Here is a 72,089-nt window from a genome sequence, read left to right on the forward strand (position 1 = left end):
CAGAGAGAGATGAATGACCGGCTAGGCAGCTTGGCTTTTATACATTTGGTCAAAACATAATACAATAGAAACTGTAATCCCTTCACCTATAGGTCAAAGGGCTGGTCATTTACAGTACAGGAGGGGTCATAGGTTGGTTTGAATAGGTGGGCGATGCCTGGTCCAGGTGGGCTTGCAGTTGGCCTCCACTGGGTTCCCGCCGAATATCAGAGTACAGTAAATACAGTATAATATTAATATCCTGTTCCTGCAAATAATTATGCGCAGGAGCGTGCTATCTTCTGCAAACTGCTACCGGAATGTTGCCCTTAAAATACCCTACAGTTGGATACCAAACATCACCTTTTAACCTAATGCTGTCCCCTCATATCCTGTAAAGGTGAATCCTTTTGTTATTGTACCTTTTAAACAAGTATAAATTGCCGGTGTGGTGCATGTGGGCTATGTGTACATTGTGCACTATGTGGATTAAATATGAAATATGTCTTTGTGGCTTTTTCCATGCGAATACAAATACTACCGTAATTACTCATACCACGCGCTAATACGCATGGACTGCGTGAGCGGTCATACGCAACTTCCGAATATGCGCACGCACGGCAGAACAAGTACGCGCACGGAAGCCTTCTGTGTGGTGTTTGTACGTGATGTGTGTACTGTAATATTTTCTGACTTCGACACTACTTTAAATAGCTCCTCTCCGGGAGAAGCCCGGAGAGGAGACGCAGCAGGAGACTTCAGGGGGGCGGAACCGGGCTGTGACATCATTAAGCCCCACCCCCACATTGGAAAACGCCACGATTTGCGGGTCTGCGGGAAGGGGGCGGGGCTAACATTATGCGATTCGTGCCATTTTAACCCCTTCCCCACCCCAGGGACTCGCGAATACGGCAGTGTATCCCTTCATCCTGCCCGCATCACTAGGGTGCGAGCAGGATGCGGGAGACCTGCCTACTCTTCCGGGGGTGCGGGGTGCTACCCAAAAAAATGGGAGCCTCCCGCAGCTTCTGGGAGAGTAGGCAAGTATGTATCACTCCTCAAGGGGCGAATGCCGGATTTCTAGGTGTGACATTAGAGCGAGTGCAGCCAGACCATGAAGATAGTATAATTAGTATGTACCAAGGTACTGTATTCTGATCGCTGTGTTGCAAATTACACTGTCCTGCGATCAGATAGTCGCCATCCAGGGGGAGTGAAAATTCACCCCGTGCAAGTGTGTGAATGCATGTGTACGCTGTGCCAAAATTCCCCTCAGTCAGCGGACAGCTGCAAAACCGTTCGCATCACACTCACCATCAAATGTTTTTCCCATTTTGTGCAGTGTGTGCAGTCTGTGTGTAGCTCAGTACTTAAGGTGGGTACACACTAGTAGATCTATCTGCAGATCAATTGATCTGCAGATATATCTATGGACGGATCGGGCAGTGTGCTGTGCATACACACTGCCCGATCCGTCGGGGACTGACGTCATGAACTGGGCGGGCGTGTACACACGCCCGCCCAGTTCAGCTGTCAATCACCGCCGGCTGCTGCAGCATGTGTACGGGCGGTCGGCCGACCGCCCCGTACACACACAGCGACGCGCCAATATATCGGTAGATATATTGGCCGTCGGCAGTGCTGCGCGGCCAACGCGATACGTCTGTGAACGACGGAGTTCACAGACGTATCGGCCGTACACACTGGCCGACGGTCACGCGATTTATCGGCCGTTCAAGAGAACGGCTGATATATCGACCAGTGTGTACGGGCCTTTACTCCTCCAGTGCGAAGAAATCAGGCTGATCGGGGCAGGAGCTGACGTTACACACCCGCCCTGAAGCCGCTTGGGAACGCCTGCGTTTTAACAGACACTCCCAGAAAACGGGCAGTTACCACCCACAAACGTCCTCTTCCTGTCAATCACCTTGCGAACGGCCGTGATATCGAAATTTTCGCACCATTCGGTTGCTGTTTGGCGATGCGCATGCCCATTGCGGTGCATACACATGCGCAGTAGTTTGATAATCGCCTGCTGTGTGAAAACGCATAGCAGCGATCAGGTCTGAATAGGGCTCATATTCTGCCTCATGCAAAGTGCAGTGTATGTAAACATCAGATATCTCAGATGCGACAGTTGGGCCTGCTAAGCTGAATCGTTTTATTTCTGGATGGGGGCACCATTCCACAATCCAAGTATGCGCTCTGCGAGCAAGTTTAGGAGTCTAGATATAAATGTATTGTACACATTGGTCTCCTTATCCACTGGATAGTATATATGATACAGTGTTATATAATTTACACTAAAGCCTGTATCAGTGATTTCCAAGTCAAATGTCCCATAATAAATTTAAGTATAAAATATAACCAGTAGGAGAAAGAACTGAGTTTTCTAAGCCCACATTCCTCCACCTCATGCCTAGACGCCTGTCTCTGCTAGCTGGCATCTGCTCTCCCTCTGGTCTGCAGGTTTGAACACCCAGATCCACACACACAGCAGACTTGGCTGCAGGTGGGGCAGATGTAACATCACACTTACCTACTTTGCTGCCCCCTCCTCCGGGAGGAGGCAGCGTTGTACGTGGATGGGGGCGTGGCCGGCAGCAGGATGGGCGGTCCGAGGCCTGGCCAACAGGGAAGTGTACAGTCCGGGGGCGTGGCATCAGGGTCGCGTGGCATCAGGGTCGCGTCATCGTGGTTCTGCCCCCGCTGTGCAGTGCCGAGAAAAGAGGCACCGTATAGAGGGGGCGGAGCTACGATGACGCGAATTGCGTCATCGGACCCTCTCGGACCGCCCACTTGTTCTCTGCTGCGGGCGGCCCGAGGGGGGTCGTGGAGGGGCTGCAGGGAAAGCGGGAGGCTTGCCCACCTTTCCGGGAGGCAGGGAGGGCCACCCAATTTTTGGAAGCCTCCCGGCCATTCCGGGAGGGTAGGCAAGTATGTGTAACATGTGCAGGGAGATTTAGATTTGGGTGGGTATTGTTTCTGTGCATGGTAAATACTGGGTGCTTAATTCCTACACTGCAATTTAGATTTCAGTTTGAATACATCCCACCCAAATCTAAATATATCTGCACACACATGTTACATCTGCTGTATCTGCAGTGCAACGTGGTTTTTCCAGTTGCTTACTTTTTTACAAACCTGAATAACCCTAATTTTGACTTAGTAGTCATTCTGCAGCCAGCAAGACCTATGTTCTGCCTACTACTGCGCTCTTGCCATTGATTGTCTCATTCACTGTCTAGCAGCTACTAGTACTGCCTGTTGCATTACTAGGGGTCTATTCATGAAGCAGTGAAAGGAGTGGAGAAGTGAGCCTGTGGAGAAGTTGCCCATGGCAACCAATCAGCTACTCCATACAACTGTATAGTATGCAAATTATAAATGTTACTTCAATGCTGATTGGTTGCTGTGGACAAATCTCAACTGGCTCACTTCTCCACGCTTTTCACTGCTTTATGACTAGACCCCTAAGCATTAATATTAGCAATTCTGCACTCAATTGCTGAACCGTGTTATTGGTCACCAATATTGGTGTGTGCGGCGTGTGCTCCCCATACAGCACTGCACGGTAGGGGGCAATGTCAGCAGCACTTGTCAATTAGGAATTATCTATGTCAGCAGCACTTGTCAATTAGGAATTATCGAATTACTTTTACTTGCAGCTTCCCACCTTTCTAATGCCAAGCATCTCCTGACCGCACCCTGTCTCCTACCCCCACCCCTTTTGTCGCTAATACCTATATAGCATTCATGGACTTGACTGCGTGTATTTATTACAATTCGGGATGCTGATGTGCCCAGGATTCTAACCCCGTGCCTATGATATTGCAGTCGGACACTCTATTCATTGAGCCATCTGCCCTTGCAGAAAAAGCTAGAGAATTCCAAGCTGGAGAGTTTTAAATATCTGAAGCTTACCTTGTACTTTGTGAAGGCGTGCTCAGCGGCTGGGCAGATATATGTAGTGTGTGGCTGCAAGGGATTAGATGTGTTGCTGCACACTGCATGGATTTGCTCAATTATGGTGCTGGTTATTTTGTAACGGGGCACAGGTAGCTTCATATAGTTTGAAATCTCATAGTTTTCATGCGGGATCAAGTGGCTCAGTGTGTTTGGCTGGGATGCAGCAAGGTGTGGGCTAGAGTCCTGGTTGTGGCAGTATATTGAAATATATTGAAATCAGAGATGAGCGGGTTCGGTTCTCAGAGAACCGAACCCTACCGGACTTCACCACTCGAGCCCGGATCCGAGTCAGGCTCGGGTTTTCCCGCCTGACTCGGAAACCAGAACGAGGCAAAACGTCATCATCCCGCTGTCGGATTATCGCGGGGTTTGGATTCCATATAAGGGGCCGCGCGTCCCTGCCATTTTCACTTCGGCATTGGAGAGTGTAGAGAGAGGACGTGTCTCCGTCCTCAGTGTCTGTGTCTTGTGCTGCATGTGTCCAGTCACAGTGGTTGTGTCCTCTGCTGCCATATGTCCGGTGACGCTGTATAAGTCCTTTACACTGTTGCTGTGTTGTGCTGCATCAGTTCAGTGGTGGTGTATTGTGCTGCATCAGTTCAGTGGTGCTGTGTTGTGCTGCATCAGTCCAGTCACAGTGGTGGTGTCCTCTGCTGCCATATGTCCAGTGCTGCTGTATAAATCCAGTCCATTGCAGTGGTGCAGTGTTGTCCTGCATCAGTCCAGTGGTGGTGTCCCTGTACTGCCGTATATGTCCAGTGGTACTGCCGTATATGTCCAGTGATCCTGCCATATATACGTCCAGTGATCCTGCCGTACATGTCCATTGATACTAGCGTATATGTCCAGCGGTACTACCGTATAAGTCCAGTGATCCTGCCGTATAATTCCAGTGATCCTGCCGTATAATTCCAGTGATCCTGCCGTATATGTCCATTGATACTGCCGTATATGTCCAGTGGTACTGCCGTATATGTCCAACGGTACTGCCATATAAATCCAGTGATCCTGCCGTATAATTCCAGTGTACTGGCATATAAGTTCAGTGATCCTGCCGTATAATTACAGTGGTACTGGCGTATAAGTCCATTCCAGTGATACTGCCGTATATGTCCAGCGGTACTGCCGTATATGTCCAGCGGTACTGCCGTATATGTCCAGCGGTACTGCCGTATAAATCCAGTGATCCTGCCATGTAATTCCAGTGGTACTGGCGTATAAGTCCAGTGATCCTGACGTATAATTACAGTGGTACTGGTGTATAAGTCCAGTGATCCTGCCGTATAATTACAGTGGTACTGGCATATAAATCCAGTCCAGTGATACTGCCATATATGTCCAGTAATACTGCAGTATATGTCCAGCAGTACTGCCGTATATGTCCAGCGGTACTGCCGTATATGTCCAGCTGTAATGCCATATAAATCCAGTGATCCTGCCGTATAATTCCAGTGATCCTGCCATATATGTCCAGTGGTACTGCTATATATATATATATATATATATATATATATATATATATAAAAACAACGTGTAACCGACACTCACACTTCTTGTAATGATGCCGCGGTGCTCATTCCATAATGTGTAATAGTCAATCCAGAGTACGGCACTCAGCGGTCTTGGTCATCCAGAATAAATCACAATTTAGGCAGCATAAGCTTTGCAACGGTTTGGCTCTTTATTAGCCTTTGTCAAGCAGCATAACCATGGTTATGCTGCTTGACAAAGGCTAATAAAGAGCCGAAACGTTGCAAAGCTTATGCTGCCTAAGTTGTGATTTATTCTGGATGACCAAGACCGCTGAGTGCTGTACTCTGGATTGACTATATATATATATATATATATATATATATATATATATATATATATATATACCCTGTTGCAAAGCGGATTACTGAGGCTATAACAACTATGCTGGTGTTAGACGTGCGTCCGGTATCCGCCATTAGTGCAGTGGGACTGCAGTGCCAACCCTAGATGGGCCAGGTGTTTGTGCTGCACACTTGTGTTGCTTAGCTTAGTCATACAGACCTCATTGCCCTCTTTTACTTCTTGCCATGATGTGCTGTTTGGGTACTATTTTTTTTAAGTGCCATCCTCTCTGACACTGCAGTGCCACTCCTAGATGGGCTAATTGTTTGTGTCGCTTAGTCATACAGCTACCTCATTGCACCTCTTTTACATCTTTGCATGATGTGCTGTTTGGGGCCTTTTTTTTATATCTGCCCTCCTGTCTGACACTGCAGTGCCACTCCTAGATGGGCCAGGTGTTTGTGTCGCTTAGCTTAGTCATACAGCTCTTGCACCTCTTTTACATCTTTGCATGATGTGCTGTTTGGTGCCTTTTTTATATTTGCCATTCTGTCTGACACTGCAGTGCCACTCCTAGATGGGCCAGGTGTTTGTGCCGCACACTTGTGTCGCTTAGCTTAGTCGTACAACCACCTCGGTGCAACCTTTTGGCCTAAAAGCAATATTGTGAGGTGTTTAGAATAGACTGGAAATGAGTGGAAATGAATGTTATTGAGGTTAATAATACCGTAAGAGCAAAATTACCCACAAATTCTGTGATTTTAGCTGTTTTGGGGTTTTTTCCAAAAATCATCCAGATCCAAAACCAAAACACTAAAGGGTGGTTTTGGCAAAACCGAGCCAAAACCAAAACACGAGCGGGGAATTAGAACCAAAACCAAAACACAAAACACGAAAAGTGCCCGCTGCACATCTCTAAGATATGTGTTATTTAATGAGGGGTATTGTGGCTGAATGGGGGCAAGCTCTTGGGTTGAGCACATGAATGTGGTATAAAGAGGATTTGTGTCCAAATCCATTTTCTTGCAGTGTGCAAGCGATGTATATATATATATATATATATATATATATATATATATACACACACAGGTTGAGTATCCCATATCCAAATATTCCGAAATACGGAATATTCCGAAATACGTAATTTTTTGAGTGAGAGTGAGATAGTGAAACCTTTGTTTTCTGATGGCTCAATGTACACAAACTTTGTTTAATACACAAAGTTATTAAAAATAGTGTATTAAATGACCTTCAGGCTGTGTGTATTAGGTGTATATGAAGCCTAAATGAATTGTGTGAATGTAGACACACTTTGTTTAATGCACAAAGTTATACAAAATAATGGCTAAAATTACCTTCAGGCTGTGTGTATAAGGTGTATATGAAACATAAATGCATTCTGTACTTAGACTTAGGTCCCATCGCCATGATATCTCCTTAGGGTATGCAATTATTCCAAAATACGGTAAAAATCCTATATCAAAATACCTCTGGTCCCAAGCATTTTGGATAAGGGATACTCAAACTGTATATATATATATATATATATATGTCCAAAAGACTGGTTCTCCACTCTTTTATGCAATTTGCCCGGGAGTCCTCAGCATGGTATATCCATGAATAGGTAGTTTCAAAAAAGACAGAGGCACTCCTTAGACTTGTAACAAGTAGCAACTGCAAACGGTTGCTACTTATTACAAGTCCAAGGAGTGCCTCTGTCTTTTTTGAAGTGTTGTTATTGTTATTATTAATTTTTTTTCTAGTCATCCATGAATGCACCTACAGGTGTGTACACACGGTAGGTTTTCGCCTTTTATTTTTGACTATATAGTCAAAATCGCAAGGAAAGTTAGTGCACATCTCAAGGTGTTAGGCAGCTTGCGATACCGATTCGATCCTGATGCGCAGTCCCGTGGGGTCGATATTGCAATGCTAGATAGACTGTGCAGGCGAGTCAATCTTGACTATCTAGTGTACTATCTAGTACAAAGCATAGTCAAAATTGGCACTTAGTGAAAATCGTACATAAACGAAATCTAAAGTACAGATAGTCAAAATCTGTACAATCTGTGCTATCTGGGCTCTGGGGGGAGTTCAAGGGAAATTGCATAGTCAAAATCGGGCATAGCAAGGATCTCACCGTGTATACATACCTCAGTGGCGTAACTAGAAATTTTTCTCCCCCAAGCTAAAAAATTCTTCGGCGCCCCCCCCCCCCCCTTCATGCTCCATAATTGGGAGCAAGAAAGGGATAAATATGCGCGCCGGGCAAAAAAAGGGCGTAGTTTCGTTGGAATGGGCGTGGTTTCACATAAAGGGGCGTGACATTGCAGGAAAAGACTACCTTATACCCCAGTTTTGCAACCTGCACGCCCATACGTTGGCCACCACAGGAAAGAAAAATAATCCTGATTCATGCCCCTTACATTATTTGTCATTTTTCCTCCTTATAGTAATGCCCAGTATACATTATGCCACATACTGCAATGGCCCTTAGACATTATGCCGCACACAATAATGCACATGACACAATATGCACACACTGTAATGCCCCCGACACATTATGCCACACACCGTAATGCCTGTGACACATTATGCCACACAACGTAATGCCTGTGACACATTATGACAGGAATCGCAAGGCCCGTTATACATTATGCTACACACTGCAATGCCCCTGATACATTATAGCACATACAATGTCTGTGACACATTATGACACACACCACAATGTCCGTGATACATTATGCCACACACTGCAATGCCCGATACATTATAGCACATACAATGCCTGTGACACATTATGCCACACACTGCAATGACCTTGAGACATTATACCACAATGCCCGTGATATAGTATACCATACACCGTAATGCCTGTGACACATACCGCTATGCCCTGCCCGTTATACCCTATGCCACACACCGCATTGCCCGTTATGTATTATGCCAGACTACAATGACCCTGAGACATTATACCACATACCACAATGCCCGTGATATAGTATACCACACACCATAATGCCTGACACATTATGACACACACCGCAATGTCCGTGATACATTATGCCACACACTGCAATGACCCTGAGACATTATACCACATATCACAATGCCCGTGATATAGTATACCACACACCGTAATGCCTGACACATTATGACACACACCGCAATGTCCGTGATACATTATGCCACACACTGCAATGACCCTGAGACATTATACCACATATCACAATGCCCGCGATATAGTATACCATACACCGTAATGCCTGTGGCACATTATGACACACACCGCAATGTCCGTGATACATTATGCCACACACCGTAATGCCCATTACACATTAAGTCCTACAGTAAGGCTTCTAATTACTTTTCAATTACCTGCTCATTGTCAGGGGTTTCATGCACTGGGTGTCATGCTCGTTGCCAGGGGTTTCATGCTCTTGGTTCCATGCACGGTGCCAGGGGTTTTCATGCTCAGGGTGTCATGCTCGTTGCCAGGGGTTTCATGCACTGGGTGTCATGCTTGTTGCCAGGTGTTTCATGCACTGGGTGTCATGCTCGTTGCCAGGTGTTTCATGCACTGGGTGTCATGCTCGTTGCTAGGAGGTAGTCCTTATTGCTAGGGCTGTGCTCCCAGTGCCACATATGTCCCCAGGGCCAGATATTCCCCCACGGTGCCAGGTACTCACATGCCCCAGTGCCAAATACAGCCCCCCCCCCATGTGCCAGGTACACATATACCCCCCAGTGCCACATATGCCCCCAGTGCCAGATATTCCCCCCCAGTGCCACATATGCCCCCAGTGCCAGATATGCCCCCAGTGCCAGATATTCCTTCCCAGTGCCAAATATGTCCCCAGTGCCATATATGCCCCCAGTGCCAGATATTCCCCCCCAGTGCCAGATATGCCCCCAGTGCCAGATATTGCCCCCCCAGTGCCATATATGCTCCCAGTGCCAGATATTCCCCTCCAGTGCCATATATGCCCCCAGTGCCAGATATTCCCCCCCAGTGCCATATATGCCCCAGTGCCAGATATTCCCCCCAGTGCCAGATATTCCCCCCCAGTGCCATTTATGCCCCAGTGCCAGATATTCCCCCCCCCCAGTGCCAGATATTCCCCCCAGTGCCATATATGCCCCCAGTGCCAGATATTTCTTTCCCCCCCCCCCCCCCGCTGCTTGTTGGAGGGACACGGAGGGCACAGCTCACCTCTCCTGTGTCCCTCCTGCATCATCTCCGGTGGCCGCGGGTCTAATAGGGGGAAGTGCCGGTTCGTGAGCCAATTAGAGCTCACGAACGGCACTTCCCCTATTAGACCCGCGGCCGCCGGAGATGATGCAGGAGGGACACAGGGAGGCGCGCTGTGCCCTCCGTGTCCCTCCAACAAGCGGCGGAGGGAAGGAGACCGCAGACTGACATGCGGACGCTCGTCCGCATGTCAGTCTGCTGTAAATCAGTGGCGCCCCCGCAGCTCCTCGCCCCCAAGCCACCGCGAGGGCTGCGGGGGCAGTAGTTACGCCACTGAATACCTTAATTCATACTGTGAGAGAGGCAGCCACATCAGCTCGCTGAAAAGTGGGTGGAACAGTGGGCTCCATCCCCACTACACAATGCCACGATTACCAGCATTGTGAAGCAGTGGGTGGGGATTTGATGGCGCGTTTCAGTACGAATCGCACTATTTGTTGACCCCACCACCCATTTTTTCCATGTAAGTTGGCAGCTATGGGTGGATGGTGGCCAGCTAGGGAGACTTGACTACTTTTCCAGGCGGCCAGTAGTGCTGCACATTTTTTGGGGAGCCTCTCGGCTGTCCCCAGTGAGTAGGCAAGTATGACCATTATGCAGCCACAGGCAAAAGACAAGCTTGTTAAAATAACACGCAAAGGGTGGATGAAGTTCATGTTTTGGGTCCTGAAAATAGGCAGAATTTTCAAAACTGTTCTGAGGAATTTTTACTTTATTCTGCATTTGCATATTTTCTTAATCAATTTCGGAATGTTAGATTATATTATAGCAGTTTTGTTTGCAAAATAGATCCTTAGAGACTATTTTAGACATTTAACTATAAACATGTCCACAAATATGGGCTTTTTCTTTAAAAAAATCCTTATTTTTCAATCAGGTGGCATCAGAAACATGAATAATAGAAAGAAATGAAAACAGTGATCATGGTGGACATTATGGTGTGGCGTTCACCTTAAATTACCTATCTAACCCTCATATTGCGATAGAACTAATCAGAGACAAAAGAACTGTACCTCATGAATATTTCATATTTCTTGGCTTCCTGTTTACACAACTGCTTGCCAAGAGCTTGTTCTTTGTTTGTAGTTATGAGCCGACTCAGTTCCGGCTGAAAATCCAAGTTTACACCAAATCCAAGAAGGCGTAAAAATCCAGCCTATTTGTGCTGTAACAGAGTTGGCAATCTCATACACAAGAAGAGACTGTGGCAGCAGTAATCACATGCTCCTGGTATTCAAAATGTGTTGTATAATGTTTATAACAAGAAACATAGAAAAACAAATGTAAATTAACCTATTGTACCCAAAACACACACTTTCCCCAGTACTTTTACTTACCTTAGGACTCCATTCCTCTTCATTTCCTCTCATTCTCCCATACTACTAAGTCTGCAGCTGCTGGTTTCCGGGCTCCTCTCTGTGACAGACGTCATGACTTTGAGACGTCTGTACTGCTGATGCGGCTGACTGCCTGATCCTGGATCCTCTCTTTGGGACATATGCATCAAATTCTGCAGAGAGGTAAAGTGCCAACCAAAACACGACAGTTAAGAGCTGATTGGTTGGTACTTTATCTCCGTCCTCTTTATCTCTCTCCAAGCTTTAACAAGCCAAAACAGCATACAGTAGAGAATGGAAGAGAGTGGGAAAGCACAATCTCCTCCCATTGAGCTGTTGATTGGCCAGGGCATATCCTGGAGTATGGGGCAGAGCAGGAAAGTACACTCTTCTCCACTTCCTCTGCTGTTTGGCCAGAGCATACCCTGGAGCATGGGGGTGAGTGGGAAAGTACACTCTTCTCCCCTTCCTCTGCTTTTTGGCCAGAGCATACCCTGGAGCATGGGGGTGAGAGGGAAAGTACACTCTTCTCCCCTTCCTCTGCTGTTTGGCCAGAGCGTACCCTGGAGCATGGGGGTGAGTGGGAAAGTACACTCTTCTCCCCTTCCTCTGCTGTTTGGCCAGAGCATATCATGCAGCATGGGGCAGAGCAGGAAAGAACACTCTTCTCCCCTTCCTCTGCTGTTTGGCCAGAGCATACCCTGGAGCATGGGGCAGAGCGGGAAAGTACACTCTTCTCCCCTTCCTCTGCTGTTTGGCCAGAGCGTACCCTGGAGCATGGGGCAGAGCAGGAAAGAACACTCTTCTCCCCTTCCTCTGCTGTTTGGCCAGAGCATACCCTGGAGCATGGGGGTGAGTGGGAGAGCGGGTTCGGTTTCTCTGAATCCGAACCCGCCAGAACTTCATGTTTTTTTTCACGAGTCCGAGCGACTCGGATCTTCCCGCCTTGCTCGGTTAACCCGAGCGCGCCCGAACGTCATCATGACGCTGTCGGATTCTCGCGAGGCTCGGATTCTATCGCGAGACTCGGATTCTATATAAGGAGCCGCGCGTCGCCGCCATTTTCACACGTGCATTGAGATTGATAGGGAGAGGACGTGGCTGGCGTCCTCTCCGTTTAGACACTTGATTTACTAATTTTGGGGAGCATTAGGAGTACTCAGTAGTGTACAGTGCAGAGTTTTGCTGATAGTGACCAGTGACCACCACTTTTATTTATAATCCGTTCTCTGCCTGAAAAAAGCGATACACAGCACACAGTGACTCAGTCACATACATACCATATCTGTGTGCACTGCTCAGGCTCAGGCCAGTGTGCTGCATCATCTATATATATTATATATCTGTCTGACTGCTCAGCTCACACAGCTTATAATTGTGGGGGAGACTGGGGAGCACTACTGCAGTGCCAGTTATAGGTTATAGCAGGAGCCAGGAGTACATAATATTATATTAAAATTAAACAGTGCACACTTTTGCTGCAGGAGTGCCACTGCCAGTGTGACTAGTGACCAGTGACCTGACCACCAGTATATAATATTAGTAGTATACTATCTCTTTATCAACCAGTCTATATTAGCAGCAGACACAGTACAGTGCGGTAGTTCACGGCTGTGGCTACCTCTGTGTCGGCACTCGGCAGCCCGTCCATAATTGTATATACCAGTGACCTAACCGTGGTTTTTTTTTCTTTCTTTATACATACATACTAGTTACGAGTATACTATCTCTTTATCAACCAGTCTATATATTAGCAGCAGACACAGTACAGTGCGGTAGTTCACGGCTGTGGCTACCTCTGTGTCGGCACTCGGCAGCCCGTCCATAATTGTATATACCAGTGACCTAACCGTGGTTTTTTTTTCTTTCTTTATACATACATACTAGTTACGAGTATACTATCTCTTTATCAACCAGTCTATATATTAGCAGCAGACACAGTACAGTGCGGTAGTTCACGGCTGTGGCTACCTCTGTGTCGGCACTCGGCGGCCCGTCCATAATTGTATATACCAGTGACCTAACCGTGGTTTTTTTTTCTTTCTTTATACATACATACTAGTTACGAGTATACTATCTCTTTATCAACCAGTCTATATATTAGCAGCAGACACAGTACAGTGCGGTAGTTCACGGCTGTGGCTACCTCTGTGTCGGCACTCGGCAGCCCGTCCATAATTGTATATACCACCTAACCGTGGTTTTTTTTTCTTTCTTTATACATACATACTAGTTACGAGTATACTATCTCTTTATCAACCAGTCTATATATTAGCAGCAGACACAGTACAGTGCGGTAGTTCACGGCTGTGGCTACCTCTGTGTCGGCACTCCGCAGCCCGTCCATAATTGTATATACCAGTGACCTAACCGTGGTTTTTTTTTCTTTCTTTATACATACATACTAGTTACGAGTATACTATCTCTTTATCAACCAGTCTATATATTAGCAGCAGACACAGTACAGTGCGGTAGTTCACGGCTGTGGCTACCTCTGTGTCGGCACTCGGCAGCCCGTCCATAATTGTATATACCAGTGACCTAACCGTGGTTTTTTTTTCTTTCTTTATACATACATACTAGTTACGAGTATACTATCTCTTTATCAACCAGTCTATATATTAGCAGCAGACACAGTACAGTGCGGTAGTTCACGGCTGTGGCTACCTCTGTGTCGGCACTCGGCAGCCCGTCCATAATTGTATATACCAGTGACCTAACCGTGGTTTTTTTTTCTTTCTTTATACATACATACTAGTTACGAGTATACTATCTCTTTATCAACCAGTCTATATATTAGCAGCAGACACAGTACAGTGCGGTAGTTCACGGCTGTGGCTACCTCTGTGTCGGCACTCGGCAGCCCGTCCATAATTGTATATACCAGTGACCTAACCGTGGTTTTTTTTTCTTTCTTTATACATACATACTAGTTACGAGTATACTATCTCTTTATCAACCAGTCTATATATTAGCAGCAGACACAGTACAGTGCGGTAGTTCACGGCTGTGGCTACCTCTGTGTCGGCACTCGGCAGCCCGTCCATAATTGTATACTAGTATCCAATCCATCCATCTCCATTGTTTACCTGAGGTGCCTTTTAGTTGTGCCTATTAAAATATGGAGAACAAAAATGTTGAGGTTCCAAAATTAGGGAAAGATCAAGATCCACTTCCACCTCGTGCTGAAGCTGCTGCCACTAGTCATGGCCGAGACGATGAAATGCCAGCAACGTCGTCTGCCAAGGCCGATGCCCAATGGCATAGTACAGAGCATGTCAAAACCAAAACACCAAATATCAGTAAAAAAAGGACTCCAAAACCTAAAATAAAATTGTCGGAGGAGAAGCGTAAACTTGCCAATATGCCATTTACCACACGGAGTGGCAAGGAACGGCTGAGGCCCTGGCCTATGTTCATGGCTAGTGGTTCAGCTTCACATGAGGATGGAAGCACTCAGCCTCTCGCTAGAAAACTGAAAAGACTCAAGCTGGCAAAAGCACCGCAAAGAACTGTGCGTTCTTTGAAATCCCAAATCCACAAGGAGAGTCCAATTGTGTCGGTTGCGATGCCTGACCTTCCCAACACTGGACGTGAAGAGCATGCGCCTTCCACCATTTGCACGCCCCCTGCAAGTGCTGGAAGGAGCACCCGCAGTCCAGTTCCTGATAGTCAGATTGAAGATGTCAGTGTTGAAGTACACCAGGATGAGGAGGATATGGGTGTTGCTGGCGCTGGGGAGGAAATTGACCAGGAGGATTCTGATGGTGAGGTGGTTTGTTTAAGTCAGGCACCCGGGGAGACACCTGTTGTCCGTGGGAGGAATATGGCCGTTGACATGCCAGGTGAAAATACCAAAAAAATCAGCTCTTCGGTGTGGAGGTATTTCACCAGAAATGCGGACAACAGGTGTCAAGCCGTGTGTTCCCTTTGTCAAGCTGTAATAAGTAGGGGTAAGGACGTTAACCACCTCGGAACATCCTCCCTTATACGTCACCTGCAGCGCATTCATAATAAGTCAGTGACAAGTTCAAAAACTTTGGGTGACAGCGGAAGCAGTCCACTGACCAGTAAATCCCTTCCTCTTGTAACCAAGCTCACGCAAACCACCCCACCAACTCCCTCAGTGTCAATTTCCTCCTTCCCCAGGAATGCCAATAGTCCAGCAGGCCATGTCACTGGCAAGTCTGACGAGTCCTCTCCTGCCTGGGATTCCTCCGATGCATCCTTGCGTGTAACGCCTACTGCTGCTGGCGCTGCTGTTGTTGCCGCTGGGAGTCGATGGTCATCCCAGAGGGGAAGTCGTAAGCCCACTTGTACTACTTCCAGTAAGCAATTGACTGTTCAACAGTCCTTTGCGAGGAAGATGAAATATCACAGCAGTCATCCTACTGCAAAGCGGATAACTGAGTCCTTGACAACTATGTTGGTGTTAGACGTGCGTCCGGTATCCGCCGTTAGTTCACAGGGAACTAGACAATTTATTGAGGCAGTGTGCCCCCGTTACCAAATACCATCTAGGTTCCACTTCTCTAGGCAGGCGATACCGAGAATGTACACGGACGTCAGAAAAAGACTCACCAGTCTCCTAAAAAATGCAGTTGTACCCAATGTCCACTTAACCACGGACATGTGGACAAGTGGAGCAGGGCAGGGTCAGGACTATATGACTGTGACAGCCCACTGGGTAGATGTATGGACTCCCGCCGCAAGAACAGCAGCGGCGGCACCAGTAGCAGCATCTCGCAAACGCCAACTCTTTCCTAGGCAGGCTACGCTTTGTATCACCGCTTTCCAGAATACGCACACAGCTGAAAACCTCTTACGGCAACTGAGGAAGATCATCGCGGAATGGCTTACCCCAATTGGACTCTCCTGTGGATTTGTGGCATCGGACAACGCCAGCAATATTGTGTGTGCATTAAATATGGGCAAATTCCAGCACGTCCCATGTTTTGCACATACCTTGAATTTGGTGGTGCAGAATTTTTTAAAAAACGACAGGGGCGTGCAAGAGATGCTGTCGGTGGCCAGAAAAATTGCGGGACACTTTCGGCGTACAGGCACCACGTACAGAAGACTGGAGCACCACCAAAAACTACTGAACCTGCCCTGCCATCATCTGAAGCAAGAAGTGGTAACGAGGTGGAATTCAACCCTCTATATGCTTCAGAGGTTGGAGGAGCAGCAAAAGGCCATTCAAGCCTATACAATTGAGCACGATATAGGAGATGGAATGCACCTGTCTCAAGTGCAGTGGAGAATGATTTCAACGTTGTGCAAGGTTCTGATGCCCATTGAACTTGCCACACGTGAAGTCAGTTCAGACACTGCCAGCCTGAGTCAGGTCATTCCCCTCATCAGGCTTTTGCAGAAGAAGCTGGAGGCATTGAAGAAGGAGCTAAAAGGGAGCGATTCCGCTAGGCATGTGGGACTTGTGGATGCAGCCCTTAATTCGCTTAACAAGGATTCACGGGTGGTCAATCTGTTGAAATCAGAGCACTACATTTTGGCCACCGTGCTCGATCCTAGATTTAAAGCCTACCTTGGATCTCTCTTTCCGGCAGACACAGGTCTGCTGGGGTTGAAAGACCTGCTGGTGACAAAATTGTCAAGTCAAGCGGAACGCGACCTGTCAACATCTCCTCCTTCACATTCTCCCGCAACTGGGGGTGCGAGGAAAAGGCTCAGAATTCCGAGCCCACCCGCTGGCGGTGATGCAGGGCAGTCTGGAGCGACTGCTGATGCTGACATCTGGTCCGGACTGAAGGACCTGACAACGATTACGGACATGTCGTCTACTGTCACTGCATATGATTCTCTCAACATTGATAGAATAGTGGAGGATTATATGAGTGACCGCATCCAAGTAGGCACGTCACACAGTCCGTACTTATACTGGCAGGAAAAAGAGGCAATTTGGAGGCCCTTGCACAAACTGGCTTTATTCTACCTAAGTTGCCCTCCCACAAGTGTGTACTCCGAAAGAGTGTTTAGTGCCGCCGCTCACCTTGTCAGCAATCGGCGTACGAGGTTACATCCAGAAAATGTGGAGAAGATGATGTTCATTAAAATGAATTATAATCAATTCCTCCGCGGAGACATTGACCAGCAGCAATTGCCTCCACAAAGTACACAGGGAGCTGAGATGGTGGATTCCAGTGGGGACGAATTGATAATCTGTGAGGAGGGGGATGTACACGGTGATATATCGGAGGGTGAAGATGAGGTGGACATCTTGCCTCTGTAGAGCCAGTTTGTGCAAGGAGAGATTAATTGCTTCTTTTTTGGGGGGGGTCCAAACCAACCCGTCATATCAGTCACAGTCGTGTGGCAGACCCTGTCACTGAAATGATGGGTTGGTTAAAGTGTGCATGTCCTGTTTTGTTTATACAACATAAGGGTGGGTGGGAGGGCCCAAGGATAATTCCATCTTGCACCTCTTTTTTCTTTTCTTTTTCTTTGCATCATGTGCTGATTGGGGAGGGTTTTTTGGAAGGGACATCCTGCGTGACACTGCAGTGCCACTCCTAGATGGGCCCGGTGTTTGTGTCGGCCACTAGGGTCGCTAATCTTACTCACACAGCTACCTCATTGCGCCTCTTTTTTTCTTTGCGTCATGTGCTGTTTGGGGAGGGTTTTTTGGAAGGGACATCCTGCGTGACACTGCAGTGCCACTCCTAGATGTGCCCGGTGTTTGTGTCGGCCACTAGGGTCGCTAATCTTACTCACACAGCTACCTCATTGCGCCTCTTTTTTTCTTTGCGTCATGTGCTGTTCGGGGAGGGTTTTTTGGAAGGGACATCCTGCGTGACACTGCAGTGCCACTCCTAGATGGGCCCGGTGTTTGTGTCGGCCACTAGGGTCGCTTATCTTACTCACACAGCGACCTCGGTGCAAATTTTAGGACTAAAAATAATATTGTGAGGTGTGAGGTATTCAGAATAGACTGAAAATGAGTGTAAATTATGGTTTTTGAGGTTAATAATACTTTGGGATCAAAATGACCCCCAAATTCTATGATTTAAGCTGTTTTTTAGTGTTTTTGGAAAAAAACACCCGAATCCAAAACACACCCGAATCCGACAAAAATAATTCGGTGAGGTTTTGCCAAAACGCGTTCGAACCCAAAACACGGCCGCGGAACCGAACCCAAAACCAAAACACAAAACCCGAAAAATTTCAGGCGCTCATCTCTATGGGAAAGTACACTCTTCTCCCCTTCCTCTGCTGTTTGGCCATAGCACACCCTGGAGCATGGGGGTGAGTGGGAAAGTACACTCTTCTCCCCTTCCTCTGCTGTTTGGCCAGAGCATATCATGCAGCATGGGGCAGAGCAGGAAAGAACACTCTTCTCCCCTTCCTCTGCTGTTTGGCCAGAGCATACCCTGGAGCATGGGGCAGAGCGGGAAAGTACACTCTTCTCCCCTTCCTCTGCTGTTTGGCCAGAGCGTACCCTGGAGCATGGGGCAGAGCAGGAAAGAACACTCTTCTCCCCTTCCTCTGCTGTTTGGCCAGAGCATACCCTGGAGCATGGGGGTGAGTGGGACAGTACACTCTTCTCCCCTTCCTCTGCTGTTTGGCCATAGCATACCCTGGAGCATGGGGGTGAGTGGGAAAGTACACTCTTCTCCCCTTCCTCTGCTGTTTGGCCAGAGCATATCATGCAGCATGGGGCAGAGCAGGAAAGAACACTCTTCTCCCCTTCCTCTGCTGTTTGGCCAGAGCATACCCTGGAGTATGGGGCAGAGCGGAAAAGTACACTCTTCTCCCCTTCCTCTGCTGTTTGGCCAGAGCATACCCTGGAGTATGGGGCAGAGCGGGAAAGTACACTCTTCTCCCCTTCCTCTGCTGTTTGGCCAGAGCATATCGTGCAGCATGGGGCAGAGCAGGAAAGAACACTCTTCTCCCCTTCCTCTGCTGTTTGGCCAGAGCGTACCCTGGAGCATGGGGCAGAGCAGGAAAGTACACTCTTCTCCCCTTCCTCTGCTTTTTGGCCAGAGCATACCCTGGAGCATGGGGGTGAGAGGGAAAGTACACTCTTCTCCCCTTCCTCTGCTGTTTGGCCAGAGCATACCCTGGAGCATGGGGGTGAGTGGGAAAGTACACTCTTCTCCCCTTCCTCTGCTGTTTGGCCAGAGCGTACCCTGGAGCATGGGGCAGAGCGGGAAAGTACACTCTTCTCCCCTTCCTCTGCTGTTTGGCCAGAGCGTACCCTGGAGCATGGGGCAGAGCGGGAAAGTACACTCTTCTCCCCTTCCTTTGCTGTTTGGCCAGAGCATATCCTGGAGCATGGGGGTGAGTGGGAAAGTACACTCTTCTCCCCTTCCTCTGCTGTTTGGCCATAGCATACCCTGGAGCATGGGGGTGAGTGGGAAAGTACTCTCTTCTCCCCTTCCTCTGCTGTTTGGCCAGAGCATATCATGCAGCATGGGGCAGAGCAGGAAAGAACACTCTTCTCCCCTTCCTCTGCTGTTTGGCCAGAGCATACCCTGGAGTATGGGGCAGAGCGGGAAAGTACACTCTTCTCCCCCTCCTCTGCTGTTTGGCCAGAGCATATCCTGGAGCATGGGGCAGAGCAGGAAAGAACACTCTTCTCCCCTTCCTCTGCTGTTTGGCCAGAGCATACCCTGGAGTATGGGGCAGAGCGGGAAAGTACACTCTTCTCCCCTTCCTCTGCTGTTTGGCCAGAGCATACCCTGGAGTATGGGGCAGAGCGGGAAAGTACACTCTTCTCCCCTTCCTCTGCTGTTTGGCCATAGCATACCCTGGAGCATGGGTGTGAGTGGGAAAGTACACTCTTCTCCCCTTCCTCTGCTGTTTGGCCAGAGCGTACCCTGGAGCATGGGGCAGAGCGGGAAAGTACTCTCTTCTCCCCTTCCCCTGCTGTTTGGCCAGAGCATATACTGAAGCAGAGGGAGAGCGGTAAAGCACAATCTCCTCCCATTGCTCTGCTAATTGTCTGTAATGCATACAGGAGCTGGTTGGGAGGGAAAGTACAGTCTCTGCCACTTGCCCTGCTGATTGGCCAGAAAGCTTACTGGAGCTGGAGGAGAGGCAATGCACACTCTCTTCTTATTGCCCCACACTGATTAGCTGATAGTCACCCCACTGTCATTACTAGGATGTCACAAAACACAGTTTGAAAAGTGCTGCCTTAAAACAAAGTGCTGCAAAGACAGGAGGAAGGCAATTATAAAATGAGACATACAGCAGATTCAAAGTTGAATGTAAGAGCATGCTTTACAGCCATCGTACATATCTATTGGTTCTAAAGGTGGGTACACACTAATAGATATATCTGCAGATCAATTGATCTGCAGATATATCTATGGACGGATCGGGCAGTGTGCTGTGCATACACACTGCCCGATCCGTCGGGGACTGACGTCATGAACTGGGCGGGCGTGTACACACGCCCGCACAGTTCAGCTGTCAATCACCGCCAGCCGCCGCAGCATGTGTACGGGCGGTCGGCCGACCGCCCCGTACACACACAGGGACGCGCCAATATATCGGTAGATATATTGGCCGTCGGCTGTGCTGCGCGGCCGACGCGATACGTCTGTGAACGACGGAGTTCACAGACGTATCGGCCATACACACTGGCCGACGGTCCCGCGATATATCGGCCGTTCAAGAGAACGGCCGATATATCGACCAGTGTGTACGGGCCTTAAGGAACTGCTGTATATACAACTTGTGGCTGAACACTTGTAACTGGTCGGTAACAGGCCTTTTCTCCTCTGCGGAGAATTAATTTATCCCTTTTCTATGAGGAACATACAATATTAATGGTATTAACATATAATGTATGTGGCTTTGGATTATTTTGCAGACTGACAGTTTATTGCATGGGACACTCATAACCACCCACCATGTTTTGTGCTCACATTCAACTAGCGAGACAGTCAACCTGTGACAGAGCAGGAGACATTTGAACTGTTTATACTGATCCGCAGAAGCTAATGTTCACAATGAGAAGAAATGGTCCAAGTAATGTGCCGATCAATCAGCTTCTGTCATTTTTTAAACACAGGAGGTGATGTATTATTATTATTATCTTTTATTTATATGACACCACAAGTGATTCGCTGCGCCCAATTCATATGTTGGTAACAACTCTTAAATATCCTGACCTGCTTCGTCCACTATCCAGGCCAAGCAGGGTCATTTACTGGCTGGATGTATAAAAAAAAGTAATTGCGAAAGAGGGAGAGTGTTAACTCACCTCTTTGGTAAAGTGCACTATTCCTCTGTCGACTGCTTTGACTGACGCTTGCATAGATTGTACCAGGCTTACCTACTTTGCTGCCTCCTCCTCCGGGAGGAGGCAGCGTTGTAGGTGAATGGGGGGCGTGGCCGGCAGCAGGACGGGTGGTTCGGGGCGTGGCTGGCAGCAGGATGGGCGGTCCGGGGGCGTTGCATCAGGGTCGCGTCATCGTGACTCCACCCCCCGCTGTGCTGTGCCGAGAAACGAGGCGCTGCATAGCGGGGGCGGAGCTACGATGACACGATTCAGCACGAATCGCGTCATCGGACCCCCTCGGCCCGCCTACTTGTTCACTGCTGCGGGCGGCCGAGGGGGAAAGCGGGAGGCTTGCCCCCCTTTCCGGGGGGCCGGGAGGGTCACCCGATTTTCGGGAGCCTCCCGGCCATTCCGGGAGGGTAGGCAAGTATGGATTGTACACATGCACATGGTACCTTTTATCTCTTTCCACTTTATCTCTCTCCAAGCTTTTATACATTTTTCAACAGAGTCATATACACAATAGAAAATAGATACTTGACAGCTTTACTAACATATGTCAAAGTATAATGCAAACACATTCGCATTATGGGGGTCATTCAGACCCAATCGCATGCTAGCAATGCGCAGGCATCTACAAAGAAAGCAATTGCACTGGTGATCGCAAGAAGATTGACAGGAAGAGGCCGTTTGTGGGTGTCAACTGACCCACCGTTTGTGGGTGTCAATTTAAAGGAGTGTCCGGGTGAACGCAGGCGTGTCCAGCTGTTTCAAGGGAGGGTTCCTGACGTCAGCTTCCTGTCTGAGGAAGTCCTGAGCTGTGCAGAGACTGCACAATCTTTTGTTTGTGCAGTTCTCTGCACAAACGATCGCACCCCTGCAAAGCGTTTACCCCCTCCCCCTGTAGGCGGCAACTACCTGATCGCAGCACTGCAAAAAACCACCTGCATGCGATCAGGTCTGAATGACCCCCTATATCCATTAAATTAACTAAAATTATGGGCCTAATTCAGAGCTGATCGCAGCAGCAAATTTGTTAACTGATGGGCAAAACCATGTGCACTGCAGGGGGGGGGGGGCAGATATAACATGTTTAGAGAGAGTTAGATTTGGGTGTGGTGTGTTCAAACTGAAATCTAAATTGCAGTGTAAAAATAAAGCAGCCAGTATTTACCCTGCAGAGAAACAAAATAAGCCACCCAAATCTAACTCTCTCTGCACATGTTATATCTGCCACACCTGCAGTGCACATGGGGGGTCATTCCGAGTTGTTCGCTCGCAAGCGGATTTTTGCAGATTTGCTCATGCTAAGCCGCCACCTACTGGGAGTGAATCTTAGCATCTTAAAATTGCGAACGATGTATTCGCAATATTGCGATTACACACCTCGTAGCAGTTTCTGAGTAGCTCCAGACTTACTCGGCATCTGCGATCATTTCACTGCTTGTCGTTCCTGGTTTGACGTCACAAACACACCCAGCGTTCGCCCAGACACTCCCCCGTTTCTCCGGCCACTCCTGCGTTTTTTCCGGAAACGGTAGCGTTTTTTCCCACACGCCCATAAAACGGCCTGTTTCCGCCCAGTAACACCCATTTCCTGTCAATCACATTACGATCGCCAGAACGAAGAAAAAGCCGTGAGTAAAATTCCTAAGTGCATAGCAAATTTACTTGGCGCAGTCGCAGTGCGTACATTGCGCATGCGCATTAGGCGGAAAATCGCTGCGATGCGAAGATTTTTACCGAGCGAACAACTCGGAATGACCCCCATGGTTTTGGCCATTAGCTAACAAATTTGCTGCTGCGATCAGATCTCAATTAGGCCCGATATTCCATACAAGTATCTGTTATACTCCCCTTTAAAAAAAAAAATCTAATGGTTCGCTTTCCCGCCACAGCTCAAATGTAAATATCAAGTAAGTAATGCGAATACACAGACAAGTAATTAAGTACTATCAGTCTGAGAAGTCAGCCTCCATTCAGCCAATCAGAAGCAGGAAGAGATTGCTTTTCATCATCATTATTACAACAGCCGTCCAGCACCTGACATGTGCATATGCATTCAGGTATTCCTCTGTAGGCCTAAATCAGACCTTATTGCAACAGCAGACTTTTTTCTCTAATGAGCAAAACCATGTGCAGTGCAGTGCAGGGCGGGGGGGGGGGGGAAGGGGGGGTGCAGATATAACAAGTGCAGAGAGTGTAGAGTTGGGTGGGGGGTATTCATCTGGAGTGTAAAAATAAAGCAGCCACTTAAGATAGGTACACACTGTACAATTATATGGCAGATAATCTGCAGATCTAGTTGGTTGGAATGAAAATTTGGAAATGGATGAGAGCAAATGACAATCGACTATTTGCTCCTAAACACTGGAAAACGAACAAAACCTGTGGTTCATACGAATTAGTTAAACACAAATTTAACCAACTTGGATGACCACCAGTTTTTGTCCATTTTCCAGTGTTTGAGAGAAAATGGTCGGATCCTTAATCCAGTGTGTTATTCGGTTATGTGTAAGTAGTTCAGTAGTAGGTAGGTGAAATTGACGTTGTAGTGTAGGGAAGGGGGTAATGGTAGATCCGTCTACTAGATCAGCAAGTGTAGTTATACCACAACTCAACCATTTAGAGATATTTAAATTGGGAATCAGAGTAGAGAGGGCCTTTAAGGACAATTTGCAAGTAGAGAATTTTTGAGGGGATTACTACAATGTCCCATGCTTTGAGAGAGTCTGCAATAGTACGGGGGACCTTATGTAAAGGAGGTCTTTGTCGTACTGGGGTCCAGAGAAGATCTAAAAGGCTCCCATTTGCATATAATCCTTTCTCTAGCTCTACCTATTGTTTTGTACCTTTAGGCAGGGACCAATCACTCACTTGGGCTATTAGGCAAGCGTTTTGATATGCGCCAAGGTCGGGTACTTCCAGACCTCCCAGTTTCCTTGCTCTCACTAGTCGTTTAAGGGCTATACGCGGGGGCTTACCCTTTCAAATAGAACGGAGTATCGCTGTCTGGATTTGGTTAATGGGCTTTCGTGGGACCATATATGGGATCATGCGGAAAAGATACATCAGTTTTGGGAGGATTGACATTTTGTATGCTGCCAGTCTGCCTAACCATGATATCTCTAGACCACCCCATCTCTTTAGGATCTCTTCTATTTGAGCCAGTAGAGGTGAGTAGTTCATCTTGGCTATTGTGGAAAGTGTGTTGGGGATATTGATACCCAAGTAGAGTATGTAATCTTTCTTCCAATCGTATTTATATAGGGATTTAAACCTGGATAATTTGTCAGAGCTTAAATTAAACGGTAAAGCTTCCATTTTGGATGAGTTGAGTTTATAAAATGAGGCTTCACTATATCGTTTAATCGTTTCATGAAGAGCAGGGAAAGAATTGTCGGGGTCAGTGACAAAAACAAGAACATAGTCTGCAAAAATAGTCAGTTTATCGTGGATGGAACCTATATGTATGCCCGGGAATGATGGTGATTGTCGTAGCAGCCGGAGGTTCTATGGCCAAGATATACATTAGGGGGGAAAGGGGGCATCCCTGTCTGGTACGATTGGGAAAGGGGGAGGACGTAAAGCCGTTACTGACAAAGTCTACCTGGTCGGGGTGAATAAGCTGGGGAATAAGAGGAGATAATCGATTTGCAATGAGTTTAGAAAAGTCAGTGTTAAGAAGTGCTATGGGTCTGTTGTTTGGTCACTGAGAAGGGTCTTTCCCCTGTTTGGGGATGGTAATTATCTGACCCTGTAGTATTTCCTTAGGCAACTCTCCTTGTTCAATGGCATATCTATAAAGGCTAGTTAGGGAGGGTGTCGGGTCGGGAGCAAAGCGTTTATAAAATGAGTTATTAAAACCATCTGGTCCTGGGGCTTTACCTGTTGGTAGTGAAGTAATTGCTGCCAATATTTCCTTACTCGTCCATTCCGAGTTCAAAGCGTCAAGCTCTTCTAAGGGAAGCTGAGGGAGGTATACGTCTTTTAAAAAGGAAGATATCAGTGAAGGGTTAGGTTGGACCACAGAGGGGTCAGAGTGTAAATTATACAATTTTGCATAATACTGAGCAAAGGCTTCAGTAATATCAGCTTGTGTTGTATACCATATTCCCTTCGGAGGTACGAAAAGCTTTAATTCTGTTCCTGGTCTGTCTCAACCGAAGTTTACATGCTAGAAATTTACCTGCTTTATTATCCAAAAAGTAGAATTTTTGTTGCATTTTTGCATAAGCTTGTTTCATTTGGTTAAGAAACAGTGTATGAAGTTGGTTACGAAATGACACTAATTTGCGCTTTAAAGGGCAAGTAGGGTGGGATCTATTTAATGATTCCATTTGAAGTAGTCTCTCTTCCAGATTGGACTGGTGTTGAAGAAACTGTCTTCTCAATCTGGCACCTATTTGGATTATTGAGCCTCGCAAGACCGCCTTCAAAGCACACCAGTGGTTAGGTACTGAAGTATCAATAGGAGAGTTAGTGGCTAGATACAAATTCAATGTGTCTGTAATGGATGTAGTCGCTTCAGGGGAGGTTAATAAGTATTCTGGAAAACGCCATGGGTGCGGGGGAATTGATGAGGAACCGTGGTCCCATATCCAGGTTACTGCTGTATGGTCAGACCACACAACCGGGCTAATAGTAATTTGACAGGGTATGTTGCAATGACCATTTATCTAGTAATATCAGATCTATATGGGAGTAGGAGTTGTGTACATGCAAAAAAAAAGTGTAGTCTTTTACGTTGGGGGAGCGAATACGCCAAACATCATAGAGGTCAAATTCCACCAACAAGGATTGAAGCCCTCTCCAAGAGCCCAATCCCGGAGTTGTTGCTTTAGTGGGCGGTGATTTGTCTAATTTGTCATCAGGGGCCAAATTAAAATCTCCCATGATAACCAAGTGTTCTTTCTGGACTTTTTGTATGGCTTCAAACAGGGTTCTCAGAAAAGGAACCCGTCGAGATTTAGGGGCATACAAAGATACTATCGTTATATCCTTATCCTCTAGTTTCCCCACTAAGATTAAATAACTACCATCTTTATCTGCAGTTTGATGGGAAAGTTCAAAGTGGAGAGCTTTATGGAATGAGATTGCCACACCGTGCCTTTTAAACGGTCCGTTTGCGAAATAGCTTGTAGGGTAGCGGGAGTTATGAAATAGGGATGGGGCAATCAATGAGAAGAGTGTTTCCTGAAGTGCCACCACTTTCGCCCTAGCTTTATGGAAAGTCTCTAGAGCCAGTCGTCTCATATTCAGGGAATTTAAACCGTGAACATTTAAGGAGTAAAACTTAGCCATAATATATCAATAGATATGACGTGGAAAGAGAGATGTGTCAGACTGCGCATCACGCCTCCAAGGGGGAAAGGGGAAAAAAAAAGGAAACCGTAGAAGGAGAAGTATAGTTATAGAGCAGAAAAGAAAAAAACAAATAGGGCAAAGAGACAGATAGAAAAACAATTGAAATAGCCATAAGATTAGAGCTACAGTGTTTGTCGCCTAAAAAACATGGCAACTAAACAAAACACATTGGGGGTGGACACTAGCTGAAAACCCCACACGCAGTAAGACATACATTAAATAGTAAAATAGTTTTATATGCACTCTAGTAAGAGAAATTAGCTGCAATGAGACCGATCTTCAGCATCCAACAGCAGTTTGTCACAACTGAGGGCCTGAGCTGACGGGAGGCAGCCTCAGTTGTAGGGGCTGAGATGTACCGGAACCTGGGAGGTTGTATCAGACCCCTGGACATGTAAGTAACATGAATAATAACTGCCCGAAGGCGTGACCACGACAACTTGGATAAAAGTCAATGATGTTTATTATGACAACTCCGCAACACAGCAGCAGTAAAAGAAAACGTAAAAGTCAGCAAAGAATAAATACAGTTCCTGGGTACTACAGGATGGCAGGAGCCACAGGGCACTGGTAGTGTGAGATAGTTCTTATAATCTTCTAGATGGAAAGTCCTTACCAGGCCCGACTGTAGCAATGGAGATAACCCAGGATTGTGCCAGCTGGTGTTCCAGGAAAAGCTGGGTTGCTGAAGATAAAACGGCTGCTGTGGATACTGGCTGGAACCAGACTGTTGTTAGCACGGAGTGGATACTGGCTGGAACCAGACTGTTGTTAGCACGGAGTGGATACTGGCTGGAACCAGTTAAATAATAAATGAACTTGGGAGCGATGAAATATGAACTGAAATGTAGAACTTGAGAGCGGAGAAATAATAATACCGGTGGAGAGTGGTAAAGTGTAGAAAGGACACCGGCCCTTTAAGAGAAGCTGTACTCTGCTGGAAGCTGAGCTGGAAGCAGGTAATGCTGTAGCTGGAAACAGATGAATCCACAATGGATTGGAGAGTCAGGCTACACCGCAGGTGGAATGCTGGTGCGGGTCTCTATGGTGGAAGTCTTGAGACAGGAGCTGGTACCTGGAAGACAATCACAGGAGAGAGACAAACAGGAACTAGGTTTGACAACCAAAGCACTGACGCCTTCCTTGCTCAGGCACAGTGTATTTATACCTGCAGCAAGGAAGGGATTGGCTAGGCAATTATGCAGATTATCAATACTGAGAACAGATTGGTGGAAATGATCAGCTGACAGAATCCAAGATGGCTGCGCCCATGCAGACACTTGGAGGGAAGTTTGGTTTGTAATCCATGTGGTAATGAAAACAGTAATGGCGGCGCCGGCCACCGGAGACAGGAGGCGCCAGGCTGACAGATGCACATCCAACCACGCGGACACAGCGGAGGCCGCGGCTGACGTAATCGCCACTCAGACACTCTGCATGCAGAAGTTCAGGGACGGCGGCGGAGGCCGCGGGAGACGCCATGCCAGGTGTAATATGGCGTTTACTGTGACAGCGTCCCAGAGTGACAGGAGAGGATACAGGAATGTACACATCAGGATAACAGATGGGATCCGGTCCTGGAGCGCTGAGCCAGCCTTAGGAGGCATCTGATGGGTAAGAAATGGCGTCCAGATACCCGGATCGTGACAGCACCCCCCCCTTTTGGCCCCAGGACACTTCTTTGGCTTTTGAGGAAACTTGGAATGGAATCTCCGGACCAAGGCAGGAGCATGGACATCAGAAGCATTGGTCCATGAACGTTCCTCAGGACCATAACCCTTCCAGTCAATAAGATATTGTAGTTGACCGTAACGGTGACGTGAGTCCAGGATCTTGGCCACTTCATACTCAACGCCTCGTTGAGTTTGGACTTTCGGAGTTGGAGGAAGTGAGGAATGAAACCGATTCAAGATCAGCGGTTTCAACAGGGAAACATGGAATGTCCTGGGTATTTTTAAGAAGGGAGGCAACTGGAGTCTGTAAGCAACAGGATTGATGACTTGTTCAATCTTGAAAGGACCGATATAGCGAGGTGCAAACTTCATACTGGGAACTCTTAACCTCAAATTCTTCGTGGATAACCATACCCGATCACCCACCTTGAGAGCAGGAACTGCTCGACGCTTCTTATCCGCAAACTTCTTGTACCTGAACGATGCCTTGAGCAGAGCTGATCGTACGCTCTTCCAGATATTGGCAAACTGATGCAAGGTGATATCCACTGCGGGAACAGAAGTTGCTGGAAGCGGTTGGAACTCAGGGACTTTAGGGTGGAATCCAAAGTTAGTGAAGAATGGTGTTGAAGCAGATGAAGAATGATACTGGTTGTTATGACAGAACTCGGCCCAGGGAAGTAATTGAACCCAGTCATCTTGAGAGGAGGACACATAGATGCGGAGGAAGGCCTCCAAGTCCTGATTCACCCTCTCGGTTTGACCATTGGTCTGAGGATGGTAAGCCGTGGAAAACTTTAGCTTGACTTGGAGGACTTGACATAAACTTCGCCAGAATTTGGCTGTGAATTGAACTCCTCGATCTGAGATAATTTCTTCAGGAAGACCGTGGAGTCGGAAGATCTCTTGTATGAATACTTGAGCCAACTTGGAAGCTGACGGAAGACCGGTGAGAGGAATGAAGTGTGCCATCTTGGTGAACCGGTCAACTACCACCCAGATGGTATTGAACTTGTTGCACATGGGTAAATCTGTAATAAAATCCATCGACAAATGGGTCCAAGGTCGACGGGGAACAGATAGTGGAACCAGTTGCCCCGCAGGCGACTGGCGGGATACCTTATGTTGAGCACACTTTGGGCAAGATGCAATAAACTCCAAGACGTCCTTTTTCAGAGTTGGCCACCAATAGGACCTAGAGATAAACTCCAGGGTTTTTTGGATACCTGTATGTCCGGCAAAACGGGAAGCATGGGCCCAATGCATGAGCTTCATCCTTAGCATCGGTTTCACAAAACTTTTCCCTGATGGGGGCGTAGAGTCCATCCCTACCGTGGAGAATGCCAACGGATTTATAATAGGATGCTTGTCTGAAGACTCTGACTCATTTTCTTGCTCCCATGAGCGGGAAAGGGCATCGGCCTTGCGATTCTGAGAGCCCGGACAGAACTGGAGTTTAAAGTCGAACCTGGAAAAGAAAAGTGCCCATCTGGCCTGACGAGGGTTGAGACATTGTGCGCCTTTCAGATATAAAAGGTTCTTGTGGTCTGTAAGTATGGTGATTGAATGAGAAGCTCCCTCCAACAGATACCTCCACTCTTCTAGAGCGAGCTTGATGGCTAGCAACTCCTGGTCGCCAATGGCATAGTTGCGCTCAGCTGGGGAGAACTTCCGGGAGAAGAAACTGCAAGGGTGTAAATGGCCATCTTTAGCCCTCTGAGATAACACCGCTCCTACTCCAACGGAGGAGGCATCCACCTCTAAGATGAAAGGAGAGTCGTTGTCAGGCTGTTTCAGAACAGGCGCAGAGATGAACCTTTGTTTTAAAAGATGAAATGCTTGCATGGCTTCTTCAGACCACTTGGACGGGTTAGCACCCTTCTTAGTGAAAGCAGTAGTAGGCGCCACAATGGTGGAAAAGTCTCGTATAAACTTTCGGTAATAGTTGGCGAACCCTAAGAACCTCTGGACCCCTTTGAGGGTTAGGGGTACCGGCCAATTTTGGATTGCTTGTAGTTTCTCAGGATCCATCTCTAGTCCGGAACCGGACACAATGTACCCTAGAAACGGAATGGACTTGACTTCAAAGACGCATTTTTCTAATTTGCAATAGAGATGATTGACACGGAGACGGGACAGAACCTCTTTAACCCAAAAACGATGTTCCTCTAAATCGTTGGCAAAAATGAGGATATCGTCTAGATAGACCACGACATGACGGTATAGAATGTCTCTGAAGATCTCATTGACAAAATGCTGGAAGACAGCTGGAGCATTGCTCAATCCGAAGGGCATGACGAGGTACTCATAATGTCCGTCACGGGTGTTAAAGGCGGTCTTCCACTCGTCACCCTCACGGATCCGGATGAGATTGTATGCACCTCTCAAGTCCAGCTTTGTAAAGATGGTAGCTCCGCTAACTCTGTCAAAGAGCTCAGTAATCAGGGGTAAAGGATAACGGTTCTTGATGGTAATGTCGTTCAAACCTCTGTAGTCGATGCACGGCCGCAGACCACCATCTTTCTTTTTTACAAAAAAGAAGCCTGCGCCGGCTGGAGAAGAAGAAGGTCGAATGAACCCCTTTGCTAGGTTCTCTTTAATATATTCCTCCATAGAATGCGTCTCAGGCAGAGACAACGGATAAGTTCGGCCTCGAGGTGGAACCTTCCCTGGAACGAGATCAATCGGGCAGTCCCATTCTCTATGAGGAGGAAGGATATCAGCAGAAGCTTTACTGAACACATCCGTGAAATCTTGATATGGAGGAGGTGGAACATCAGACGACCTGGGGGAGGAAGAACAGACAGGCAATACTTTAAACAAACATGTCTCAGCACAGGAGGAACCCCATGCCAGGATTTGCGTAGTCGTCCAATCAATTGTAGGATTGTGAAGACGGAGCCATGGAAGGCCCAGGACCACAGGATGTGTGGCTCTTGGAATCACTAAAAAAGAAATAAGTTCGGAATGAAGAACTCCCACTCTCAGACGAACTGGTAGAGTCCTTAAAGAAATAACTGCATCAAAAATTTTGCTGCCATCCACGGCAGTTAAAGAAATGGACGAAGGAAGTCTCTCGGTGGGTAGGGACCACCGTTTAACATAGGCTTCGGTAATAAAGTTCCCAGCTGCTCCGGAATCAAGGAGGGCAATGACGTTCCGATAACGTTGAGCAACTTGAAGCGAGACTGGGAGATTACAATCTTGAGGAGATGGAGAGATCATTACTCCTAGCCGGCCCTCTCCTTGGCGAGCTAGGATTTGGAGTTTCCCGGACGTTTGGGACAGGCATTAATGGTGTGAGACGGAGCTGCACAATAGAGACAGAGAGACTCGGAGAGACGTCTTCGGCGCTCAGCAGGAGTTAAATGGGAACGGCCAAATTGCATGGGCTCATCTTTAGATGGTGACAGTTGACGAGGAGGAGGAGCAGAAGATTTTGGAGCAGATGATCTTCCACGCTCAGTTGCTCTCTCTCTGAAACGTAAATCAACTTTCGTGCAGAGTGAGATTAGCTCATCTAACTTAGAAGGTAAGTCTCTGGTAGCTAACTCATCTTTAATACGCTCAGATAAGCCATGCCAGAATGCAGCATACAGGGCCTCGTCGTTCCATGCCAGTTCGGATGCCAGGATCTGGAACTGTATCAGATATTGTCCTACAGTACGTGACCCCTGGCGTAAACGGAGAATCTCGGATGAAGCTGAGGTTACCCGGCCTGGCTCGTCGAAGATGCGCCTGAATGTTGACACGAAGGCAGTGTAGGAAGATAGCAGGGTGTCGGACCTCTCCCATAACGGTGATGCCCAATCAAGGGCTGAGCCACTGAGAAGAGAAATAATGTAGGCAATTTTTGTACGGTCACTGGGAAAATTGCCAGGTTGTAGCTCAAACTGAATCTCACACTGGTTGAGAAATCCCCTGCAGAATCTTGGAGATCCGTCAAATTTTGCTGGCGTTGGAAGATGAAGACGTGGAGCAGAAATGGGTAAGGTGGGTGGGGTTATAGCTGGAGTCACTGTGGTTGACGCACCAGACGCGCCTGATCCACGGAGAGTTGTCTGAATCCCATCCAGCCGAGTAGAGAGATCCTGGAGACAGCGGATGATGTGGCCCTGTGCAGCCTCCTGATGTTCTAGTCGGGCTGCCAGTTCTTTCATCGGCCTGGCCGCTTGATCCTGGTCTCCGGCTGGATTCATTAGGTCAGTGCTTACTGTCACAACTGAGGGCCTGAGCTGACGGGAGGCAGCCTCAGTTGTAGGGGCTGAGATGTACCGGAACCTGGGAGGTTGTATCAGACCCCTGGACATGTAAGTAACATGAATAATAACTGCCCGAAGGCGTGACCACGACAACTTGGATAAAAGTCAATGATGTTTATTATGACAACTCCGCAACACAGCAGCAGTAAAAGAAAACGTAAAAGTCAGCAAAGAATAAATACAGTTCCTGGGTACTACAGGATGGCAGGAGCCACAGGGCACTGGTAGTGTGAGATAGTTCTTATAATCTTCTAGATGGAAAGTCCTTACCAGGCCCGACTGTAGCAATGGAGATAACCCAGGATTGTGCCAGCTGGTGTTCCAGGAAAAGCTGGGTTGCTGAAGATAAAACGGCTGCTGTGGATACTGGCTGGAACCAGACTGTTGTTAGCACGGAGTGGATACTGGCTGGAACCAGACTGTTGTTAGCACGGAGTGGATACTGGCTGGAACCAGTTAAATAATAAATGAACTTGGGAGCGATGAAATATGAACTGAAATGTAGAACTTGAGAGCGGAGAAATAATAATACCGGTGGAGAGTGGTAAAGTGTAGAAAGGACACCGGCCCTTTAAGAGAAGCTGTACTCTGCTGGAAGCTGAGCTGGAAGCAGGTAATGCTGTAGCTGGAAACAGATGAATCCACAATGGATTGGAGAGTCAGGCTACACCGCAGGTGGAATGCTGGTGCGGGTCTCTATGGTGGAAGTCTTGAGACAGGAGCTGGAACCTGGAAGACAATCACAGGAGAGAGACAAACAGGAACTAGGTTTGACAACCAAAGCACTGACGCCTTCCTTGCTCAGGCACAGTGTATTTATACCTGCAGCAAGGAAGGGATTGGCTAGGCAATTATGCAGATTATCAATACTGAGAACAGATTGGTGGAAATGATCAGCTGACAGAATCCAAGATGGCTGCGCCCATGCAGACACTTGGAGGGAAGTTTGGTTTGTAATCCATGTGGTAATGAAAACAGTAATGGCGGCGCCGGCCACCAGAGACAGGAGGCGCCAGGCTGACAGATGCACATCCAACCACGCGGACACAGCGGAGGCCGCGGCTGACGTAATCGCCACTCAGACACTCTGCATGCAGAAGTTCAGGGACGGCGGCGGTGGCCGCGGGAGACGCCATGCCAGGTGTAATATGGCGTTTACTGTGACAGCGTCCCAGAGTGACAGGAGAGGATACAGGAATGTACACATCAGGATAACAGATGGGATCCGGTCCTGGAGCGCTGAGCCAGCCTTAGGAGGCATCTGATGGGTAAGAAATGGCGTCCAGATACCCGGATCGTGACACAGTTTAACTTAAATCGCCTGGCTATTGGTACCATTAGAGTCGGTCGAGAACTATAAATCAACATATAAACCGTAACTCAGAAGGTTATCATTGCCTATAAAGTAAGCCAATGAAAAGGTGCTATGCACCGAAATGTACTGACCATACACATTACTTAGGCGAGAAAGGGAACACCGGCAAAGGATACCTGGATGTTAGTCTCCTCATCCCTCTGGAAGCTGGGACGGAGGTTTGGATTTGGATGGGAGGACTGAAATGTCCCAATCTGCCAGGAATTTGATTCCAGCATCCAAGTTCGATATCACATAGGAAGAAGAGTCGTATCGGATGATGAGTTTCACAGGGAAACCCCATCTGTAATGGATGTCGTTGTCACGGAAAGCCGCAGTAATTGGGTGGAAAGCTCGCATTTTGCTAAAGTATATTGGGAAAGGTCAGGGTAGATTTGTAGGCCTCCCACTTTGTCTGTATCTTTGGCTTGTCTGACTGCTCTCAAGATGTCTTCCTTAATGTGGAAAAAGTGGACTCTTAGTAATGTATCTCTTGGATAGTTTGAGGTGTATCCTCCCCTTGGTTTGGGCAGACGGTGGACACAATCCACAATAAGATCCTGGGTTGTTGCCGATGGGAGCAATTTCCGGAATAGTTCGGTAACATGGCCTTTCAGTTCGGCAGGGGCCACGGAGTCTGGGATACCTCTGATCTTGAGGTTGTTTCTCCTCGATCTATCTTCGAGATCCGTGATTTTCTCTCGCATTGTAGTCATCTCTGTCTGTAGCTCTGAGTGGGCGGAAAGGAGATCATGGTGGGATGTCACCAATTCCTGCATCGTGTCCTCTAGATGATCTGTGTGGGTTGAGATGCAGGCCAAATCCGTCCGAATGGTCTGAATTGAGGCCTCCAGACCTGAGAGGATATCAAACCGGAATGCCGTGAACATCTTCAGCATGGATTGAGTGGTCAATGGAGCGTGAGGATCAATGTCCAAGTCCATGCTGGACGTTGTAGATGGAGACGTAGTCTTGAATAGTGTGTCGAAAAATCGAGGATTTCGCAGCTGGAGAGGCAGAGGATTTCTGGTTTGAGTTGGCAGTTTTAGGAAACTGTACCGGCACTGGGAGTCTGGGTGTTTTTGTCGCCCGTCTCACCGGCATTTTGATATCTGGTCAAAGCCCAAACAGGGTAGTGGGTGTCAGTACTCGTGGTGACGTGAACAGGAGAGTTGCAGAATTATCAGATGGGTGTCACTGTATGGGTGGGGGTGTTTCAGGCCATCTCAGGAAGTGCACGGCACCACATTCCACCAGGTGTGAGCGAAATAACAGGCAATTGTAGAAAGGATGTGTTCTCCCAACAGAACTCTAGAGGGAGATCTTTGGTCGCTTCTTCACAAAATAGCAGACAGGGAGTAGTGTCCTGGCTTAGTGTACAAGCAGGACAACTTTGCTTGAGGTGAAGGGATGATCTTGTGGCACTCTGGGGGAAAGTTACTCTATGCAGCAAATAAAGTGCAGGCTATAGCTGCAGCAAATATGACTCACTGCCTCCTATATCTGGGATCACTGAAGTTGCTTTGGAGCGATAAGGATGTGTGGGAAACGCAGTTGAGACACAGACCAGCTGATATACCTCCTGCGCTGCTCACTGCATATCCACCAGGTCCCACTGCAGCAGGGAGGCAAGTGTGGGGCACACAAACTGATTGGAACTGGGAGACATCGCTTATAATACCTCTAGGGCCTGCTCCAGATGATATTTCCCTTAGGTGCAGTGGGCTGAATCGGTGTGGAGGCCGGTGGAGAGTACTGTTGTCTGAGGGCACCACTGAGAGCAGCACCGCAGCATTTGCCAGTAGTCAAGATGGCCGCCGGGCTGTGTAAACACTTGGGGCAGCCTCTCCTGCTGTCCCCGCTGGAGCATCTGGGTTGCTGCAGCCGGTGGAGGAGGCGGGAAGGATCCCCCGCTGGTGCTGAGAAGACTGGAACACGCCGGGGGAGGTGAGCTGTGCTCAGAGCCGTGGCTGTGGGGCTTCCGACGGGACAGCACCAAAATCTAGGTCCTGGCTTCCAGTGGCAGTGTAGGCCGCGGCCTTTAGGAGTGGTTCCAGTGAGTCCGGGACGTACAGCACAGGCCAGGTGGCAGCCGGGTGCTAGGGAGAGGCGTGGGAAGAGTGCAGTGCCGTGTCACTCGCATCTAGTGGCTTCCAACAGATGTTAAAGCTGTGTAGGAGCAGGAGCTCTAAGAAGCTGCGTTTGCTCTCTTCTAGCGCTAGGCCACGCCCCTCATTAGAGGCGGTTTTAAACGGCTGAAATTGGACCCGTAATCGCACGATATCACAGCTCCGGCGGCTGCTTACCAGGGTTTATACTTCGCGTGCCTGTTGCATCAGTAAAAGGAAGCCAGTGATCCTATAGCATCGATAAAGTACAGCTGCTAATAGGATATCCTTATCAGACTGCCCAGCGCTGCTTGCTGTAATTCACACAGTAATAACAAATGCTCCCAATGAGTAGAAAGCAGCTTTTGGTCTTACTTAACAAAAGTCTAAAAGTATTAATATTAAAAAAGTGCTAGTATATAAATAAATAAATAAATAAATGTGGAAGTGTCAAATTTAGTGGTCACAAATAGATAGAAATGTTGTAAGCAAATAGATTAGAGATGACAAATCAAATAAGAAAGTAAAATAGATCAAAATAAAAATAAAAAAATAAGAAAAAATGTGAAAAATTTAAATAAATTAAAATATGCAATTAAAAATGAATATGTTAAATATGCAAGCAATAAAATAAAAGTGGTGGCTGTAAGAACTCCCCCAAAAAATATCAAAGTTTATAGATCTGCAAGTGGTACATGCCTGAGTGAGCTGTGCAGGGTAGACAGAGGCTCACCCTATCCTGTCTCTAGCTATTGCCGCCTCCTCCATTCACCACCAATGGCTGCACAGCCACCATGCCCATTCTATGCGGTCTGTGTAACACTTGCAGTGCGGGATGTAAACTTTATGCCCAGTGTTGTAGTCATGGCCTCAGCTTTCTGACTCAGGGGCCTTTTTATAAAGAAAATAAAAAGTGATAAGTAACAATATTGTTACTTGTCACAATACATTGCGTCGGTTCCATGTACTGTATAACTGTTATAAGTAGCAATTCATGTATACTTACCTTTCCACTCCTTCATGAATCGCACTCAAGATATAAAAGTGTGGTGATGCAATTCAGGCAAGGAGCGCGGTTGTCACTGCAGAAGTCAGGGACTTCACCATATTAGAAAAATTGTGTAATAAACAGCTCTAACCAGGTGCTAATTATAAATGTTGTATACAATTTAATCAATACACAATAGATAAAACATTAAAATACATCATATTAAATTTTGAATACGCCTCAATGCCAGTCTCTTGACCATATGTTTCTCCTTGGATATCTAAATCAGCCAATTGAAAGTCACTCTTATAAAAGTCTTTTAAGCAATAGCTCATGTAGGGACATCCAATTGATAATTACCAGATTCCGTGTGGTGATGAGCCGGGTATTCCACCTAGCAAGGTAAGAGGTACTTCTGTCCTACGCAATAGCAATGGTGGTTCTCCCTTTTTATTACACGTCCACACTGATGGATTCCGGATTGGTGAAGCTCTATGGCTCACTTTGGGTGGTCCCAAATGATGATGTCCACAATAAGAATTCCAAATGGATGGCAGTTTTTTGGACCATTGCAGAAGGTCCTGACCCCTGGTCTGGCGATATCCTGGTCATGGACTGGCTCCCTAACGCGTTTCGCTGTCAATTTGGCATCATCATTTGGGACCACCCAAAGTGGGCCATAGAGCTTCACCAATCCGGAATCCATCAGTGTGGACATGTAATAAAAAGGGAGAACCACCATTGCTATTGCGTAGGACAGAAGTACCTCTTACCTTGCTAGGTGGAATACCCGGCTCATCATCACACGGAATCTGGTAATTATCAATTGGATGTCCCTACATGAGCTATTGCTTAAAAGACTTTTAGAAGAGTGACTTTCAATTGGCTGATTTAGATATCCGAGGAGAAACATATGGTCAAGAGACTGGCATTGAGGCGTATTCAAAATTTAATTTGATGTATTTTAATGTTTTATCTATTGTGTATTGATTAAATTGTATACATTTATAATTAGCACCTGGTTAGCGCTGTTTATTACACAATTTTTCTGTTTGTTCACATAGGGTGACTATCACCCTATTTTAACAGCAGCTTAGAAAACCAGCCCTGTTAAAGCGCCTGATAATATATTAATTTATTAATATATTTCTATATATTCACTTCACCATATTAACCTGCTCTGTGAACAGCAGGAAGCAGAGAAAAGTCCTTGTTAACGCAAAACAGGGATTTTCACTGCTTTATAAATAGATAGACCCCTCAGTCCCGTGCTGCTGATGGTCATTAGTGGTAATAGGCACCACCCGCTAAATACCGCTAATGACCACTGGCAAAACAGGCGCCGCTAATGGTCACTCCACAACCGCTCCGGAGCATAGCCGCTGCCTCTCCATCCAGTGCCCCGGCTCCCGGCTGACCCCGCAGACACAGCACCACTGGAGGCAGCTGACTCACCCGCAGGCACTCGCTGCAGGACTCCTGACATCTCCAACCTCCCCTGGGGATCATTCCGGTGTCTTCCTCTCGCTGCCTGAATCTACGCAGGCCAGATACTGAGCCTTGCAATGGTGGACTGACCTTTCCTTAACACCCAGTCAGGGTCTATGCGGACGTTGAACCCACAGGGCAAATGTGCTGTGGGCAAAATACCGTCTGCCCACATATAGTTACGGGCCTGTCCCAGGGATCCTCCGATTATGTGGGAAACTTATAATATGGGGTGAGGTAACCTGACATTGGGTAAGATTAAGTTGTAATAGAGTTATGGCTATTTATAAATTGATATATGTATATATATATATATATATATATATATATATATATATATATTTGTTACATGCAAACTGTTGTCTCCATTTATATAATCAGTACATGCTGTGGTCAGTTTACTTCCATGCGAGTGTCGGTGCCAGTTCTTGATGAATTACAGACATGTTATCATGTGAGTAGGAGAGATTTAAAAACTGGTGGGTGCAGGGTGTGTTATTGGTATTGGGCCCAGAGGCTTAGGGGACCCGTGACCCAGGGCAGATAGCTGTCTACAAAGTTCCCTGGATTGCCTGGTAGTAAATTGGGTCTGCCCCATTGATCTGTTTGAAAAGAGGGAATTGTCAGTGATTATATACAGTAGGTGGTCTCTGTGTCTTACAGTGATGCCCCACACTGATGTGATCCACTGTCTGTACTCCCGTTTCACCTTCACAGGCACATCTAAGCTAATGAGTCCTGCACTGTTGGAGGGATTGGGTACAAAATCCTGGCAATCACAATCCCGATGAACAGGATGCCGACAGCGGCATCCCTATATTTGTAAATCCAAACAAATCCTAGTAAGCATTTTAACCCTATCCCTATCAATAATCCTAACCCACACCTGTTGCGGCCTAACCCTAAGTGTCCCCTCCCGCAGCCTAACCCTAACTGTCTCCTCTCGCAGCCTAACCCTAACTGTCTCCTCTCGCAGCCTAACCCTAAACTCCCCAAACCTGCAGCCTAACCCTCCCCCTAGTGCCTAACCCTATCCTGAGTACTTACCGTCGGGATTCTGACAGTTGGGATTCCACTGTTGGTATTCTGACTGTTGGAATCCTGACCGCATCCCCTGTTGGAAAGAAACTTTTCCTTGATTACAGCCTTTGTGAAGTGACCTGGACAGCAGGGTCGGACTGGCCCACAGGGGTACATTGAAAACCACCGGTGGGCCCCACTGACTGAGGGCCCACTCCTTCCTCTAGGGATCAGGTTCCAGTCTGTGCACTTGTATTATACATGGTAAATATGTTACATTACACTGCACAAGACTATTGTGTATTTCAAGCCTCTGTGGAGGCTGGCCACACCCCACACCCCTAAGTATGGGCCCCTATAACTGCATTCCCCTGGTGGGCCCTTCATGCCCCAGCTCGACACTGCTGGACAGTGACAAAGCTCCAAGATTACAACAGACAGGGACTGCACTGAACTGAAGTTAAGATCTCCACTTGCAATAGAAACTCCTACATTACAATTTATCCTTCCCTGGTAAGAGCTGGATGGTACCCATCTGCCCAACACCCCCCCCCCCCCCCCCTTCCCCACGCTACATGTCTATACACTCGCTGGAAACTGCAACTTCCCTGTATGTAATGTTCAAAAGCTCCCAGTAATGCTGCAGCACTTGAAGCATCATAGTCACCAAATAGGGTAAGATAAGAGGTCAATTGGATTTACCGGACTGTAGTGTAAGAATGCCTAATGTGGTGATATTCTGTTGTGGTGATATTCAGTGGTGTGTGTATTGGAAGTTATAATGGTGAGGGGAGAGTGTGTAGTGGATGTTATACTGGTAAGGGGTTAGTGTGGTGGATGCTATAATGTACTTGGGAGCACTGTGCCGTGACATAATGTGAACTGGAGGGCACTGTAATGATATATAACACCAGGGCACTATAGCGTGCTACAATATGAATTGGAGTCACTATAGTGTGGCATTATATTAACTGCTGGCACTGTAATGAGGCATCATCTGAACCAAAGGCACTGCAATGTGGCACATTATGACTTGAAGCATGTAATGTTGCATGTGTGAACTGGGGGCACTATAGTGTGGCACAGTATGAATTTGGGAACTACAATGTGGTATAACATGAACTGGGAGCACTACAGTGTGCCATAATATAAACTGGGGGCACTTCAATATTGTATAATAAAGTATGTACTGGACTTGAGACACTGTCTGATTCGGAGTCACATGCTAAAGCGAATGCAGCAGTGTGTATAGCCGGTCGCCGGTCTGTGAGTTTATGCAAATGACATACAAATTCTTTTCCTCGTGTACATCCGTGCAGCTGAATATGCAAGGACTAACAGGTCTAGGACTAACAGGTCCACTTTTAGGACCCCTGCACACTACTATAGTGAACTGTTCATCTTTAGATGCCACCATCCGCCGCACCATCAAACGCCTTATGGCAAATGCAGTTTTGCCATCTAACCACAGCCTCCTATGCTTCTGGCTGGGTGTCTGGGAATGCTTGCATTGACACATCTGTGACACTCCCATAATAAGCCCACTAAATGGAACATTTTTGCCTACACTACTAACCACATCCCAGGCACTGCCAAGGAACGGCCATCCCTTTTCTGCCACCTTTCTGATACTGTCTGAATCAATCACAACAAAACCTTTGTGTAACACATGTCTTGTAAGGGGTGTCAGAGCTTTTTTCGCATATGTGCAGTTGCAAATAATCGCTCAACTACATGAACTTCGGCATTCCATGCGGTTTGCGTGTGAGTCAGTCACTATGTGGCATACAGGGACGTGCAGTCAGGGGAGGCAGGTGAGGCAGTGCCTCCCCTGTCATTAATGATTAAGATAATACAAAGAAGATGCATATGACACATATTCTGTGTCATATGTATCTTCTTAATATTATTCTTTACATTGCTGTTTTCTTTATGTGTTTGGGAGGCACCGATCGTGGTGCCTCCCGTTGTCACTGGGGAAAGTATGGGGAGCGGGGGGCGGGCACGGGCGGGGACTAGCCATGGGCTGTAAAAGCCCATTGAAAATATATGGGAAAGCGGCACCATTAGTGGTGCCGCTTTCATACAGGGACGTGCTTTCAACCTATGAAAGCACGTCCCTGTCAGTGAGGCCACAGTGATTGGCCAGCGGATCCGTCACTGGATCCGCTGTCAATCACTGTGTGGGCGACGCTGGCGGAGGAGGTGCGGGCGGCTGGATGCGGCGGTGGTGCAGGCGGCGGTGGTGCGGGCGGCGGTGGAGCAGGCGGCGGGTTGCGGCGGCGGAAAATTACCTTGATCCTGCAGAGTTTGGCAGCGGAGCGGTTCCAGTTTCAAAAATGGCGCCTCAGCGTCATTTTTGAAATTCAAGATGGCCGCCGCGAGCCAATCACGGCTCGCCGCGTCATTGCCCCGCCCCCTCCGGCTGACTTATATAAGTCAGCGCGAGGCGGAGGAGAGTCAGTCCGACGGCGGAGGAGGAGCAGTGAAGAGCTCCTGAAGAAAGAAGACGGCCGGAAGTCCTGGCTGGGCGGCGGCTATGCAAAAGAGCTTAGCAGCCGCCGCCCACCAGGTGAAGACGTTGGAAGCCCTGGGGGGGTGGCGCCCCCCAGGTAAAGACGCCGGAAGCCCTGGGAAGGCGGCGGCCACGCAAAAGAGCTTAAAGGCCGCCGCCCCCAGGTGAAGACCCAGTTTAATAAAGCTTGTTTTCAAGACGTGTGGCGTTTTATTTTAATATTTTCTTTACAGGTGGACTACAGGTGCCAGCGGGCCCTTTATGTCCGGGCATGCTGGCACTTGTGGTTCTCCAAGTGCCAGCATGCTGGGGCAGGCTTGCTGGGACCTGTAGGCTACCTATAAAGAACAATATTACTATTCTTTGCAGGTGGACTACAGGTGCCAGCAGGCCCTTTTTGTCCGGGCATGCTGGCACTTGTGGTTCTCCAAGTGCCAGCATGCTGGGGCAGGCTTGCTGGGACCTGTAGGCCACCTGTAAAGAACAATATTAACACACAATGAACCCCGCACCCACCGCCACCAGGGGTGCTGGGCATAGCACTGGGCTATCAGCCCAGTGCTGGTTATTGCTCGGGAGGGGGGACCCCATTTTTATTTTTTGGGGTTCCCACTTTCCGAGGAATTCCAACCCTGGGCTGACTGGCTGGGGGGGGGGGGGGGGGGGGCAGATTAATGTTATGGCAGGGGGACCCCATACTGAGTGTCTCCCCTGCTATGGCATTACTCCCCCTGGCTGGTTCTGCCTAGTGCTGGTTTTCCTGATGTGTTGGGGGACCACACTTTTTTTTTTTTTTTCGGGGGGGGGGGAGGCTTGTTAGCTGCCAGTGCCTCCCCAACCAGTGACCTCACCGCACGTCACTGGTGGCATAATGTGAATTGGTGGCACTGTGTGGCATAATATGTACTGGCAGCACAAAAATGTGGCATATTGTGAACTGGGGACACTACAATGTGACTAATATGAACCAGAGGCACAGAGTAGTATAATGTGGACTAGGACACTACTATGATACACAAAAGTATCTAGGACACTACTATTGGCCATAAAATGAACAACTGTTGTGGATAGAGAAGCACTGGGGCATAGACCTCTTCAAAATGTTGCCCACAAAGTTCTGGGTACACACTTGCTGTGCCACGTTATGCTCCTGTTACAAGCTGAAATACTGCAAAGTTCTCAGTACACTGTACCCACTCACAGATAATGGGATGGCAATAACTGCCATCAATATTCTACATAACATTATTTGTGTTGCACAAGCACTTTGGGATTACAGCCAGCCTATTCACAGACAAAGAACCCACCGGACATATTTATATGGGTAATTACCAAGTACTATAATAACACTGGAATTTAGATAATAAGGCTGAAAAGACACAGAAGAATTTCTGGAGTTCAATCTCCCGAATCACTTTGTACTGTATACTAATGGACCTCACTGAATCATTGTCAATATTGTTTCAATAAAAAGAATAAAATCCTTCTTGACTCCAGTGATAGGTATTGGAAGTCGGTGCAGATCAACATTATTTTGGTGTTTTAATTCAAATTAGCTGTGACTGGCATGAGCTCACTCTGCAGTCAATGTGCCGGAAATAAACACATGACGTAACCCACAGGAGACTTTTGAATATATCTACTTGAAACATCTGTATTCAGTAATGATATCAAACAGTGAAGCTTTCACGAGATTACTTTCAGGATCCACCGGATCTTGTTAAAGGGAAAATACACTGTGGGGCTCAAGTAAAGTTGGACTCTGTGGGTGGAATTCAAGTGTTTGAAAAGTCGGTTGGGTGTCTGTTTTTCCTATTAGATAGAAAAAACAGACTCCCAACTGACTTTTCAAACATTTGAATCTCCCCCTTTGTGTAGTTTGCATTTCTGTACTATGCATAATAAATTACTGAGATTCCACCCGTGAGTAGATTTGTCTATATTTTGTACTGTACTTGCAACTCCTTATGCTCAGAGAAGCGGAACAGGGGACTAGAGAAAGAGTGCAAACATACACTGTACAGTACTGTAAGAGTGTTACTGCAAATGTGGCTCTGCAGAACTCAACAAAGATGAATGCGAAGAGTGTGCAATAAGTTTCTGGATGTGCAGTGCATACAGTAGGTAGACAATCTCACTGTCTGGTTGTGAACTGCAATCTCTGACTAAAGTTCTTGCAAAATATCAAGGCATAGAACCATATATAAGCAGCATTGCACACCGAAGGAGTCAGCATGTTCACTTCTTTCACAAACTCGTTGTGGAGCTCACCAGAGGCCACTGGAGAGCCATGTTCTTCTACGATTACAAGAATGCTTTGCGACAACAGGAGAGTTTTTACATACTGCAAGCTGCTTTTTTTTTGGGGGGGAGCACCATCCGAACCACTCAGTTTGAGTGGTTTGCAGAATTTCTGTCCAGGAGATGGACCCTGGCAAACGATGAGCACTGCAGCCGGCCTGTGTCTGCCATCACCGAAGACGATGTTGCTGTGGTGTAGGCCATAGTTGAGATGAACACCAGGGTGACCATGGTCCTGATAGAGAAGTAGATAAGCATCACATTGGGATTCATTCACTTGATACTCCATGAAAAGCTTTGCCTTGGCAAGGTTTCTGCATGCTTGGTGCCCCATCAGACAACTCGGGAGCGGAAGGAGGGTTGGGTGACTTGCTGGCCAGGTTTGATGGCGGTCTCTCTGACTCTGGGAGATCATCAGTGGTGATAAATCCTGGATCTACAGTTTCGACCCTGAGACCAAACATCAGTCAGCCCAGTGAACCCCAGTTGGAGGAGGGCCGCCATAGAAGGTCTGGTATGACCTCAGTGTGGCCAAGCGGATGGGTCCTGTTTATGTGGCCAAGACTGGTCATGTAGCTACTATACCACTCGTGCTGCAGTGCACCATCACTGGGGACAACCAATGGCTGCCACAAGTGCTGGAAGCCATTTCCAGGTGTCGTTCAAGAGTTCACGCTAGTGGTGCTCTTCTCCATCACGACAATGCACCAGTCCACATGTCCAAAAAAGTGGTTGATTTTATGGCCCATGAGCTCATCCAGGAGCTTGGTTATCCACCATACAGTCCAGACCTGGCCCCCTGCAACTTCTTTGTGTTCCCACAAATCAAGCACAAGATGCGAGGGATTCTTTTTGTGTCACCGGAAGCAGTAAAGGAGAGTTTAATACAGCATGTAGAATACATACCTGCTTCACACTGGTCCAGCTGCTTCACCAAGTGGTTTGAGTGTATGCAACATATTCCTCTGGCAAATACTTTGAAAAAATGTAATGTTCACTTTGTTTGTAAATAAAACACTTTTTGTTTATCTGGAAACTTATTGCATATCCCAAATCTGTTCCTATCAGAAGACTTATAACTTGCAGGTAATCGACATAGACTGGGAGGGGGGGGGGGGATTAACACTACACAGGAGGGGGAAGGGGGTCACACACACTCGTGCGCATCCATTATACTCACCGCTGTTGCAGAGGACCAGATCCCGATGCTGGATGTAGAAGACACAGCTTCAGAAGGTGAGTAATTACAGACTAATTAAGCTAATTAGAAACTTCCAATTACTTAATTAGTCATCAGGAAAGGGTCTCGCCAGGGTGCCAGAGAAAGTCCTGGTGGTTTTCCTAAAATTACAGGTTCAAGGGAAAATCAGACATTCTCTGGACTCAGTTGCAAGAAAAAATAAATCACTGTGTCTCATTTTCAGTCCTCTAATTCAGTGGTTCTCAGCCTCAGTCCTCAAGTACCCCCAACAGTTCATGTTTTCCAGGTCTCCTCACAGGATTGCAAGTGAAATAATTTGCTCCATCTGTGGGTCTTTTATAATGTGTCAGTGAGTAATGACTACACCTGTTCAACTGCTATGTTACCTAGAAAACATGAACTGTTGGGGGTACTTGAGGACCGAGGTTGAGAACCAATGCTCTAATTGAATAGTAATACAGGGGAGGGGTCCTGGGGTGCACACCGGTAATGAGAGCTGGGACCCTGCGGAGACCTTTCAGTACTGCATACAAAGACAAGGTTGCAGGTGCACAATTTAAACACTACCAATTTATTAATAATAATAATCTTTGCAATAATATTTTGCATTTTGAGCGAGGTTCTTTGCATAGTTATGGCCATGTACAATGGCTTAAACAAAGAAGATGACTGCTTGCGCTACAATATTACAAGGTGCATATATGGACGAAAACACTTATAATAAACAACCATCCGGTTTTATTTAGATACTTATTCTTCCAATAATATATGTCTCAAATTACCAATTAAAAATAGAAATATCATAAAAGTTCTCTTTTACTTCAGAGGCCTGAAGTTTACTGTGGGGTGTATAGAGCGGTCCGCAGGAGCACTGGCACATAAAAAAAAAAAACTCTGCTGTGTGCTGACACCTCCCTCTGTGCCCCTCCCCATGACTCAGTCCAGGAAAGTGTGCCCTAGGAGACGGAACATACAGTACTTCGAAGAAGGCATATGATTAATGTAACAGGTGTGGCAACATAGCAACACACAACAGCTTAACCATAATGAAAAACATCAAACAGAACCATCCCAGGAAATTGTTGATGTAACCCGGATAATTAAATGAACCACTGAAAAACAGGAACAGCAACAAGCAGTCCCTAACAACACATTAACCAGGAGGCAGGAACGAAGCACTGTGGCGGGCACCCAGTTTCCACTGAGGACTACAAGAAAAGGAATAACCGGTAGGTAACAAATTCCTATTTTCTCTAACGTCCTTCGTTGATACTGGGAACTGAAGTTTACTGTCGGGAAGTCCCAAAGCTCCCAGAACGGGTGGGAGAGTGCGGAAACCCCTTCAAAACTGCCTGACCAAACTGTAGGTCATCACTGGCCAAAGTATCGAACTTATAAAACTTGACAAAAGTGTTCGAACCAGACCAAGTATTTGCTCGGCACAACTGCAAGGCCGAGACACCCCAGGCAGCCGCCCAGGAGGAACCCATCGATCTTGTCGAGTGGGCTTGAATAGACTTCGGAACCGGCAAATCCGCCGAAGTATAGGCTTGGCGAATAGTCAACTGAAGCCATCTAGCAATATAAATTTTGGTCGTATCATAGAGGACAAACAACAAGTCCGTCTTTCTGGTACTAGCAGTCCTGCTGACATAAACTTTCAACACCCTCACCACGTCCAAGGAACACGGGGCAATGGAGGTGTCGTCTAAAACCGGAACCACAATAGGCTGATTCACATGGAAAGCTGACACCACTTTCGGTAAAAATTGTGGGCAAGTTTGAAGCTCAGTCATATCCCCATGAAATAACAAATACGGGTGGTTCCGAGTTGTTCGCTCGTTGCCTATTTTCGCAGTGCAGCGTTTAAGTGAAAAAAACGGCAAAAAAGCGCATGCGCATGGTACGCAGCGCGCATGCGCTAAGTACTTTCACACAAAACTTTGTAGATTTACACAAGGTCGAGCAACGTTTTTCCATCGCTCGAGTGATCGTGGTGTGATTGACAGGAAGTGGGTGTTTCTGGGCGGAAACTGTCCGTTTTCAGGGAGTGTGCTAAAAAACGCAGGCGTGCCAGGTAAAAACGCAGGAGTGGCTGGCCGAACTCAGGGTGTGTTTATGACGTCAAACCAGGAACTAAACGGACTGAGGTGATCGCAGTCTAGGAGTAGGTCTGGAGCTACTCAGAAACTGCAGGGAATTATTTAGTAGCAGTTCGGCTAATCTTTCGTTCGCTATTCTGCTAAGCTAAGATACACTCCCAGAGGGCGGCATCCTAGCGTTTGCAATGCTGCTAAAAGCAGCTAGCGAGTAAACAACTCGGAATGAGGGCCATGGGCTCTTACAGGATAAAGCACCCAACTCTGACACACGTCTAGCGTAAGCCAGGACCAACAGCGTGACCGTCTTCCAAGTCAAGTATTTCAACTCAACCATATGCAACGGTTCAAACCAGTCCGACTGGAGAAAAGCCAAAGCCACGTTCAAATCACACGGAGCCATGAGAGGAACAAATGGAGACTGAATGCGCTGAACACCCTGTAAATAGATCTGCACCTCGGGCAACAATGCCAATTATTTCTGAAAGAAAATGGAGAGAGCTGAGATTTGAACCTTAATGTAACCTAAGCATAGGCCCAGGTCAACCCCTGCTTGCAGAAAAAGGAGAAACCTGCTCAGGCTGAACTCCAGAGGACGATAACCTTTACTCTCACACCATGCAACATATTTCTTCCAAATGCGGTGATAATGTTTTGACGTGACCCCTTTACGGGCTCGTATCAGGGTGGAAACCACGGAGGGATGAAAAACTTTCTTTTTCAAAATCGCCCTCTCAACTTCCATGCCGTCAAACGTAGCCGCTGTAAGTCTGAATAGACGAACGGACCTTGTTGTAGCAGGTCCCTGTTCCAAGGGAGCGGCCACAGATCCTCCAGAGACAGTTCCAGGAGGTCCGCATACCAAGTCCTTCTGGGCCAATCTGGGGCGACCAGAATCGCCTGAACTGTCTCCTTTTTTAGTCTTTTTAGCACTCTTGGAATGAGAGCGATTGGAGGAAACAGATACACCAACCTGTATGGCCACGGGGCTGTGAGAGCGTCCACTGCCGTTGCCTGTGGATCTTTTGTTCTGGAGCAATAACGGCTGCATTTTCTGTTGCGGTGTGATGCCATCAAATCTATCTGTGGACAATCCTATTTGTGAATCAACATTTGAAACATTTGAGGGTGAAGACCCCACTCTCCTCTCGTGTCTTCTGAGGAAGTCTGCTTCCCAATTGTCCACTCCTGGAATGAATATGGCTGAGATTGCCCTTGCGTGTAACTCCACCCAACAGAGTATCTTTGACACCTCCCGCATTGCAGGTCTGCTTCTCGCTCCTCTTTGTCGGTTTATGTAAGTCACTGCTGTGGCGTTGTCCGACTGCACTTGAATTGAGTTATTCTGCAGCAATGGGAAAGCCTGAAAAAGTGCATAGTAAATTGCTCTGAGTTCCAGAATGTTGATTGGGAGAGTCGCCTCTTGGCGTGACCACCTCCCCTGAAATTGGACCCCTTGGGTCACTGCACCCCAACCCCTGAGGCTGGCATCGGTTGTCAGTAGAGTCCAGGGATGGACATTGAAACTTCGGCCTTCCAGCAAGTGTGGCATCTGAAGAAGCCACCATAGAAAAGCAATTCTTGCTCTTGGAGATAGCTTTATCTGCTGTTGTATCCGGAGATGCGATCCTGACCACTTGTCTAGCAGAACCAGTTGAAACGGCCTGGCATGGAACCTGCTGTACTGTATCGCCTCGTATGAGGCCACGAGCTTGCCCAGCAACTGGATACATAGGTGGATGGTCACTTTCCGTGGTTTCAAAAGAGAGCTGACCATGGATGGTCAAGGCCTTGTCCCTCAGAAGGAACACCTTATGCTGTACCGTATCCAGAATCATAAACTCGATTCTCTGGGACGGGTGTAGATAAGACTTCTGAAGATTCAGAATCCATCCGTGATTCATAAGCAATTGCCCTGTCACCTCTATGCTGTGTAACAGCTTCTCCCTGGAGCTCGCCGTTATCAGAAGGTCGTCCAGATAAGGTACTATGTTGATACCCTTCAGGCGTAGCTGAAGCATCAACTCCGCCATGACTTTCGTGAACATCCTTGGAGCCGTTTTTTTAGGCCAAAGGGCAGAGCCTGAAATTGGTAGTGCTGGTCCAGCACTGCAAAGCGTAAAAACGCGTGATGAGGCGGCCAAATTGGGATATGCAGGTACGCATCCTTGATGTCTAGTGAGACTAAAAACTCCCCCTCCTCCAGACTAGAGATCACCGACCTCAGTGATTCCATTTTGAATTTTAAGACCCGTAAATAAGTGTTCAGGTTTTTGAGGATCAAAATTGGGCGGCCCGAACCGTCTGGTTTGGGAACCACAAAGAGACTTGAGTAGTACCCCTGCGTTTTAACTGGAGGGGTATTGGTACAATTACTTCTGCTGAAAGAAGTCTTTGAATGGCCTCTTGCAAGATAACTTTTGCTGCATGTGAAGCTGGTAAGCCCGACCTGAAAAATCTGTGAGGGGTAAGCTCTTGGAGTTCCAGGCGATACCCTTGCGAAACGAAATCCCTCACCCAAGGATCTCTGCATGTCTGCGCCCACTTCTGGGTGAAGTGTAGCAACCGAGCACTTACCTGGATTTCACCCCTCAAAAGGGGCCGCCAGTCATGCGGTGGGTTTAGTGGCGTTAGCACTTGCAGGCTGGGCCGCACTGGTAGTGGCTGCTGTTTTACGAAACCTACCACGAGTTCCTCTGGCTGCTGTAGAGGCACCTCTGCCTCTGCATTTGGCACGAAAGGACTGCAGAGCAGGCCCTGGATAGTTGCAAAGGGGAATTCAAGCACTGCGCTCAATCCTAAACTCTGTAATAATGTGTGTTGATTTTACTCTATAGTTGTACTTATAATAAATAATACCTATTAATGAGATTAATAATTTCAATAAATGGTATATGGTACCAACTACAGTGAACATATGATCGAAAATACACACTTATTTAAGTAAAACTCTATTTTTATTAATAAAGAAAACAATTGCTCGGAATAATGTTTCCTATGGTATTATCCTTTGCGTAGTGCACTGACTACAATTCTAGTAGATAAAGTCCATTCACTTATTAGAGAACAGATTACAAAAAATACGAAAGTCCAACAAAAAAGAAAAAAGTTTTTGTTATTATGGAAAAAAGGAAGAAAAGAAAAAATGTGCACAAAGTCCTTCAGTTAATGTACATATAAATCTCCTCTCCAAGGTACAGTCTTTCTGTATGCGGCGTCCCACATACAGTGTGCGAGCGCTCTAGATAAAGGATGGTGATGGGGTATGCCTGTGGGCAATAGAGTACGCACAGTGCTGGGCAGTGTGGTAGGATTGGAGGGAGTGAAAAGTAAGCAACTCCGGACTTGTCCCTCACCCCTAACTCGGTCTCCAGTGGTTCGCCTTGGTACAGGCGCCCCAGTGGAGCCCGGTGGGTCCGGGGGAGAGATGCCGTCAGGGGGTCAGAGAGATTGCGGTCAGTGCTCCTCCGAGCTGCTGTCCGCAATCCTTGCCGCACACGGAGACTCGCCTACAGTTACTTCCCGTTGTCCGCCACAGCTCTGCTCCAGCTCTCGGTCTCACTCCCGGCGTCTCCTTGGTTGCGTGGTAGCGTCTGCTCACTGCCGTATCTTTGGGTCACGTGACCGGGTCTCCCCGCACTCTCTTTTTCCTTAAGCGTCTTGATGTACTTGTATAATGGAGGTTTATAGGATATAAGTCTGTAGCGCCAACGCGTTTCACCCCGTTAGGGTCTTCCTCTGGGAGTGGTGATTAGATTTGGAATTGGTTTCCTCAGTCTTTTAAGTCTAAAAAAGCTGGTCCATGTTCTTTGTCACCTGATGTCCAGATGTGCACGTCATTGGCTCCTAACTTGTCAATCATGCAAATATGTCCAATTGTCCATATTGTTAGTCCATTCCTCTACTCGTCAAGTTACTTAAATAATGTGGGCTTATAAATATGAACCTAAGAAAAGTTATTGTTGCCAGTGCGGATATACATTGTTGCAATATTTTTTCCCCATATATCGGTTCATCATGCCCCTGTCAGAGATTATGAGAAAGATTAGTGGAGTTCATTTATGCTAATCAGCATTGCTTCTTAAATAATTATATATTTCACTAAGGATCTTTGTATGAGGAACAGTTTTGCTGATAGTTTTCCTGACTGCTTTATCTATTAAATATGGTGATTCAGTTTATATTGGCAGGGTGCCAGTAGGGATGGAATGGTTTGAATATTGCTTCACTATTAATGCTTCAATAATATTGATTCAATAATAACATGATTGCTTGATGAAGTGTATTGACACTAAAAAGTGAAATAGTATACGGCTGCCTAAATTACCGGGATGAGTGGAATAGAAGATAAGGGGCTGGGACTAAATTGGTTAAATAAGATAAATATACTTCATAGGTCAAGTGTAAAGAAGTATTGCTGGCAAGGTGCCAGTGGAAGAGAATTGATTAGACGTTGTTTTCGTGAATAACCTAACTCTCGATTGATATGTATATACAGTATCAAATGACCTATGGATATCTAAACTATTGAGGTGTGGAAGAAATGAAAGGACGAAAAAAAGGGGGGGGGGTTGCGGATAGATGGATAATGAAGTGCTTGATAAATGTGCTTTGTGGGTTGGGCATGTGTATATTTCTGCATGTCCAAAATGTAGCGGAATGAATTATACCGGAACCCTATTCACTTCTTGCATATGACAGATTTCACCTCATTGTCTAAATTCAGACCAAGAGGGGAAAGGGTCTTCAGTTCGTATATCCACCTTAGTTCAGACACACCACATTGAAACCCCCATCAAACTTCAATCCAAGTCACATGAGGGGCCCGCAAGTAGAAGCATTTGTCAAAATGGTACAGAAGGACATCGATACATTAAATATTTCCAGACAGGCTCGGAATCTGACCAGTAAAGAAAGGACAGCTTCACAAGAACTACAGGACAACAATTCATTGATAGTTAAACCAGCAGATAAGGGGGGAGGAGTGGTCCTACTGAACAAAAAAGATTACATTAATTAAGCTAATTGCATCCTAGATGACAGCCATACATACAAAAAACTACCACAGGATCCAGCAAAATCATTTCAACAAGAATTAGGAACACTGCTAAAGAAAGGAGCAGACTCAGGCATATTAAATGAACAGGAATATCAATACATAAACATTCAACACCTCATCATTCCAGTATTCTATACTGTATATACATATCAATCGAGAGTTAGGTTATTCACGAACACAAAGTCTAATCAATTCTCTTCCACTGGCACCTTGCCAGCAATATGTCACGAACCGGTCTCTTACCTTTGCGGGTTCTGGGGTTCATCCGTTGCCAGTGCGGTTGCTCGCGGTGCTGTGCGCCCGTGTGGGGACGCGGCGTGATCAGTGGCACAGGTAATGCAGAATCTGGGAACTATGAGTGCGGGGACCAAATGGCCTAAGGCACTGCGGTGTGTCTGCTGTATAGGAGGTGGCCATGTTGGAGACCAAATAGGTAATACAGAGCACTTGTGAAAACACCTGTGGGCAGGTGTAAGCCAATCCCGTGCTTGTGCTGCCTTTAAGTAGGCTGGGATTATGTTACTCTGGGCCAGTGCTTTGTTGTATCAATGCTGTGCTCTAGCTCTGAGCTCTCTCCGTGCATTCCTGTGTGATTCCCGTGGTCCAGATATCGCCTCCGTTCCCAGAGGTCCGTCTGCAGCCTTCACTGCTAAAAGATCCACCAGCTCCCCGCTGTGCTGTCAGTTAATTGCACACCTACTGGAAGCAGTTGGATTCCCAGAGTCTTGCATGAGGTTACCTTGTCTGCCTACCATACAAAGTTTGGAGGATTCCATTGCCCTCAGCTGTTCGTTTGTTCTACTCAGCATTTAACCCGTTCATCACCTTGTCATCTGCTACAGTTTTCACAGTGATCTCCGGAACCCGCAAGTAACCCAATTAAGTACTTTTATTTTCTATGTTACCATAACAAGGATAATTCTTCATAGCCTCTCAGTTAACTCTCAAAACTTCATTGCAAATCCTTACAGTTATTTCTTCATGTCTGCATTACCCAGTTAAACACATTCTGCCGTTCAGCATCAAAGCTTGTTTATATTTGGACAATTCAACATTTATTCATCAGCTTGTTTCATATACAGTTCCATGAACATTTCTTTTATTTGTCTTTGAGATTCATCCTGCATATTATTTCTGCCATTCCTGCAATACTTCAGTATAATATGATGATTAACAACTTGTCATTTAACTCTTTACTGAATTGTTATTTTTAATAAATATATGAAACAGAACTTTTCTCGTGCTTTCTTCATACCCCAGCACCTACACCTGTGGTTGGTCCCGGGTTAACGGATTCACAAAAAACACCCGGACCTGACAGTAAGCACTGGCCACATGGATCCGTCAAGTGACCAATTCGCAGGAGGCGGTGCTACGTCAGATATCCTTTCCCGTCTGGAAAACCAGGAGTCTATACAGACACAAATAGTGCAGTTTATGCAAACTATGGCAGACCGTTTAGAGACTCTTCATACGGCTATTAAAACGTCTCAAGTCCAGATTCCAACTCCGGTTGTCCCAGTAACCACTACAGCTTCTCCTGTGACGCTGCCTACGTCCCGCTTGCAGTTACCCTCTCCGAGTAAGTTTGACGGAACTCCTAAACTTTGCAGAGGATTCCTGAATCAATGCGAGATCCAGTTCGAACTGTTGTCCGCCAGTTTCCCATCAGCTCGTTCTAAGGTTGCATATATTATTGCCCTCCTCTCCGGTCAGGCTCTGGAGTGGGCATCACCATTATGGGAAAGAGGTGATCCTATCCTCTCTAATTACAAAGAGTTCGTATCATCCTTCTGGAGAATCTTTGACGAACCAGGCAGGACCACCTCAGCATCTTTGGAGATTCTCCGTCTACGTCAAGGTTTACGTCCTGTCAGTCAATATATTATTCAGTTTCGCACGTTGTCTTCAGAGTTAAACTGGAATGAGGAGGCCCTGATCGCCGCGTTTTGGAATGGACTTTCAGAGAGAATCAAGGATGATTTAACTATCCGGGATGTGCCAACTAAACTGGATGAATTGATTTCTCTCTGTAACAAACTTGACCTACGCTACAGGGGGCGATGTTTAGAGAAATCCAGGGCAGAGCGATCCAGTCCACGTTATCATCCTAGGCCTCGACAAGATTCTTCATCACAGTCTCCGGTGACGACAGAAGAACCTATGCAGATTGGGCGCTCTCGCCTCACAGAGGAGGAATGACTTCGTCGTCGACAGGGTAACCTCTGCATGTACTGTGGGTCCTCCGAACACTTAGTTAAATTCTGCAAACTCCGACCGGGAAACTCTCGCTCCTAGCTTATTCAAGAGAGGTTAAGCTAGGAGTTACTTTAGAATCACGTTCTGGGAAAGAGCCAACCTTGTCTATTCAATTAGAAGTTCCAAGTTCTACAGTGAAAGTTTCAGCTCTCCTAGATTCCGGGGCAGCCGAGAACTTCATCTCCTCAGCCTTTGTCATACGGTCTAAAGTTCAAACCATGCCTCTGGAAGCAGCAGTTGCTGTTACAGCAGTGGATGGAAGTCGAATTCCAGATGGTATAATTACTCATCGAACCGTATGTCTCAAGATGAAAGTTGGTGAGCTCCATTCCGAATACCTCTCCTTCTACGTGATTCCCAAAGCCTCTCAAGATGTGATACTTGGTTTACCTTGGCTGCAGAAACATAATCCTCAACTTAATTGGCAAACCATGGAAGTCCTTTCGTGGGGTAAATCTTGTACCAAGAACTGTTTAGCCTCAATTGTACCTCTCCGGTCAATTAGTCTTCCCGACCTACCTCCGGTGTATCAATCCTTTGCGGATGTTTTCAGTAAACAAGCAGCAGACTCTCTACCTCCACATCGCGAATGGGACAGCCCAATCGTCCTGGTTCCGGGCAAAACCCCTCCTAGGGGACGAATTTATCCACTATCCATCCCAGAGACGCAAGCTATGTCTGATTATATACAGGAAAATCTAACCAAAGGATTTATCAGACCATCTTCTTCACCTGCAGGAGCCGGATTCTTCTTCGTTAAGAAGAAGGACGGTGGGTTACGACCATGCATAGATTACCGTGGACTCAATGAGATCACTGTGAAAAACAAGTACCCATTACCCTTAATTCCAGAATTATTTGACCGGGTAAAGGGAGCTACTGTGTTTATGAAATTGGATCTCCGAGGGGCCTACAATTTAATCCGCATCCGGGCAGGGGACGAGTGGAAGACTGCTTTTAATACCCGGGATGGGCATTACGAATACCTTGTAATGCCTTTTGGTCTTTGTAATGCACCTGCAGTTTTTCAAAGCTATGTGAATGAACTTTTTCGTGATCTTCTCTACAAGTGTCTAGTAGTGTACTTGGATGATATCCTAATATTCTCTAAGGATCTAAAGGCTCACCGTCACCAAGTTAAAGAGGTACTGACACGTCTGAGGAAAAATCAACTTTATTGTAAGCTAGAGAAGTGCACTTTTGAAGTATCTTCCATACCGTTCCTTGGTTACATCATTTCTGGATCAGAGCTATGTATGGATCCCGGTAAGGTACAAGCTATCCGAGATTGGTCCACTCCTACAACTATCAAGGGGATTCAGCGATTTCTTGGTTTTGCTAATTTCTATAGGAGATTCATTAAGAATTATTCTTCGTTAGCTGCTCCCATCACAGCCCTAACTCGCAAGGGAGCAAATCCTACGAACTGGTCTTCTGAAGCAATCAAAGCCTTCTCTGATTTAAAGCAAGCCTTTGGGTCAGCTCCCATTCTTCGACAGCCTGATTTGAATCGTCCCTTTCTACTAGAGGTGGATGCATCTACAGAAGCAGTAGGAGCTGTGTTATCACAAGTCTTTGAAGATAAAAAAGTCCATCCCTGCGGATATTTCTCCCGTAAGTTCCTCCCGGCAGAACGTAATTATGCAATCGGTGAGCAAGAATTACTTGCCATCAAGTTGGCATTTGAGGAGTGGAGATACCTTCTAGAAGGAGCACAACATCGCATTACAGTTTATACTGATCATAAGAATCTTCTGTATCTGCAGTCAGCTCAGTGTTGGAATCCACGACAAGCTCGATGGGCGCTTTTCTTCACACGATTTGATTTCAAGCTCACCTATCGTCCAGGGTCTCAGAACAAAAAGGCAGATGCCCTTTCCCGGTCCTTTGCTTCTTCTGAATTAAATGATGCTACCACGAATCAAGCCATTGTGAATCCTACGTCCTTTTTAATGACTCGAACCTCTCCAGTTCCTCCGCCTGGCAAGACCTTTGTCGCCACAAGTCTTCGAAAACGGCTGCTTAACTGGGCTCATTCCTCTTCCTTCATGGGTCATCCTGGGGTTCTAAAGACTCTCAAATTTATTCAACAGTCTTATTGGTGGCCACGTCTCAAAGCCGATGTCCAAGAGTTTATAGCAGCATGTCCTAAATGTGCCCAACATAAGAGTCCAAGAAGTTCTCCACCAGGTTTATTACATCCATTATCCATACCCAAACAACCGTGGACTCATATCTCAATGGATTTCGTGACCGATCTACCTCCATCAAAAGGGCAAAATACCATTTGGGTGATAGTGGATCGATTTTCGAAAATGGCACATTTCATTCCATTAACTGGGTTACCATCAGCCCCTTTACTAGCCAGATTGTTCATCTCTGAAATCTTCAAGTTGCATGGCCTTCCTCGAGAGATTATCTCTGATCGGGGAACACAGTTTGTGGCCAAGTTTTGGAGGTCGCTTTGTTCATCTTTAAATGTCAAGTTGAATTTTTCTTCTGCATATCATCCTCAGACAGATGGACAAACTGAGAGAGTCAACCAAGACCTTGAAACATTTCTCCGGCTATATATATCGTCCTCACAGGATGACTGGGTTGACTACCTTCCATTGGCAGAATTTGCTCATAATAATCTCTTCAATTCATCTTCAGAATCTACGCCCTTTTATATTAACTTCGGCTTTCATCCTCGTGTGCCAGAGTTCCATCCATTGCCAGCCCTAGAGGTTCCAGTGGCAGATCAAGAGCTTCAACGTCTATCTAGAATCTGGAGTTGTGTACGTAAGTCCTTGGTCAAAACTTCCGCTCGTTATAAATCTTTTGCAGATAGAAAACGTAAAGCTGTACCGAATTACAAAGTGGGAGACCAAGTTTGGATTTCTACGCGCAATCTCAGGTTCAAAGTTCCTTCTAAGAAATTTGCTCCCAAGTTTATTGGTCCATTTCCCATTGTAAAGGTACTCAACCCTGTGTCATACAAAGTCAAGTTGCCACCGTCTTTGAGAATTCCTAACGCCTTTCATACATCTTTACTGAAGCCTTTGATTCTCAATAAGTTCCGTACTACCCAGTCCAAATCTCCTAAAGTTCACTCTTTGCAGAATGAGGAATTTGAAGTTAAAGAGATTGTGGACTCACGTTCCCGATATGGACGTTTACAGTTTTTGGTCGACTGGAAGGGTTACGGTCCGGAGGAGAGATCCTGGGTTTTCTCTGAAGATGTTCATGCTCCAAGACTGGTACAGAAATACTTCTTCAAAAATCCTGACAAGGTTCAAAGGTGTTCGGAGACCACCCTTAGAGGAGGGGGTACTGTCACGAACCGGTCTCTTACCTCTGCGGGTTCTGGGGTTCATCCGTTGCCAGTGCGGTTGCTCGCGGTGCTGTGCGCCCGTGTGGGGACGCGGCGTGATCAGTGGCACAGGTAATGCAGAATCTGGGAACTATGAGTGCGGGGACCAAATGGCCTAAGGCACTGCGGTGTGTCTGCTGTATAGGAGGTGGCCATGTTGGAGACCAAATAGGTAATACAGAGCACTTGTGAAAACACCTGTGGGCAGGTGTAAGCCAATCCCGTGCTTGTGCTGCCTTTAAGTAGGCTGGGATTATGTTACTCTGGGCCAGTGCTTTGTTGTATCAATGCTGTGCTCTAGCTCTGAGCTCTCTCCGTGCATTCCTGTGTGATTCCCGTGGTCCAGATATCGCCTCCGTTCCCAGAGGTCCGTCTGCAGCCTTCACTGCTAAAAGATCCACCAGCTCCCCGCTGTGCTGTCAGTTAATTGCACACCTACTGGAAGCAGTTGGATTCCCAGAGTCTTGCATGAGGTTACCTTGTCTGCCTACCATACAAAGTTTGGAGGATTCCATTACCCTCAGCTGTTCGTTTGTTCTACTCAGCATTTAACCCGTTCATCACCTTGTCATCTGCTACAGTTTTCACAGTGATCTCCGGAACCCGCAAGTAACCCAATTAAGTACTTTTATTTTCTATGTTACCATAACAAGGATAATTCTTCACAGCCTCTCAGTTAACTCTCAAAACTTCATTGCAAATCCTTACAGTTATTTCTTCATGTCTGCATTACCCAGTTAAACACATTCTGCCGTTCAGCATCAAAGCTTGTTTATATTTGGACAATTCAACATTTATTCATCAGCTTGTTTCATATACAGTTCCATGAACATTTCTTTTATTTGTCTTTGAGATTCATCCTGCATATTATTTCTGCCATTCCTGCAATACTTCAGTATAATATGATGATTAACAACTTGTCATTTAACTCTTTACTGAATTGTTATTTTTAATAAATATATGAAACGGAACTTTTCTCGTGCTTTCTTCATACCCCAGCACCTACACCTGTGGTTGGTCCCGGGTTAACGGATTCACAAAAAACACCCGGACCTGACACAATACTTCTTTACACTTGACCTATGAAGTATATTTATCTTATTTAACCAATTTAGTCCCAGCCCCTTATCTTCTATTCACCTCATCCCGGTAATGTAGGCAGCCGTATACTATTTCACTTTTTAGTGTCAATACACTTCATCAAGCAATCATGTTATTATTGAATCAATATTATTGAAGCATTAATAGTGAAGCAATATTCAAACCATTCCATCCCTGCTGGCACCCTGCCAATATAAACTGAATCACCATATTTAATAGATAAAGCAGTCAGGAAAACTATCAGCAAAACTGTTCCTCATACAAAGATCCTTAGTGAAATATATAATTATTTAAGAAACAATGCTGATTAGCATAAATTAACTCCACTAATCTTTCTCATAATCTCTGACAGGGGTATGGTGAACCGATATATGGGGGGAAAATATTGCAACAATGTATATCTGCACTGGCAACAATAACTTTTCTTAGGTTCATATTTATAATCCCACATTATTTAAGTAACTTGATGAGTAGAGGAATGGACTAACAATATGGACAATTGGACATATTTGCATGATTGACAAGTTAGGAGCCAATGACGTGCACATCTGGACATCAGGTGACAAAGAACATGGACCGGCTTTTTAGACTTAAAAGACTGAGGAAACCAATTCCAAATCTAATCACCACTCCCAGAGGAAGGCCCTAACGGGGTTGAAAAACGCGTTGGAACTACAGACTTATATCCTATAAACCTCCATTATACAAGTACATCAAGACGCTTAAGGAAAAAGAGAGTGCGGAGAGACCCGGTCACGTGACCCGAAGATACGGCAGTGAGCAGACGCTACCACGCAACCAAGGAGACGCCGGGAGCGAGACAGAGAGCTGGAGCAGAGCTGTGGCGGACAACGGGAAGTAACTGTAGGTGAGTCTCCGTGTGCGGCGAGGATTGCGGACGGCAGCTCGGAGGAGCATTGACCGCAATCTCTCTGACTCCCTGATGGCGTCTTTCCCCCAGACCCACCGGGCTCCACTGGGGCGCCTGTACCAAGGCGAACCACTGGAGACCGAGTTAGGGTTGAGGGACAAGTCCAGAGTTGCTTACTTTTCACTCCCTCCAATCCTACCACACTGCCCAGCACTGTGCGTACTCTATTACCCACAGGCATACCCCATCACCATCCTTTATCTAGAGCGCTCGCACACTGTATGCGGGACGTCGCATACAGAAAGACTGTACCTTGGAGAAGAGATTTATATGTACATTAACTGAAGGACTTTGTGCACATTTTTTCTTTTCTTCCTTTTTTTTCCATAATAACAAAAACTTTTTTTCTTTTTTGTTGGACTTTCGTATTTTTTGTAATTGTTCTCTAATAAGTGAATGGACTTTATCTACTAGAATTGTAGTCAGTGCACTACGCAAAGGATAATACCATAGGAAACATTATTCCGAGCAATTGTTTTCTTTATTAATAAAAATAGAGATTTTACTTAAATAAGTGTGTATTTTCGATCATATGTTCACTGTAGTTGGTACCAAATACCATTTATTGAAATTATTAATCTCATTAATAGGTATTATTTATTATAAGTACAACTATAGAGTAAAATCAACACACATTATTACAGAGTTTAGGATTGAGCGCAGTGCTTGTATTCCCCTTTGCAACTGTTCCAATAGGTTGGTCACCTATAAAGGCACAGCAGCTCATCCGTATCAAGAGAGACGCAGTGCGCAGAAACAAACCCTCCCCAAGACCAGGCCCTGGATAGGTACACCTAGTAGGGGGAGGCGCTGACGACAAGTATGTGGATTTTCCCGCAATAACCTGAGATATCCATTTGTTGAGTTCTTCACCGAATAAGGCCTCCCCTGTGAAAGGGAGGTTTTCCACTCCCTTCTTTGAATCTGCATCAGCCGACCATTGTTGCAACCATAAAGCTCTACGAGCTGAGACCGCTAAAGCCGTAGTACGACCGTAAATGAGACTGAGTTCCTTCACAGCCCCGCACATAAATTGTGCCGAATCTTCCATGTGCTGTATCAGTGTAATTATATCTTCCTGAGGAAGAGTATCAAAACCTGTAATGGCAGCTTCTGACCATTTTACTATGGCCCTGGCAATCCGCCCACAGACCACTGTAGGACATTGGGCTATCCCTGCTGCCGTATATAATGACTTGAGAACTTTTTCAATTTTGCGGTCAGCTGGCTTTTTCAAAGAAATAGCCCCTGGTACTGGGAGTACCAATTTACGTGATAATCTGGAAACAGAAGTATCAACCATTGGTGGATTCTCCCACACCTTCCTGTCCTCTGTATGAAAAGGAAAGGTATTCAGTACCCTTTTAGGGATATGGAATTTCTTGTCTGGGTTCACCCATGCTTGCTTAGGTAAAGTGTCCAATTCCTTAGACACTGGGAAAGTGAGGGAGGATTTGGGTAATGCATTAAAGTGCAATTCCTCCTGTATGTTTGCTTCCTTGTCAGGCATATGAAGCACTTCATGTATAGCGTAAATGAGGGCCTCAACACTTGGAGTTAAGGAACCTTCTTGTTCCATATCTACCTCTCCCTCGTCCCAATCCTGCGTCTCTGAATCAGAGTCAGATTGCAACTGAGGGAGAGTACCCTTGTGGGGGATCCTCAGAGGAGCCTGAGTGGCCTGTCTGAGATCACTAGGAGCAGACCTTCCAGTGTCTATAGACTGTCTTAGGGCTTGACGTTCCTGACTAGCAGTGGCTAATTCGGTACTAATATTTGCAAATATTGCTTTAAAAGACTCTACCAACTCGGGCCCACTACTTGCACCCGGTGAGGGTACTGAACACTGTGTACACCGCAGGGAATCTGGAGATGATGGTAGCATGTTGCATACATTACACATAGGTTTGCTATCAGACATGTTGCTAAGTACCACACCTATAACAACAGATAATACAATTAAAGATTAATAATAAAACCCAGCTACAGCCTAATTCCAGCCCCTAGAGCAGTGACCCGAACCCAGGGAGGGGAGAGTCAAGGAGAGAAAAGGGGACCAGCACACTTACACAGTGTATATATATATATATATATATATATATAACACCTCTGTTGCTTTGTGCATCCCCTGCTGCTGTTTACAGTGCTCCCCGGCCGGTCTAACACCCCACTATGTTACCAGTTTGCAGTGGTGGATAGTGGTTATGATGAGGAAGCCTGGTAGTGTCAGCAGCTGCAGTCTCACTGAGGAAATGGCGCTTCTTGCTGCTCTGGTTCCAGGAAGCCCCGCCCCCATAATGGCTTGCGGTCCCACAATATTATACTGATCCCTGCGAACTTTAAAAGCTATGTATTTCAGCCCTGACAGTCTAAATCCTTTCTCTGAGGGCCCGTGTGCGCAACAGGAGATCGCACTGGCCAGTGTGTAGGTACCGGCAGGTGCCGCGGCCGGAGCCGGGAACCGCCGTTCTGTCATGCTGCAACATATCACCGGGGACCCGCTAATCGGGATCCCAAGAGTTCACTCATAACACCATTGGAATCTATGATCTTTGGCATTATGCTCAGGGTGGCGGCATATGCTGCTGGTGTGGGCTCACTCTGTCCATCAGAGTGAGATCAGCACCTCAGGAGCTAAGTGTCCTGTCAGCAGGGAAACGAACCATTAACTCTCTATTAAGTTGGTTTGTTTCCCTACCTGAGTCCCACGAAGCAGGTACACTGAATGCCAGTCAGTGTAAATGTAAAATAACAAACTAAAAGAAAATCTGAAGAAACATTCTTGCAGCTCTGAGAATGTGCACCCGGCTCCTTGGGTCATGGGGAGGGGCATAGAGGGAGGAGTCAGCACACAGCAGAGTTTTTTTAATGTGCCAGTGCTCCTGCGGACCACTCTATATATCCCACAGTAAACTTCAGTTCCCAGTATACACGAAGGACGTTAGAGAAAAACACTTACACACTCATACATACATACATACATACATACATACATACATACATCCCACACCGCCATTCATGTCCCCTTCTCCAGTAGAATCCAATAGGGTACCTGAAAGAAAAAAAAAATCCAGTGTAGATCGGTCCTCTTCTTTCCATGTAGACATCCCAGGGGTTAAAAAACAAACCGAAACACCCGAACCAACGAACTACAGAGGATCCATGTTTACACATGGATCCCCTTTCCCCCAATGCCGGGACCCCCCCCCCCCGTGATTCCTGTCACTAGAGGACCTGGACATGAACAAGGGAGCACCACGTCATAACGCTCTCCTGATTGGCTTTGCGCTCCTGGCCTGTCAATCAGGCGATCCTCCATTATAGTCAATGGTGGGAAAATTGCGGCCTGCAGCTAACTGCAAAGTTAATTGAGGTCAACCATAAGAGCCCGAGGCTGGTTATAATGTACTTAGGAGGGGAGGCCCTCCTAAGTATACAGAGCCACTTGTGAGACTCTGGACACAGCAAAGCTAGTATAGCACAGCACACAGCAGCGTGCAGTGTGCTCCCTATACACAGTCACTATACAGCACAGCCACTTTTTAGACTCTTTAAACAGTACACCCACTACAGCAGAGTATAACACAGCACACAGCAGCATGTGCTAGAGTGAAATGGTGCCGAGTCCCAGCCACGGCACCTTATACAGAATCCAACTCCTGCGAGAAGCCTACGCCAGGAGTCTGACGTTCGGTCTCAAAGTGGAATCCGAATCTGGCGTGAACAGCCGCGGCTCGGGTGGACTCAGATCTCCAATGTTCGGAGCAGCTCGAATTCCTCATAATCTGATCCGCATATTTGCGGATCGGATCCGCAAATGTTGCATGCATATTTACTATTTGATGCATATTTACTATTTCATAGCAGCAGGATCTTTGTCAAGACCTCTGTAATGCTAGCTGACATAGTGCAAACCCATCTGACTGACCTGGTGCATCTATAAATACAATTCTGCCACCTCTGAAACACCCACATGCTTCCGAAAGTGACGTCATCACCAGCAAATAAAGTAAATAATGATAAGCAAACCACCCAAATACACTGATACAGCATGCGGCATGCATAGACAAAGAGGATCCACACATGGATATCTAATCAGAGCTGGCTATCGCTGCAGGGCCACTGCACCCGAACTTCATGTTTACTTTCTGTGTACGTTCCACAAACTAGAAGTTCCATACAGCCGCTTCTTAATTACAGATGTGCAGCGGGCAGTTTTCGGGTTTTGTGTTTTGGATCTGGATCCCTTCTTGTGTTTTGGATCTGGATCCCTTCTTGTGTTTTGGATCTGGATTGGTTTTGCCAAAACAAACCTTTTGGGTTTTGGTTTTGGATCTGGATGATTTTGTGGGGGAAAAAAACGTAAAAACAGCTAAAATCACAGAATTTGGGGGTATTATTAACCTCAATAACATTCATTTCCACTCATTTCCAGTCTATTCTGAACAACTCACACCTCACAATATTGTTTTTAGGCCAAAAGGTTGCACCAAGGTAGCTGGATGACGAAGCTAAGCGACACAAGTGGGCAGCACAACACCTGGCCCATCTAGGAGTGGCACTGCAGTGGCAGACAGGATGGCAGTTTTTCATTTCACCCAGCGGGTGAAGTGAGCGACCCGCCAGATTGGCCTGCACGGCAGGCCAATCTAGCACCAGCGATAGCAATGCGCGGGGCTGCGCATCGCTATCGCTGTAGGGGGTACACACAGAGCAATAATGCTCAAATTCTAAGCAATCTAGTCAGATTGCTTAGAATATCGCTCCGTGAGTACCCCCCTTAAGAGCTACCTACCTTGGAGCAACCTTATAATGCTCCGTATGGCATGTCAGGGCCTGTACCTCCTCCTAATGCAGGAACCTCTCTGCCTCTCACAACAGACATACAGTATATAGTGGCAGGTGCTCAACTAGCTTAGTGATATCATTCAGGTGCTTGAAAGGGAGGGGTATTTCTAAGAAAGAAAAAAAGACATTTTGTTTCCCTCAGCACCCTGAATGATAACAGTAACCAGATTTAAATCCCACACAATATTAGAATTCAGAGATCTTGGTTACATATATTTGCGCAAATGTATGAATAAACCCCAAAGCTGCATCAAGGCCTCTCTGTATATTTGGGGTCCCGAGCGCTATATCTAGGTGCAGGGTGTGGCACCCCACAAAACCAGCATAAGTCAGAAAGCCCAGGGCAGCATACCAGTGAAAAAACTATAGTGTTAATAAATTAGTGTTAGGAAGCCGAAGCTATAAAGAAAGTGATACAAAAATTAGATGTAATTTAAATGGAGAAATAGTGTTAAGGAAATTCGTAAGTGATAAGTGTTAATAGAATGTGAAGGTATACCACACTAAAGCCATCCAGCTCAGCCAGTCCAGGGACACCACACCCCACACCTCCATTACCCCAATCTGGGTCTATGATTAACCAGCAAGAAGCCACATGATAATGGCTCCTTACTTAAATATATCTAAGCTAAGAGCTACCTACCTTGGAGCAACCCCATAATGCTCTATATGGCATGTCAGGGCCTGCACCTCCTCCTAATGCAGGAACCTCTCTGCCTCTCACAACAGACATATATAGTGGCAGGTGCTCAATTAGCTTAGTGATATCATTCAGGTGCTTGAAAGGGAGGGGTATTTCTAAGCAAGAAAAAAAGGCATTTTGTTTCCTCCAGCACCCTGAATGATAACAGTAACCAGATTTAAATCCCACACAATATTAGAACTCGGAGATCTCGGTTACATATATTTGTGTAAATGTATGAATAAGCCCCAAAGCCACGTCAAGGCCTCTCTGTATATTTGGGGTCCCTAGCGCTATATCTAGGTGCAGGGGATGGCACCCAAAAAAAACCAGCATAAGCCTGAAAACCCAGGGCAGCATACCGGTGAAAAAACGATAGTGTTAATAAATTAGTGTTATGAAGCCGAAGCTATAAAGAAAGTGTTACAAAAATGAGATGTAATTAAAATGGAGAAATAGTGTTAAGGAAATTAGTAAGTGATAAGTGTTAATAGAATGTAAAGGTATGCCCCACTAAAGCCATCCAGCTCAGCCAGTCCAGGGGCACCACACTCCACACCTCCATTACCCCAATCGGGGTCTATGATTAACCAGCAAGGGGCCACATGATAACGGCTCTTTACTTAAATATATCTAAGCTAAGAACTACCTACCTTGGAGCAACCCCACAATGCTCCATATGGCATGTCAGGGCCTGCACCTCCTCCTAATGCCCCAAAGAGCACATAATGCAAAGAAGAAAGAGGCGCAATGAAGTAGTGCAATGAAGTAGCTGGATGACTAAGCTAATTGACCCAAGTGGGCAGTACAAACACCTGGCCCATCTAGGAGTGGCACTGCAGTTGCACACAGGATGGCAGTTTTAAAACTAGGCCCCAAAGAGCACATAATGCAAAGAAAATAAAGAGGTGCAAGATGGAATTGTCCATGGGCCCTCTCACCCACCCTTATGTTGTATAAACAGAACATGCACACTTTAACAAACCAATAATGTCAGCGTCAGAGTCTGCCACACGACTGTTGCTGAAATGATTGGTTTGTTTGGGCCCCCACAAAAATGAAGCAAGTAATCCCCCCACCAAAAAAAGAAGCAATTAATCTCTCCTTGCACAAACTGGCTCTACAGAGACAAGATGTTGTCCTCATCCTAGGATTCCTCACCCTTTTCAGTGTGTGCATCCTCATCCTCACAGAGTATTAATTCGTCCCCACTGGAATGCACCATCACAGGTCCCTGTGTACTTTCTGGAGGCACTTGCTGGTAAATGTCTTCCTGGAGGAATTTATAATTCATTTTGATGAATATCATATTCTGCACATTTTGTGGAAGTAACCTCCTACACCGATCGCTGACAAGGTTACTGGCTGCACTAAACACTCTTTCGGACTACACACTGGAGGGGAGGCAATCTAGGTAAAATAAAGCCAGTTTGTGCAAGGGCATCCAAATTGCCTCTTTTTCCTGCCAGTATACATATGGACTGTCTACCATTCCTACTTGGATGTTGCCACCCATATAATCATCCACCACTCTTTCAATGGTGACAGCATCATATGCAGTGACAGTAGACATGTCAGCAATTGTTGGCAGCTCCTTCAGCCCGGACCAGATGTCAACACTTGCTCCTGACTGCCCCGCATCACTGCCAGCGGGTGGGCTCGTAACTTTTATCCTTTTCCTCGCAGCCCCAGTTGCAGGAGAAAATGAAGGAGGAGCTGTTGATGGGTCACGTTACACTGGAGTTGACAACTTTCTCACCAGCAGGTCTTTGAAAGTTTGCAGACTTGTGTCTCCCGGAAAGAGAGATACAACGTTGGCTTTAAACCTAGGATCGAGCACGATGACCAAAATGTAGTGCTCTGATTTAAACAGATTGACTACCCTTGAATCCTGGCAAAGCGAATGAAGGGCTCCATCCACAAGTCCCACATACTTAGCGGAATCGTTACATCTTAACTCCTCCTTGAATTTCTCCAGCTACTTCTGCAAAGCCTGATGAGGGGAATGACCTGATTCAAGCTGGCAGTGTCTGAACTGACTTCACGTGTGGCAAGTTCAAAGTGTTGGAGAACCTAGCACAACATGGAAATCATTCTCCACCATGCTTGAGTCAGGTGCATTCCCTTTCCTTTGCCTATATCGTAGGTGGATGTATAGGCTTGAATGGACTTTTGCTGCTCCTCCATCCTCTGAAGCATACAGAGTGTTGAATTCCACCTTGTTACCACCTCTTGCTTCAGGTGATAGCAGGGCAGTTTCAGGAGTGTTTGCTGGCGCTCCAGTCTTCAGCACACAGTGGCTGAATGTTGAAAGTGACCCGCAATTTTTCGGGCCACCGACAGCATCTCCTGCACGCCCCTGTCATTTTTCAAAAAATTCTGCACCACCCAATGAATTGTATGTGCAAAACTCGTGCTGGAATTTGCTCAGATGTAATGCACGTACAATATTGGTGGTGTTGTCCGATATCACAAATCCCCAGGAGAGTCTAAGTGGGGTAAGCCATTGTGTGATGATGTCCTTCAGTTTCCGTAAGAGGTTGTCAGCGGTGTGCCTCTTACGGAAACCGGTGATACACAGTGTATCCTGCCTAGGAACGAGTTGGCGTTTGTGAGACGCTGCTACTGGTTCCGCTGCTGTTGTTGCTGCGGGTTGCAATACATCTACCCAGTGGGCTGTCACAGTCATGTAGTCCTTAGTATGCCCTGCTCCACTTGTCCACATGTCCGTGGTTAAGTGGACAGTGGGTACAACCACATTTTTCAGACACTGAGGACACTTTTCTTAATGTCTCTGTACAATCCGGGAATCGCTTTCCTAGAGAAGTGGAATCTAGACGGGATTTGGTACCGAGGACACAGTACGTCCATCAACTCTCTAAATCCCACTGCACTAATGGCGAATACTGGACGCACATCTAACACCATCATAGTTGTTATGGCCTCAGTAATCCGCTTTGCAACAGGGTGACTGCTGTCATATTTCATCTTCCTCGCAAAGGACTGTTGGACAGTCAGTTGATTAGTTGAAGTAGTACAAGTGGTCTTCCGACTTCCCCTCTGGGATGACGATCGACTCCCAGCAGCAACAACAGCAGCGGCAGTAGTAGGCATACCACTCAAGGATCCTCTGCAGGAATCCCGGTTAGGAGAGGACTCGTCAGTCATGCCAGTGACATGGCCTGCAGGACTACTCACGTTCCTTACTGAGGAGGAAATTGACGTTGAGGGAGTTGGTAGTGTGGCTTGCAGGAGCTTGGGTACAAGAGGAAAAAGGGAATTAGGTGTCAGTGGGCTGCATACGCTCTTACCCAAAGTTTCTGAACTTGACAATGACTTCTGATGAATGTGCTGCAGGTGACGAATAAGGGAGGATGTTCCTAGGTGGTTAACGTCCTTACTCCTACTTATTATGGATTGACAAAGGCAACACACGGCTTGACACCTGTTGTCCGGATTTGTGGATAAATAATTCCACATCGAAGAGGTGGGGGGTTTTTTTGTATTTTGCCCAGGCATGACAATGGGCTTTCTCATCTCACGGACAACAACTGTCTCCACTGGTGCCTTATTCAAACAAACCACATCACCATCAGAATCCTCATCATCAACTTCCTCCGCAGCGTCAGCTACACCCATGGCTGGATTAACAATGGGGCAGATGGAGCGGAAGCTCTAGGCCCCCCATTGAAAATAGGCCCACAGGACCCCCAAACCGGCTGGCCGAATTCCTGACCTCAGACCAACCGACTGCCTGTATGTCCTGAATCCGCATGAGTCTCCGCCCCTGGATCCCATCCTAAACTCCCCTGTACCCGCATAGACAGTGCTGTACTGTAGGCAGCCGCAGCGCTGGCAAAAGGAGAAAGCACCAGGTCACTCAGAGCAAGCTTCGACCTCTGTCACTATGTGGCCGGGACTACACATGGTAACTTTGGTTTACAGGTGATCAAAATGCCACCCGCGGCCTGTACGTGGCCGCAAGGCAGTTGGGACCGGCTTATTTGATGCAGCCCCAATCTTTACTGCTGCTGGGCGGGCAGGGATTAACTGCAGCTCCAGACAGTCCTTGCAGCACTCGGTGGGTGGAGCCAAGTCCCGGCAGCACTCAGCAGTCTTCCACAGAATAGTCAAAGTGAGGAATTCAGAGCTCATCCTGGCAATTTGAGAGGAGACATTGCTCCTGCTGAGATGGAGAGGGGACATGAAGTCTTGTACAAGTATGAAAGGCCAGGAGTCTGAGAGGAAGTAGACCAGGAACCCAGTGGGAGAGCTCAGCTGTAATCTAAACTGCTGTAAGCAAAAGGGACATATAAAGCATCTTGCATCAGTGTTATACAATAGGAACATACATTTTTCTGTGTGTGTGTGTGTGTGTGTGTGTGTGTGTGTGTTTGTGTGTGTGTGTGTGTGTGTGTGTATATATATCTGGAAATAGCAAAAGAAGGAGAATGCGCTCATAGTGCAAATCAATTTAATTCATAAACCACATATATACACAGGGGTTCACTACGGCTGGCCGGCGGTCGGGCTCCCGGCGACCAGCATCCCGGCGCCGGGAGCCCGACCGCCGGCTTACCGACAGCGTGGCGAGCGCAAATGAGCCCCTTGCGGGCTCGCTGCACTCGCCAAGCTACAGGCACGGTGGCGCGCTACGCGCGCCACACTATTTTATTCTCCCTCTATGGGGGTCGTGGACCCCCACGAGGGAAAATAAGTGTGGGTATGCCGGCTGTCGGGCTCCCGGCGCCGGTATACTGAGCGCCGGGAGCCCGACCGCCGGCATACAGAAGACCACCCATACACAGGATAGGTCAAATGAATAGCAGTGGACTCGTACCCTGACAGCCCACTCTGTGGGCTGTGTATCACATGAAAAGTAAAACCACAAGGCAAAAGCTGCAGCCCGCTGCACCTGGATCTGGGACCACGCACCGCACCAGCTTCAGCGACCGATCCGTCAGGACACCTGTACCGGGTGAAGTCGGGGATGACAGCTCATGTGGAACAGGAATCGCCTGGTAAGCCCCACCTCAATGCATTTCGTAATCACTTCGTCAGGAGGTTGGCTTACCAGACGTCAGCACGAGCTTTATATAGTAGTCACATATCAATAATGGTACCATTAATTGTTAATTACCATCTAATTCTCAGCAGCAGCAGCAGCCTCACTTAAAAGTGCTAGACAGCAATCATTAATACAATCTGATAAAAAGAAATCAGTAAATAGATGACTAATTTCATAAAAACTATGCTAGAGCTACAAAACTGGTGGCTCGTCAGCGACAATTTTCAAAGCTAATAAGCATATACAATTTAACACACTACATAAATACAGAATACAAATAGACTTACTTAAAAATGCAATAAAAAATTAATTAATGCACACCGATATAAACATTTTGTTTAAAAAGCACCGATATAGACATTTTGTTTAGAAAGCAGCAATGTAGTATCATATCAGCGGTAGTACATCCGATATACAGAGCATTAATACACATACTAAATAACATGCATAAAGCATTAACTATAAAGTCCATGTCATACCATAAATGCTACAAGCACTATTTAAAGTGACATGAGCATAAAAAAAAATGACCTGCATATAAGAAAACCTCCAGTACCATATGTGTATATGTATATGTGTATATATATATATATATATATATATATATATATATATATATATTAGGACATTAATTCCCTACCGGTAAATCCTTTTCTCGTTGTCTGTAGAGGATGCTGGGGTCCACATTAGTACCATGGGGCACAGACGGGTTCCTGGGAAGCCATGGGCACTTTAAGAGTTTAATAGTGTGGGCTGGCTCCTCCCGCTATGCCCCTCCTACCAGACTAAGTCTAAAAATTGTGCCC

Source organism: Pseudophryne corroboree, chromosome 10 (assembly GCF_028390025.1).
Source record: "Pseudophryne corroboree isolate aPseCor3 chromosome 10, aPseCor3.hap2, whole genome shotgun sequence".
NCBI classification, from domain to species: domain Eukaryota; kingdom Metazoa; phylum Chordata; class Amphibia; order Anura; family Myobatrachidae; genus Pseudophryne; species Pseudophryne corroboree.